The sequence below is a fragment of the Balaenoptera acutorostrata genome, chromosome 1, assembly GCF_949987535.1.
Source record: "Balaenoptera acutorostrata chromosome 1, mBalAcu1.1, whole genome shotgun sequence".
In the NCBI taxonomy this organism is placed as follows: Eukaryota; Metazoa; Chordata; class Mammalia; order Artiodactyla; family Balaenopteridae; genus Balaenoptera; species Balaenoptera acutorostrata.
Genome location: NC_080064.1, coordinates 118,906,308 through 118,978,396, shown reverse-complemented (window position 1 = coordinate 118,978,396; position 72,089 = coordinate 118,906,308). Strand labels below are relative to the sequence as shown.

At 39.5% G+C, this 72,089-nt stretch overlaps 2 protein-coding genes and 1 pseudogene across 2 annotated transcripts; 2 read left to right on the top strand and 1 right to left on the bottom strand.

Annotated features, from left to right (window-relative positions):
* Positions 1-5,123: 5,123 nt before the first annotated feature.
* LOC103010043 (60S ribosomal protein L17-like) lies at positions 5,124-5,676 on the top strand (annotated as a pseudogene).
* A 31,505-nt stretch (positions 5,677-37,181) lies between these two features.
* CFAP126 (cilia and flagella associated protein 126) lies at positions 37,182-40,482 on the top strand. Its single transcript, XM_057556619.1, has 5 exons — positions 37,182-37,208; positions 38,765-38,827; positions 39,033-39,113; positions 39,626-39,802; positions 40,189-40,482. The coding sequence occupies exons 1-5, from the start codon at positions 37,182-37,184 to the stop codon at positions 40,480-40,482; spliced, it is 642 nt and encodes a 213-aa protein (XP_057412602.1).
* Positions 40,483-42,155: 1,673 nt separating this feature from the next.
* SDHC (succinate dehydrogenase complex subunit C) lies at positions 42,156-70,933 on the bottom strand. The gene is made up of 6 exons (XM_007171699.3): positions 70,863-70,933; positions 65,437-65,493; positions 63,096-63,197; positions 52,310-52,371; positions 45,953-46,116; positions 42,156-43,024 (listed from the first exon to the last, which is right to left on the bottom strand). Exons 1-6 carry the CDS (start codon positions 70,880-70,882, stop codon positions 42,920-42,922), a joined length of 510 nt encoding a protein of 169 aa, XP_007171761.1. The 5' UTR covers positions 70,883-70,933; the 3' UTR covers positions 42,156-42,919.
* Positions 70,934-72,089: the final 1,156 nt, after the last annotated feature.

Sequence of the window (72,089 nt, the reverse complement as noted above, 5' to 3'; positions counted from 1 at the left end):
TTTCTGGGGAGGTTGTGAGGTAAACTTCAGTAAGCATTGGCCCTGAGCTTAGCATTTCCCTAAGGTGGTCTTCTCACTGAACTCCCTTCTCTGCTGTCACCCCCGGTCTGAGGAAAGTATGATGAGCCTTCTGAAGAATTTCAGGATAGAATCAGTGAAGCTTATCTAAGAAATTTTAAAAAAATGGTTGGGTCACATGCACTTTGGGTCTGAAATGAGTAGTCTGCACAACTACTTCCTGTTTGGGGAGGCCCCGGGGATCTCCCATTGATATAAAAGCAGCCTTGGCTTTCAAAGAGGCCTCTGCACAGGCCAGTAATTCTACCCAGGCTTAGGGACTTCAGGTGAATGTTACACACACTGCTGGGGAAAGAGGGTCCATCTGGCTGAGTCAGGAATCTCAGGTATCACAACCTGCCGAACTTCAGTAAGAATACTGAGCAAACTTTTCCCTTTGTTTGGAAAGAAACAGCCAATGCATGTCAAGGGCTGGAAAAGCGTCCATAATTCCCATGGTTGGGCCATCTGCCTACACTGGCAAAGAGATGGAAATGCTTTAGAGCCCAGCCATAGTAGGACAGTTTTTAATTACTCTTCATCTTGCATACCATCCTGCTTTTAGACTTGTTCAAAGTCTCCAAGATATATTAATTGAAAAGGACTCAGGTGCAGAGCAGTGTGTATAATATGTAGTACTGGGGTAAGGAAAAATTGAGGAAATATATCTATGCACATATAGATACATGTATATGTGTTTAGTTATCTAGGAAAGGCAGACAAGAAACTGATAGCCATTCTTGCCTCTGGGAAAAGGAATGGGGAATTGAGGGTAGAGCTGGAAAGGAAACTTACTTTTCTTTGTATATGTTGGGCTGGCCAAAAACTCCGTTCGGTTTTTTGCGTCGGATGGCTCTAGTAGCACTTAGTTATCTTTAACTTCATTTGAAACAATTTTGTTAGATCGTATTGTGACAGCTGTCATATCAGCATGCATTTTTTAAAAAAGCTTATCAAAATTGGTGAATTTTTGTGTAGCCATTTTAATATTGAAGATGGAAGAAAAAAGCAACATTTTCAGCATATTATGCTTTATTATTTCAAGAAAGGTAAAAACGCAACTGAAATGCAAAAAAAGATTTGTGCAGTGTATGGAGAAGGTGCTGTGACTGACCGAATGTGTCAAAAGTGGTTTGCGAAGTTTCATGCTGGAGATTTCTCGCTGGACGGTTCTCCACAGTCGGGTAGACCAGTTGAAGTTGATGGCAATCAGATCAAGACATTAATTGAGGACAATCAACGTTATAACACTCAGGAGATAGCCAACATACTCAAAATATCCAAAACAAGCACTGAAAATCATTTGCACCAGCTTGGTTATGTTCATCGCTTTGATGTTTGGGTTCCACATAAGTTAAGCGAAAAAAAACCTTCTTGACCGTATTTCTGCATGTGATTCTCTATTTAAATGTAACGAAAACATTCCGTTTTTAAAACAAATTGTAACGGGCGATGAAAAGTGGATACTGTACAATAATGTGGAACAGGGGACTTCCCTTGTGGTCCACTGGTTAAGATTTCGTGCTCCCAAGGTAGGGGGCCCAGGTTCGATCCCTGGTCAGGGAACTAGATCCCACATGCCGCAACGAAGACCCCGCATGCCGCAACTAAGACCTGGCGCAGCCATAATTAATTAAAAAAAAATTTTTTTTAATAATGTGGAACAGAAGAGATTATAGGGCAAGTGAAATGAGCCACCACCATCCACACCAAAGGCCGGTCTTCATCCAAAGAAAGTGATGTTGGGCTTCCCTGGTGGCGCAGTGGTTGAGAATCTGCCTGCTAATGCAGGGGACACGGGTTCGAGCCCTGGTCTGGGAAGATCCCACATGCCACGGAGCAGCTGGGCCCGTGAGCCACAATTGCTGAGCCTGCGCGTCTGGAGCCTGTGCCCCGCGACGGGAGGGGCCGCGATAGAGAAAGGCCCACGCACCGCGATGAAGAGCGGTCCCCGCACCGCGATGAAGAGTGGCCCCCGCTTGCCGCAACTGGAGAAAGCCCTCGCACGAACCGAAGACCCAACACAGCCAAAAATAAATAAATAAATAAATAAAATCAAGTAAAAACTTTAAAAAAAAAAAAAAAAGAAAAAGAAAGTGATGTTGTGTATATGGTAGGATTGGAAGGGAGTCCTCTATTATGAGCTCCTTCTGGAAAACCAAACGAATTAATTCCAACAAGTACTGCTCCCAATTAGACCAACTGAAAACAGCACTCGAAAAAAAGTGTCCGGAATTAGTCAACAGAAAATGCATAACCTTCCATCAGGATACCGCAACACCATGTTTCTTTTTCTTTTTTTTTTATACATCTTTATTAGAGTATAATTGCTTCACAATACTGTGTTAGTTTCTGTTGTACAACAAAGTGAATCAGCCATATGCATACATATATCCCCATATCCCCTCCCTCTTGAGCCTCCCTCCCACCCTCCCTATCCCACCCCTCTAGGTCATCGCAAAGCACCGAGCTGATCTCCCTGTGCTATGCTGCTGCCTCCCACTAGCTATTTTTACATTTAGTAGTGTATATATGTCGATGCTACTCTCACTTCGCCCCAGCTTCCCCCTCCCCCGCCCCCCCGTGTCCTCAAGTCCATTCTCTATGTCTACGTCTTTATTCCTGCCCTGCCACTAGGTTCATCAGTACTTTTTTTTTTTTTTTTAGATTCCATATATATGCGTTAATATACGATATTTGTTTTTGTCTTTCTGACTTACTTCAGTCTGTATGACAGACTCTAGGTCCATCACCTCACTACAAATTACTCAATTTCGTTTCTTTTTATGGCTGAGTAATATTCCATTGTATATATGTGTCACATCTTCTTTATCCATTCATCTGTCGATGGACATTTAGGTTGCTTCCATGTCCTGGCTATTGTAAATAGTGCTGCAATGTACCACATTGTGGTACATGTCTCTTTCTGAATTATGGTTATCTCAGGGTATATGCCCAGTAGTGAGATTGCAGGGTCATATGGTAGTTCTATTTTTAGATTTTTAAGGAACCACCATACTGTTCTCCATAGTGGTTGTATCAATTTACATTCCCACTAACAGTGCAGGAGGGTTCCCTTTTCATCACACCCTTTCCAGCATTTATTGTTTCTAGATTTTTTTGATAATGGCCATTTTGACTGGTGTGAGGTGATACCTCATTGGAGTTTCGAGTTGCATTTCTCTAATAACTAGTGATGTTGACCATCTTTTCATGTGCCTCTTGGCATCTGTATGTCTTCTTTGGTGAAATGTCTATTTAGGTCTTCCATCCATTTTTTAATTGGGCTGTTTGTTTTTTTGATATTGAGCTCCATGAGCTGTTTGTATATTTTGGAGATTAATCCTTTGTCTGTTGTTTCGTTTGCAAATATTTTCTCCCATTCTGAGGGTTGTCTTCTTGCCTTGTTAATAGTTTCCTTTGCTGTGCAAAAGCTTTTAAGTTTCATTAGGTCCCATTTTTGTTTTTATTTTCACTACTCTAGGAGGCTGGTCAAAAAGATCTTGCTGTGATTTATGTCATAGAGTGTTCTTCCTATGTTTTCCTCTAAGAGCTTTATAGTGTCTGGTTTTACATTTAGGCCTTTAATCCATTTGGAGTTTATTTTTGTGTATGGTGTTAGGTAGTGTTCTAATTTCATTCTTTTACATGTAGCTGTCCAGTTTTCCCAGCACCACTTATTAAAGAGGCTGTTTTCTCTCCATTGTTCTTGCCTCCTTTGTCATAAATTAAGACCACATGTTTCTTTGATGACCAGGCAAAAACTGTTACAGCTTGGCTGGGAAGTTCTGATTCATGCGCCATATTCACCAGACATTGCACCTTCGGATTTCCATTTATTTCAGTCCTTACAAAATTCTTTTAATGGAAAAATTTTCAATTCCCTGGAAGACTGTAAAAGGCACTTGGAACAGTTCTTTGCTCAAAAAGATAAAAAATTTTGGGAAGATGGAATTATGAGGTTGCCTGAAAAATGGCAGAAGGTAGTGGAACAAAATGGTGTATACATTGATCAATAAAGTTCTTGGTGAAAATAAAAACTTTTTGGCCAACCCAATACTTTGTCCAAAGTTCAGAAACAGCAGAAGTAAAACCAATGAATCACTGAAGTAGTAAAAGTTTACTGTGCACACAACAAAAAGAAAGTTCACAAACCAGGAGCACTCACTCCAAAACATGGAGGAAAACTCAGGGGTATAGACAGTCATCCCTCCATATCTGTGGGGGATTGGTTCCACGACCTCTACTCATACACCAAAATCCTTGAACACTGAAGTCCCTCGTATAAAATGGTGTAGTGTTTGCCTCTAACCTACTCACATCCTCCCATTTACTTTAAATCATCTCTAGATTACTTATGATACCTAATACAATGTAAATGTAAATAACTATAAATACAATATAAATTCCATGTAAATAGTTGCTGCCTTGTGAGAAATTCAAGTTTTGCTTTTTAGAACTTTCTGGAATTTTTTTTTCCAAATATTTTTGATTCTTGGTTGGTTGAGCCCAAGAATGTGAAAGCCACGAATAGGAAGGGCCAACTGTATTGTTACAAAGCAGCTTGTATTAGTGAGGAGGCAGTGACTGCTTATAATTCACAGTGATTGGTTACAATTCTAGAATTTTCTTAAGTGACAGGGAATTGGTTAGTGGTTACCTCATATCAATTTTGGTGAAGAGTTTAAGTTGTGCCTATGATTTCCAGAGGCATGAGCAAGAAGTGACCAAGGTCAAATTAGTCTCCCTTGCTTTGCAAAATAAGCTAAATTAAGCTTTGCTGTATAACTAAACTGGTTTTGTCTGCTCAGGGAATTTTCAAAGCCAGTCTCCATTTGTTTTTTGTTTTAACGATTTTTCTCCCCTTCCAGTTTTATTGAGATATAATTGACATACAGCACAGTGTAAATTTAAGATGTACAACATAATGATTTGACTTATATACATCATGAAATGATTACTGTAATTAGTTTAGTGAACATCCATTACCTCATATAGATACAAAATAAGATAACATTAAAAAAATTTTTGCTTTTCCAGTAAGCGGCCTGAGGTGACCTCTAAAAATGGTTTGCTATTCACTTGACCCAGAAAACCCCACAAAATCATGGAAGTCAAGAGGTTCAAATCGTCGTGTTCACTTTAAGAACACTCGTGAAACAGCCCAGGCCATTAAGGGTATGCATATCCGAAAAGCCACCAAGTATCTGAAGGATGTCACTTTAAAGAAGCAGTGTGTGCCGTTCCGTCGTTACAATGGTGGAGTTGGTAGGTGTGCCCAGGCCAAACAGTGGGGCTGGACGCAGGGTCAGTGGCCCAAAGAGTGCTGAATTTTTACTGCACATGCTCAAAAATGCAGAGAGTAATGCTGAACTTAAGGGCTTAGATGTAGATTCTCTGGTCATTGAGCATATCCAGGTGAACAAAGCCCCCAAGATGCGGCGCAGGACATACAGAGCTCATGGTCGTATCAACCCATACATGAGCTCTCCCTGCCACATTGAGATGATCCTTACTGAAAAAGAACAGATTGTTCCTAAACCAGGAGAGGAGGTTGCCCAGAAGAAAAAGATATCCCAGAAGAAAATGAAGAAACAAAAACTTATGGCCCAGGAATAAATGCTGCAAAAAATAAATGTAAATAAAAGTAAAAAAAAAAAAAAAATTTTTTTTCCCTTGTGATGAGAACTCTTAGAATTTACTCTCTTAAATAACTTTGATATATAACATACAGCAGTGTTAATTACATTTATCATATTGTACATTATGTCCCTAGTACTTATTTAACTTATAACTGGAAGTTTGTACCTTTTGACCACCTTCATCCAATTCTGCTTCTCCCCAGATCTTGCTTCTGGTGACCATTAATCTGATCTCTTTTTCTATTAGTATGTTTGTTTGTTTTTGAGGTATATTTGATCTATACAACACTATGTTACTTCCTGATGAACAGCATAGTGATTCGATATTTCTATACATTTCAAAATGATTACCATCTATCACCATACAAAGATATTACATTATTATTGACTATATTCCCCACACTGTATATTTCATACTCCTAACTCATTTACTTTGTAACTGGAAGTTTGCACCACTTAACTTCCCTCACCTATTTCTCTCCTCTCCCACCCCTCCCCTCTGGCGACCACCTGTTTTTTCTCTGTATTAACTTTCTTAGTGTGTGGATTTATTTTTATTACTTTTATGTATCACCTATTCAAAAACTATCAAATGTTTTTAAGATGAAAAAAAAATACCATTAAGACTAAATAGAAACGAGAAGTGTATGTGACCTAACTTTAAGTGAAAATGTCAGTGGACATTTTTCTGGAGTGGGCAGACGAATTCAAACATGGTAAAAAAAAAAAAAAAAAAAAAAGACGTAATATGAGAAAAGAGCAATCTAGTTAGGCAAAGGCGAGATTATAAATTTTCATTACAAAGACAAAGAAGATATGGACACATTAACTAAACAATAAAAACGCGAATATCTCCAAAAATTAATTCGTCGCGTGATTTCGCCTTCTTACTCCTGGGGGCGTCCAGGCTGCACCTAACCCCTCCTTCCTCGTTTTCCGCAGACTCCGAGGGCCAACAGCTGGGCAGCGCGCGAGTCAACCGAGACGCCCAGGGGTCCCCAGACACACCTGAAATCCGGGCTCCTGAGACCGTCTCCGGGGCACGAACCCTGCACAAAGGCCACCTTCGGCTTAACGGTACAACCCGAGAAACCTATTTCAAGGCCGGAAATCTGAGGCCTGGAGAAAAGGCGCGCCAGCGTTTCCCGGAAGTCTGAGAAGGCCGATTGGCCGCGGCCCTCGGACGTCCCCGCCCCCTGCCCGGCGTCACGCCCGCGGGCGGCCCCGCCCCCGCTCCTGCCAGGGCAGCCGCGGTGAGGAGCCTTCCCGCAAGTCAGGCCTGAGTCAGGACCGGAAAGCTGGGAAGTGTTGATCTGTTCCCGACAGTGGGAGCAACGTGACACGATACCGGCCACACATCGGTGGGAGGGAAGTGGAGCACAGCGCAGGCAGCCTCCTGTTGGCGTCCCCACTTCGGGCCCAGGAGCTGGAAATGACCGGGCCTTGTCATTGCTCCGAGGAGAGTGGCGATCCCATGGATCTGAACACTTCATAGTCATGTGCGTGTTCCAGCCGGGTCCCATTCACTCCAGCTCCTCCATCTCCACCTAATCCCAATTATAGGTGTGCTATTTAAAAGTGTTCCTGTGGACGTATTAACCAGGAAAATTCTGGTTCAACAGAGTTGAGCAGTTCTGTAATTAAATAGCTTTCGGAGTTTTTAAACGTGCTAATATACACTTCCTAATCATAATGACTAACGTTTGTTTTACATTTACTTTGTATCACAGTAGTTTACAATGTAATTTAATCATTTTAACAATCTTATGAGATAATCATCAAAATGTTACAGATGAGGAAGTAAAGTTGTAAAGAGATATGCCTGAGTTCCCATTCTAGTGATGGAGCTAGACCCAAACCCAGGTCATTTGTACTGATTGTCCACAAATCCCTTTTTAAACCAGAGCATCACTTGAGACCAGGCCTATAAAGAGTGTACTCTGTCTTGGAGTCCTTGGAGGGAGCATCTGTGAGGTCCAAGTCAAACAAGAGAATGTGAGCCCCAGCCCTACCATGGAAGAGGTGAATTTCCTGGTTTCTGACAACAAGGTGAGGCAGTGGGGAAACTTCAGGAAACTGAGGTTGGGGTGCCAGCAGTACTTCTTGCTACCTTAAACACAGCTGCTCCTGCCTACACCCCTTGCAGAACACTCCCCAATATTCTAATGAAACCCTGAAGGTGAGGCTAGTGCTGGAAGGGACTCTGAGCCTCCCACTCCTGAGGAATGGATTTAAAAAAACAAAATAAAACAAACAAAACCCCCCTAAGAGTAGGAAGTGAGAACTTGACCCACCATCTGGTCTAATACAGTCACACTGGGAGTTGCTGGTGGGGGTGGGGGGGGATGAGAGAGGAATAGATTCTGAATAGATTTAACTCCCATCTCCTTCCAAGGGAAGACACCTAGACTAGAACAAATGTCTTTTGTAGAAGTCTGGGAATGAGACAAAACAGCTTACTGGGCAGAGACTTTGCAGCTAGAGGCAAATGAATGGGATGGGTCAATGGACTTGAGCAATTAATGTCAGGATGGCAAAAGGCCCAACAGAAATAGCTGCAACTTAGCACATGGTACCCAGGGACAAGGCCAGCCCAACACATCTGAGAGCAGTAAGGTGCCAGCTGCCAGCCACAGGGTTGCCTCCCTTTTCTGCTACCTCTAGGTCATGGTAGGTCCACCTTCACCTAGATGCCACCTTGAGGAGAATAAGAGAGTGTTCTGGTTATCTATTGTTGTGTAACAAATGACTCCAGAGTCAAGAATTTGGAAAGGGTATGTTGGGGACAGTTTGTTTCTGCTTAAAATCTCTGGGACTTCAGCTGGGAAGACTTGGAGGCCAGAGGTGACTTGACGGCTGGGGGCTGGAATCATCTGGAGTTGCTCATTCAAATGTCTGGATGTTATGCTGGCTGACGGCTGGGATCTCAGCTGAGGCTGTCAGCAGCAGCACCTACAAGTGGACTCTCCATGAAGTCTCTCTACTTCCTCAGATCCAAGGTGGCTGGACTCCAAGAGGTGGCATCCCAAGAGGACCAAGCAGGAGCTGTCACCTTTGACTTTGCATCCCTTCCACCTTAGTCATAGGCCCACCCAGTGGGCTTCAGTGGGAGGAATGTCAGCATCACATTTAAGAAGAGCACGTGCTATGGAATATCTAGCTGCAACCCTGTTGAAAAATTAAGAGGAATGATGAAAGACCAAGCATATTCCTATAGGGACTGAGTTAACCCCCAAACACCATGTTTTGTTATCTATTTCTGTATAACCACCTCAAAATTTAGTGCCTTAAAATAACAATTTATTATTTCTTATGGTTCTGTTGGTTGGCAGGGGCTCAGATGGGAATTTGGCTGGAACTAGAATGATCAAGATAGCCTTAGGCCTTTCTCCACATGGCCTTTATCTCTGGCAAAGTAACTGGTCTTCTTACATGGCACGGACTAGCAAGAGGGAATGTTCCAACCAAGGCAGGCTGAAGCTACAGATCTGTTAAGGCTCCACCCTGGAACTTACATATCAGCAGTTCTCAGATTCCTAGAGAAGGGAAATAGACTCTACCTCTTGAAGGGTAATTGTCCAGGTCACATTTCAAAAGAGCTTATGGGGTGGGAGATATTGTTGTCATCTTTGGAAACACAATCACCACCACAACTTAAACAAGAAAAAACTTAGAGATCTTTAACTGGGCAGTTAAAATTTCCCCCATTTCTCCACATCTTGTAGGATAGAGGCTTAAGAACAGGTTAGATCAATTATAAAATAGGCTACATTTTTTTCCCATGCATATCTGAATGTAATGAGTAAATTGTGAGCCTCTACTTATGTCAAAATATTGGTCTGCACTAGAAAGAGTCTTAGTCTTAAGACATAAAACTGGAGAACAAATGTGAATCGGAATGGGAAATAGGAAGATTAATTTTGGTTTTGGACCTATATCTGTCCATCATCTGAGTGCGTGCTGTGACTTAACAAACACCCAAGATGGGCCAAATGATCAACTGAGACTTTTAAGGCTGACTCACTTGTTCTACATTCTCCTTTGCTCTCATCCTGGTTCAATCTACCATCACCCCTCACCTAAACAACTGCAGAAGGCTCCTAATCAGTTTCAGTTCATCCATAGTTGTCATCTTCCAATCCATTCTCCATTTATGTATCTTCAAGATACATATTTAAACACTTAATCCTAAGAATATCCTTTAATACCAAAAAAATTACATAACTTTCTTGTTAGGGATTTCGCTATAATATCTTTAGATCCTTAAAGCTGGAAAGAAACTTAGAGACCAACACTTTCATTTTAAGGATGAGGAAACTGAATCTCATAGAAGCTAAACAAGTTGTTCAAAGGCATACTGGTTAGTAATTGGCATAAGATGGAACATGACTTCCTAATCTAGTGATCTCTTTACTCATCACATTACCTTTCAAGTAAAGAGGGAAAACATATAATAATAATAATATCTTATATTTTTATAACCCATATTTATACTTTAAAAAATCTGATTTATCTTTACAACAACCCTGTGAAGTGGCAGGGTAGATGTTACTACCTTTCATTTGTAAAATTAAGACAATGAAATAGCAACTTGGTGACTTGTCCAAGGCCATATCTAGTTGGTAATAGAATTGGACCTAAGAATAAAAGTCTTCAGGGTACTCTTTGAAGGTTTTAAGCTTCTTTTCCTTTTTTTTTTTTTTAATTTTTTTATTTTTATTTATATTTATTTATTTATTTATGGCTGTGCTGGGTCCTCGCTTCTGTGCGAGGGCTTTCTCTAGTTGTGGCAAGCGGGGGCCACTCTTCATCGCGGTGCGCGGGCCTCTCATTATCGCGGCCTCTCTCGCTGCAGAGCACAGGCTCCAGACGCGCAGGCTCAGCAATTGTGGCTTACGGGCCTAGCTGCTCCGCGGCATGTGGGATCTTCCCAGACCAGGGCTCGAACCCGTGTCCCCTGCATTGGCAGGCAGACTCTCAACCACTGCGCCACCAGGGAAGCCCCTTCTTTTCCTTTTTAAAAAAATATTTTTATTACAAGAGAAATATGTGCTTATTATAACCAATCAGCACATAAATGTACAATGAAAACTTCTTAAGCAAGAATAACCAACCAAATGGAGAAGCCATACAGGAAAAGACATATTTAACTATCTTTTAAAGGAAATTAAAACAAAAGACACCCTAAATAAAGTAAAAAACAAAAAAACAAAAAACTAGAAACATGCTGAGAAATAATTCCAACACATATGACTGAAAAAGTGTATCTCTAACACACAAAGAGTGCCTACAAATTGATAAGAAAAAGAAACTAATAGAAAAGTGAGTAAAGGATATGAATAGGCAATTCATAAAAAAGAAATTCAGCATAGCCAATTAACATATGAAAAGGTGCTGGTAGTCAAAAAACCAAAAATTAAAAGAATAATATATCATTTTCACTCATCAGATTGATAAAAAGAAAAAGAGTAATAATATTCAGGGACTAAAAGGATGGGAGAAAACAGCACTTTTGTATCATTCTGGTGGGAATATAAATTACTATATTTTTTAAAAAGTAACCTGGCAATATATACTAAAAATAAGAATACATGTTCACTTTTGTCCAGCAACTCTACTTTTAAGAATCTAGCCTACTGGGGCTTCCCTGGTGGCGCAGTGGTTGAGAATCTGCCTGCTAATGCAGGGGACACGGGTTCGAGCCCTGGTCTGGGAAGATCCCACATGCCACGGAGCAGCTGGGCCCGTGAGCCACAATTGCTGAGCCTGCGCGTCTGGAGCCTGTGCCCCGCGACGGGAGGGGCCGCGATAGAGAAAGGCCCGCGCACCGCGATGAAGAGCGGTCCCCGCACCGCGATGAAGAGTGGCCCCCGCTTGCCGCAACTGGAGAAAGCCCTCGCACGAACCGAAGACCCAACACAGCCAAAAATAAATAAATAAATAAATAAAATCAAGTAAAAAAACAAAAAAAAAAAACAAAAAACACATTCTGATAAAGAACTTATCTACAGAGTTTATAAGGAAATTAAAAAAAAAAAAAAAAAAAAGAATCTAGCCTACTGAAATAAAACCATCGGTATAGAAGGCCAAATATATAAAGATGTTTATTACAATATTGTGGTAGCAAAAAGTGGAAATATCTTGAATGCCCATTAACAGGGGAATGACTGAATAAATGTCTCCACTATGGAATATTAGGCAACTGTTTAAGAAAATGAGATAAATTTATATATACTTTGTGGTTCTATTTTATTGATTCCTTTTGACTATTGAGCCTCTGAACCTACTTCCTATGTTCGGGGGATCCCCACCCAACCACCGCTGCCCCAGCCTTGTAAGATACAGCTTTTCTCCCACCATAAAATGCCAGCTATTCACTTTTCTAGCCTCTGTTGCAGCTAGAAAATCTGCAGATTAGACCACCAGTCCCACATCTTGAATTGGAAACAGGTGAGGGGAAGAAGCAGGGAAGGCAGTGAACGCAGCCTGGTGAGGGGTATGGCAACAGCGGCAGCTTCAGCCAGTTTCTAGAGGTGGTAGTCACAGTGACTCGAATAGTAGCACCCAATGTCCAGAACGCAGGACTGGCTACATGATTTTTGGGAGCCAGTGCAAAATAAAAATGTGGGGCCCCTTGTTCAAAAATTATTAAGAATTTCAAGACGGGAACAACAGACAATTAAACCGAGGGCACAGCCTTTCTCAGTGCAGGGCCCTATGGGACTGCATAGGTCGTGTGCCCATGCAGCCAGGGCAGAGGGCAGAGTAAGTCAGATATGCAAGCCGCAGTGGTCATGCCCAGTGGCAGTGGCAGCTCAGGGTCCTAATTCGTCAGGACTAACAGGAATAACTTAAAATCCAAGTCTAATTCTCTATCTCCCTAGAAATCGTATGAACTACCCAATATCCTTTAATAAGTTATTTTTCCACTGAATGAGCCAGAGTTGATTTGTGTTTCTTTCAGCTGAGGACTCTGATACCTCAGTGATATATTAAGTGAAAAAGGCAGGTTGCAGAGTAATGTGTATAGTACAAGAAAACAATCTGAAAGGATGCATAACAAGTGCTGAAGATTATTTAGTTTCAGAAACAGTTCCCTGACATAATTTCTCCCACTTCTTCTAGTAACATAATTTTTAGTTGGGCATATAACCTCTCAGAATAAAAACTGTGTATTTCCTAGCCTGCTATATTTGCAGCTAGCTATGGTCAGTGACTAAGTTCAGGCCAATGAGATGAAAATGGGAACATCTTTGTGTGACAGCTTCAAGCATCATTCCTTAAAAGACAGCTGCTGCGTGCCCTTTGGAACTACTGCCATCTTGGATTATGAGAATCAGGGTTCCACCCTTGGGATGGAGAAAGAATGAGCTGGAAGGAATCTAAGACCCTGAGGTCCTCAAGCAGCAGAGCTCCCCTAACAACCCAGGACTGCATACCTCTGGACATTTTCATGGGAGCAAACTAAACCTCTCTATATTTTTAAGCTACTCATTTTAAATTTTCTGTCACTTGCAGCCAAATCTACTTTAACTAGAATAGTTTTTTCCCCAAGGAAGATGAGGTTGGAATGCTGGGGGTGGCGGAGGGGGAGTCTTTGCATATCTCTGTTTGATTTGTTTGATTTTCTACAATGTGAATATATTCCTTCTATAATTTAATAAAAAAAATTAAAAAAAATCCCTGAAATTGTGGCCAGAAGACCTAGAGTCTAATTACAGCTCCAATATTAACTGGTTATGGCCTTAGGCAAATCATTGTTTCTCAATATCTCAATTTAAAAATTTTTCCAAATGAGAGAAAGTAATTCAAATATTCTCTTAAAGTAGTTGAAAAAGACAAAGCAATATTCTGTATTACATGTAAAGTTTTGCAAAATTTCAGCTAAGAAAATTCCTTGAGATGCTCCATGAAAAATAAGTCCAATGGTCAAATAAGTTGAGGAAATGCTCTATATTATATCCCCTTTCCACTACTGAAGAGTTTCAATATACGCTTTGAAGTTAAACATCTGAGACTTCCCATAGGAGAAACTTGTTTTGTTTCACTAATCCAATCAGATTAAATGAGGGCTCGAGATTTCAGATTTTAGGGTCTGGACTTTCAGGAACGGGTCAGTTTGGGAGTTTGAAAACTGGTTCTGCAACTTACTGGCTGTGCACCTTGGACAAATTATTTAACCTTCCTATGTTTCAGTTTTCTCATATATAAAATGTACTAATATTATTCCCATTTTACAAGGGGTTATGCAAAAATAAGTTTAAAAACTTTGGTTTTACTTTAATTGCTCAAAAATTTTTGATAATTGTGAGAATAAAAACTCTGATCTAGACTTTTTAGGAAATTACTGACTCTGTGCCTGATTTCTGACAAACGAAGAAGGAGAGGGTAAAATTTGGGAGTGGTCTGAGGCAATATATTCTCAGAGAAGAGGTATGAATGATGATTGAGTGATTTTTGTATGTAACAAGGAGGGACACAGAACTCTGGAGAGCTCTGGTGTTCCTCTTGGTACTTGTTAAAATGAGACATGAGATCTTATCCTAGCATCATTCATCGGTACCTGTTTTCATTACTTCTTGGCAGTCTTCAGTAAAGTTCACACTACACAACACTTAAAAATTTTTTTTCTTATTGTGGTAAAATACATATAAAATTTACCATCTTAACCCTTTTTAAGTGTACAGTTCAGTCGTATTAAGTACATTCATATTGTTGTATGACCAACACCCTTATCCATTTCCAGAATTTTTTTCATCTTGCAAAACCAAAACTCTGTACCTACTAAACAATAGCTCCCCATCTCCCCACACAGACCCAGTAGAATTCTACTTTCTGCCTCTATGATGTTTGATCACTCTAAGTACAGGTACCTCATATAAATGAATCATTCAGTATGTCTTTTTGTGACAGGCTTATTTCATTTAGCATAATGTCTTCAAGGTTCATCCAAATGTTGTAGCATGTCAGAATTTCATGCTTTTTTAAGGCTGATAATATTTCATTGTATAACGTTCACATTACTTCTTGTTATATTAAGAACTTTAGCCTTTAGCGACATGTTTCTTATATTTTGCCCACAGGAAGTGTCACCACACCTAGTTAAGACAATTTTTTCCATCTAGGATTTCACTTCACCTTTTAAAGGGAGGAAGTGAAGGCAGAACAAAGAAAGGTGTGGGAATTGGCTGAAATAATCATTCAAATGAGTAATTTCCTGGACAGTATTCTTAGGCTAGATATGTAGAAGAGCAGGCCCCCAGAACTGAATTAAGGAGTTAGATTTGGCGGGGGTAGGGGGGGGACATTTACTCATTTATTTATTTCTTTGGTAACAGATTTATTGAGATATAATTCATAGACCATACAATTCACTCAGTTCAAGGGCACACTTCATTGACTTTTAGTATATTCACAGAGTTGTGCAAATATCACCACAACCTTAGAAAATTTTCCTCATCCCTGAAAGAAATCCCGTAGCAATTTGCCATCACCCTCAGGTCCCTTCTCAGCCTTATGCAACCACTAACCTACTTTCTGTCCATACAGAGTTGCCTATTCTGGAAATTTCATATAAATGGAATCATATAATATGTGGTCCTTTGTGACTGGCCTCTTTCACTTAGTGTAATGTTTTCAAGATTCATCCATGTTGTAGCGTGTACTGGTAATTCATTTCTTTGTTTAGTAGATGAGAGAAATAATAGCATGAATTCATTCTTTGTATTACTGAATAATATTCCATTGTGTGATTATGCCACATTTTATCTACTCATCAGTTTTTGGACATTACAGTTGCGTCTATTTTTTGGCTATTATGAGTATTGCTGCTTTGAATACTCATGTATACGTTTTTGTATGGACGTATGTTTTCATTTCTCTTGGGTATATATTAAGAAGTGGATTTTTAAAAAATTTTTATTTTATATTGGAGTATAGTTGATTTACAATGTTGTGTTCGTTTCAGGTATACAGCTATGTGATTCAGTTATACATATATCCATTATTTTTCAGATTCTTTCCCATATAGGTTATTACAGAATATTGAGTAGAGTTCCCTGTGCTATACAGTAGATCCTTGTTGATTATCTATTTTATCTATAGTAGTGTGTGTGTATTAACCCCAAACTCCTAATTTATCCCTCCCTACCAAGGAGTTAGATACTATGGGACCAGAAATGAACTTGGGAAACTAGACTGTTTTTAGTGTTCATTTCTTTTTGTATTCTTATTTAAAACTGTACAGGAGATTGGAGATACATGCTGAGGTGGCAAGCCTCAAACGTTCTCTACAGATGGTAAGACCACACTGTGACAGAGAGAGGGGAAGAATGGCATACACTTTTAGAAACTGGAGTAGATGTTAGGAGAGGTTCTACTCTAAAGGAGTTTTCCTCTGAGTATTTTCCACTGTGTGAGGTCAGATGAGACCTAGGACAGCCCAGAACACAAGGACCCTCCTCCCATCATATCCCCAGAGGCCACTGTCAATGTGGGCCAGTCTCTGACTCTCCTCTCCCTACCAGGAACTGAAGAGACTGTGCCAGTACCTTTCCCCATGATCAGCTTCCAAGGAGGCAAAGCTTTCATACATCTGACTTCAAGGGTCAGTGGGACTCTGGGAGCGTCCTGAGGGATGGGAGAGATGCCTGGAGTTCACCCCCATCACACTTTATCTGGCTCAAGAGAATCACTCTTCATCTACTCATCACTATTTCTCACCCAGATTTCTCCCTAAAGCAATGCCTTAGGGGGAGCTCTTTCCCTGAGTACACAGCGACACTGACATATTAATCGCATCTTTCTGCGCAGAGTTGGTGGCAATCCTCCAACAACAGGAAGTTGAAGTTCCTTCCCCATTCTGGGTTGAATAACCAAATTTTCTTGGCTCTTAGAGTCTCTCCTCCCCCAACTTCTTTTTAAACTTGACTCTGTCCCTGACTCTTTGCTATCCCATTTCTCAATATCTTCCATCACATCCTCCTCCTCATGACTCTAACACTTATGTAATTTAAGGATTTGGTGGCAGGAGACAATGGGCAAAAGGTTTCTTCCTTTGTAGTGTAGGGGGTAGGGGACTGGTTGTAAAACTAATCTCCACTAGAGGGAGACTTAGTCTTAAGAAAGAAAACTGGTTATGAAATTCGTGACGTTTAGAGGAAGTAGAGGTATTAACTCATTTATATAGCTGTTGTATGTAGCCAATTATCTCTGTAAAAAAAAAAACTGTTGTGAAAATAATGAGAATTCATTTGTTTTTTATTTTAGGAATTACCTTTTTTTAATCTTAATTTTATAATTATGTGAAATATTTACATGGTTCTAAAATCAACTCTGCAAAACAAGGTATATTCAAAGAAGTTTATCTTCTACCCGTCTTTTCCGCATTATTTCTCCTGTCTACCTAAAGGTAATCACTAATCATACCACTTATTTTTCCATCATTTTTCTCTTAGAAACACATATATTTCTATCTCCTTTTTAATATAAACAATAGCACACTATTCACATGTCCTACACCTTGCTTTATTCACTTTAAAGTATTTCCTGGACATCATTCCACAGCAGCATCTTCCTCACTGCTTTTCACAGCTGTGTAGTACTCCACTGTGTGGAGATACCATATTACTGACAGTTGAGTTGATTCCAGTCTGTAGTTATTACAAATAATGCTGCATATAATAGTTGACACTTTTCATATTTTTGCTAGAGTATCTTTGGGATAGATTTCTAAAAATGGAATTGCTTAATCAAAAGGCATTGATAATTGTGCTAGCTAGATACTGCCAAAGTCTCCATCGTGGAGGTTGTACCATTTTACATTTCCATACTCAACATATTAGAATGCCTGTTTCCTCATAGACTGACCAACAGAGTACGTTATCAAACTTTTGGATTTATGCAGTCTCGCGGGTAAAATGTGGTATCTCCATGCAGTTTTAATTTCAATATTTTTAAAATTATGAGCAATACTGAACAATTTTCATATGGTTAACAGCAATTTGTATGTCTTTCACTGTGACATGCCTCATTTTAACCAGTTTTCTATAGGGTTATTAGTTTTTTTCTTCTGTACTTTTAGAAGTTTTGTTGTTGTCGTTGTTTGTTTGTTTTAATATTTATTTATTTATTTTGGCTGTGCCGGGTCTTAGTTGTGGCATGCAGGATCTTCGTTGCGGTGTTTGGGCTTCTTAGTTGTGGCATGCGGACTCTTAGTTGTGGCATGTGGGATCTAGTTCCCTGACCAGGGATCGAACCTGGGCCCCCTGCATTGGGAGTGTGGAGTCTTACCCACTGGACCACCAGGGAAGTCCCTGTTGTTCTTTTTTATCAAAGATGCTAACTCTTTGCCTGTGGTATAACCTTTTCCCCCAGTTGTCTTTTTACTTTTTGGTGGTGTTGTTATGTATTAAAATTTATGAATGCATCTGTGGAGATGAGCATTTTTTTTTTACCTTGGATCAATTAATATGATAAACCATATTAATGAATTTCCTTTGACTCTCCATCTTTGCATCCATAGAGTATTATCCATTTGGTCATGATACAATTTTTTTAACATACTACTGGATTCTGCTTACTAATATTTTATATAAGATTTTTGTATCAATATTAATAAGTGAAGTTGATCTATAGTGTTTTTTGTTTAGTCTTTGTCATGGTTCCAAAATTCAAGTTTGGGAATCAATGTTACACCCACTTCATAAAATGAATTTGCGAATTTTCCTTCCTATGCCATGCTCTAAAATAGCTTAAAAAGTTAAGGATTTATTTTTTAAAATTTGATAATATCTTCTGTGAAACTATCTGGATCTGTTTTGTTTTGTGGGGTAACGCTAACCAGTTTCTCTAATTCTTTTATGTTAAATGGTCTGTTTTTACTCTGTCTCCACAGGGGTCAATTCTGTTAAATTGGGGTTTTATACAACATTATACATTTAATGTAGATTTTCGAACATATTTACATAGAATATTTAAAAATTTTTCTTTTCTGTGTCTCTTTCTTTCTAACTTTATGTATTTGTGCTGTCTTCCCACCCCCTTTATTTTGAGTAATTTAGTTAAGAAGTTATCAATTTAATTTTTTCAAAGAAACAGTTTTGGATTTATTTATTTTAAAAGAGAATTTTAATTTCCAGTTTTAAGAGTTCTACTTTTTGTTGTCGTAGTTTTCAAACCCATTAACACTGCCTTTCTTTTTACTAATTTCTTTCTTTTGCTGACATTTGGTTTGCCTTGTTTTTTTTTTCCCCCCCTAGTTTTTTGAGACATAATGTTCATTTATCTTTGCTTTTTAACTTTTATTCATTTAATTTTAAATCTTTCTCTGATAGTTGTTTTAACTATTTCCCATAGATTCTTGTTTTCATTATTAATATTTTCGATTTGTTTTGCATTTCTCCTTTGACCCAGAAGTGGTTAACAGCAAGTTTTTAAATTTCCCATTTGGAAATTTAAATTGGAATTTATTGAGATTTTTTCTGTGGCCTAAGATGTGAATGTGCCACATTTTTGTGATTTTTGTGAATCCTTTATATGCATTTGGGGGGGAAGAAAGCCATATTCTCTATTATCAAGGTTCAGAGTTTAATATATATTAAATCTATCTTATTTATTATGTTGGTTAGGTTGTCTGTACCTGTACTAATTTCTTGTTCACTTTGTCTCTCTAGATCTGATTTGTTAAAGTCTCCTATTATTAATGTGCTTCTACTTCTCCCATATTAAGTGTAACACTTTCTCTTTTTTAAATTGTGGTAAAAATTTCTTTATCTCGAATCCTGCAGCCTGTGGAACAAAAACCACATTCACACAAAGATAGACAAGATGAAAAGGCAGAGGGCTGTGTACCAGATGAAGGAACAAGATAAAACCCCAGAAAAACAACTAAATGAAGTGGAGATAGGCAACCTTCCAGAAAAAGAATTCAGAATAATGATAGTGAGGATGATCCAGGACCTCGGAAAAAGAATGGAGGCAAAGATCGAGAAGATGCAAGAAATGTTTAACAAAGACCTAGAAGAATTAAAGAACAAACAGACAGAAATGAACAATACAAGAACTGAAATGAAAAATACACTAGAAGTAATCAATAGCAGAATAACTGAGGCAGAAGAACGGATAAGTGACCTGGAAGACAGAATGGTGGAATTCACTGCTGCGGAACAGAATAAAGAAAAAAGAATGAAAAGAAATGAAGACAGCCTAAGAGACCTCTGGGACAACATTAAACACAACAACATTCACATTATGGGGTCCCAGAAGAAGAAGAGAGAGAAAAAGGACCTGAGAAAATATTTGAAGAGATTATAGTCGAAAACTTCCCTAACAAGGGAAAGGAAATAGCCACCCAAGTCCAGGAAGCACAGAGAGTCCCATACAGGATAAACCCAAGGAGAAACATGCTGAGACACATAGTAATCAAACTGGCAAAAATTAAAGACAAAGAAAAATTACTGAAAGCTACTAGGGAAAAACAATAAATAACATACAAGGGAACTCCCATAAGGTTAAGAGCTGATTTCTCAGCAGAAACTCTACAAGCCAGAAGGGAGTGGCATGACATATTTAAAGTGATGAAAGGGAAAAACCTACAACCAAGATTACTCTACCCAGCAAGGATCTCATTCAGATTCAATGGAGAAATCAAAAGCTTTACAGACAAGCAAAAGCTAAGAGAATTCAGCACCACCAAACCAGCTCTACAGCAAATGCTAAAGGAACTTTTCTAAGTGGGAAACACAAGAGAAGAAAAGGACCTACAAAAACAAACCCAAAACAATTAAGAAAATGGTAATAGTAACATACATATCAATAATTACCTTAAATGTGAATGGATTAAATGCTCCAACCAAAAGACACAGGCTTGCTGAATGGATACAAAAACAAGACCCGTAGGGCTTCCCTGGTGGTGCAGTGGTTGAGAATCTGTCTGCTAATGCAGGGGACATGGGTTCGAGCCCTGGTCTGGGAAGATCCCACATGCTGCGGAGCAACTGGGCCCGTGAGCCACAATTACTGAGCCTGCGCATCTGGAGCCTGTTCTCCGCAACAAGAGAGGCCACAATAGTGAGAGGCCCATGCACTGCGATGAAGAGTGGCCCCCGCTTACTGCAACTAGAGAAAGCCCTCACACAGAAATGAAGACTCTACACAGCCAAAAATAAATAAATAAATAAATAAATAATTTTTTTAAAAAAACAACAAACCAAGATATTACTTAAAAAAAAAAACAAAAAAAAAACAAGACTCATATGTATGCTGTCTACAAGAGACCCACTTCAGACCTAGGGACACATACAGACTGAAAGTGAGGGGAAGGAAAAAGATATTCCATGCAAATAGAAATCAAAAGAAAGCTGGAGTAGCAATACTCATAGCAGGTAAAATAGGCTTTAAAATAAAGAATGTTACAAGAGACAAGGAAGGACACTACATAATGATCAAGGGATCAATCCAAGAAGAAGATATAACAATTATAAATATATATGCACCCAACATAGGAGCACCTCAATACACAACGCAACTGCTAACAGCTATAAAAGAGGAAATCGACAGTAACACAATAATAGTGGGAGACTTTAACACCTCACTTACACCAATGGACAAATCATCCAAATAGAAAATTAATAAGGAAACACAAGCTTTAAATGACACAACAGACCAGATAGATTTGATTGATATTTATAGGACATTCCATCCAAAAACAGCAGATTACACTTTCTTCTCAAGTGCGCATGGAACATTCTCCAGGATAGATCACATCTTGGGTCACAAATCAAGCCTCAGTAAATTTAAGAAAACTGAAATCATATCAAGCATCTTTTCTGACCACAGTGCTATAAGATTAGAAATCAATTACAGGGAAAAAAACTGTAAAAAACACAAACAGATGGAGGCTAAACAATACATTACTAAATAACCAAGAGATCACTGAAGAAATCAAAGAGGAAATCAAAAAATACCTAGAGACAAATGACAATGAAAATACGATGATCCGAAACCTATGGGATGCAGCAAAAGCAGTTCTAAGCGGGAAGTTTATAGCAATACAAGCCTACCTCAAGAAACAAGAAAAATCTCAAATAAACAATCTAACCTTACACCTAAAGGGACTAGAGAAAGAAGAACAAACAAAACCCAAAGTTAGCAAAAGGAAAGAAATCATAAAGATCAGAGCAGAGGGCTTCCCTGGTGGCGCAGTTATTGGGAGTCCGCCTGCCAGTGCAGGGGACGTGGGTTCAAGCCTTGGTCCAGGAGGATCCCACATGCTGCGGAGGAACTAGGCCTGTGCACCATGGTTTCTGGGCCTGCACTCTGGAGCCCGTGGGCCACAACTGCTGAAGCCTGTGCGCCTGGAGCCTGTGCTCTGCAGTGGGAGGGGCCACTGCAGTGAGAAGCCCACGCACCACCACAAAGAGTGGCCCCTGCTCGGCGCAGCTAGAGAGGGCCCGCCTGCAGCAATGAAGACCTAACGCAGTCAGAAATAAATAAATAAATAAATAAATCTATTTAAAAAAAAAAAAGATCAGAGCAGAAATAAACAAAATAGAAACAAAGAAAACAATAGCAAAGATCAATAAAACTAAAAGCTGGTTCTTTGAGAAGATAAACAAAATTGATAAACCATTAGCTAGACTCATCAAGAAAAAGAGGCAGAGGACTCAAATCAATAAAATTAGAAATGAAAAAGGAGAAGTTACAACAGACACCGCAGAAATTCAAAGCATCCTAAGAGACTACTATAAGAAACTCTATGCCAATAAAATGGACAACCTGGAAGAAATGGACAAATTCTTAGAAAAGTATAACCTTCCAAGACTGAACCAGGAAGAAATAGAAAATAGGAACAGACCAATGACCAGTAATGAAATTGAAACTGTGATTAAAAATTTTCCAACAAACAAAATTCCAGGACCAGATGGCTTCACAGGTGAATTCTATCAAATATTTAGAGAAGAGCTAACACCCATCCTTCTCAAACTCTTCCAAAAAAATTGCAGAGGAAGGAACACTCCCAAACTCATTCTATGAGGCCACCATCACCCTGATACCAAAACCAGACAAAGATACCACAAAAAAAGAAAATTACAGACCAATATCACTGATGAACATAGATGCAAAAATCCTCAACAAAATACTAGCAAACAGAATCCAACAACACATTAAAAGGATCATACACCACGATCAAGTGGGATTTATCCCAGGGATGCAGTGATTCTTCAATATACGCAAATCAATCAATGTGATACACCATATTAACAAATTGAAGAAAAAAACCCATATGCTCATCTCAATAGATGCAGAAAAAGCTTTTGACAAAATTCAACACCCATTTATGATAAAAACTCTCCAGAAAGTGGGCACAGAGGGAACCTACCTCAACATAATAAAGGCCATATACGACAAACCCACAGCAAACATCATTCTCAATGGTGAAAAACTGAAAGCATTTCCTCTGAGATCAGGAACAAGACAAGGATGTCCACTCTCACCACTATTATTGAACATAGTTTTGGAAGTCCTAGCCATGGCAATCAGAGAAGAAAAAGAAATAAAAGGAATACAAGTTGGAAAAGAAGAAGTAAAACTGTCACTGTTTGCAGATGACATGATACTATACATAGAGAATCCTACAGATGCCACCAGAAAACTACTAGAGCTAATCAATGAATCTGGTAAAGTTGCAGGATACAAAATTAATGCACAGAAATCTCTTGCATTCCTATACACTAATGATAAAAAATCTGAAAGAGAAATTAAGGAAACACTCCCATTTACCACTGCAACAAAAAGAATAAAATACCTAGGAATAAACCTACCTAGGGAGACAAAAGACCTGTATGCAGAATACTATAAGACACTGATGAAAGAAATTAAAGATGATACAAACAGATGGAGAGATATACCATGTTCTTGGATTGGAAGAATCAACATTGTGAAAATGACTATATGACCCAAAGCAATCTACAGATTCAATGCAATCCCTATCAAATTACCAATGGCATTTTTTACAGAACTAGAACAAAAAGTCTTAAAATTTGTATGGAGACACAAAAGACCCCAAATAGCCAAAGCAGTCTTGAGAGAATAAAAAAGGAGCTGGAGGAATCAGACTCCTTGACTTCAGAGTACATTACAAAGCTACAGTAATCAAGACAATACGGTACTGGCACAAAAACAGAAATATAGATCAATGGAACAGGACAGAAAGCCCAGAGATAAACCCACGCACTTATGGTCAACTAATCTATGACAAAGGAGGCAAGGATATACAGTGGAGAAAAGACAGTCTCTTCAATAAGTGGTGCTGGGAAAACTGGACAGCTACATGTAAAAGAATGAAATTAGAACACTCCCTAACACCATACACAAAAATAAACTCAAAATGGATTAGAGACCTAAATGTAAGACCGTACACTATAAAACACTTGGAGGAAAACATAGGAAGAACACTCTTCGACATAAATTACAGCAAGATCTTTTTTGATCCACCTCCTAGAGTAATGGAAATAAAAACAAAAATAAATGGGACCTAATGAAACTTAAAACCTTTTGCAAAGCAAAGGAAACTACAAAGACGAAAAGACAACCCTCAGAATGGGAGAAAATATTTGCAAATGAATCAACGGACAAAGGATTAATCTCCAAAATATACGTGTAGCTCAACAGTAAAAAAACAAACAACCCAATCCAAAAATGGGCAGAAGACCTAAATAGACATTTCTCCAAGGAAGACATACAGATGGCCAAGAAGCACATGAAAAGATGCTCAACATCACTAATTATTAGAGAAATGCAAATCAAAACTACAATGAAGTATCACCTCACTCCTGTTAGAATGGGCTTCATCCGAAAATCTACAAACAACAAATGCTGGAGAGGGTGTGGAGAAAAGGGAACCCTCTTGCACTGTTGGTGGGAATGTAAATTGATACAGCCACTATGGAGAACAGTATGGAGGTTCCTTAAAAAACTAAAAAGAGAATTACCATATGACTCAGCAATCCCACTACTGGGCATATACCCAGAGAAAACCATAATTCAAAAAGACACATGCACCCCAATGTTCATTGCAGCACTATTTACAATAGCCAGGTCATGGAAGCAACCTAAATGCCCATCGACAGACGAATGGATAAAGAAGATGTGGTACATATATACAATGGAGTATTACTCCGCCATAAAGAGGAACGAAATTGGGTCATTTGTAGAGACGTGGATGAATCTAGAGACTGTCACACAGAGTGAAGTAAGTCAGAAAGAGAAAAACAAATATCGTATATTAACGCATATATGTGCAACCTAGAAAAATGGTACAGACGAATGGGTTTGCAGGGCAGAAATTGAGACACAGATGTAGAGAACAAACATATGGAAACCAAGGGGGGCAAGCGGGCGGGGGGGAGGGGTTGGTGGAATGAATTGGGAGATTGGTATTGACATATATACACTAATATGTTTAAAATGGATAACTAATAAGAACTTGCTGTATAAAAAATTAAATTAAAAAAAATTCTTTATCTCTTTTAAACCATTTTAGTCAGAATTCTACTTCTTGGGTAATTACAATTGCAACCCCTGCTTTAATTTAAGAAAAACATTCTGGTACTTTTTTAGTCATTTATTTTTAGGCTTCCTGAATCTCTTCAATTTAGATATATTTCTTTTATACAGCATAGTGTTGGAATTTGCTTTTGTAGTCAATGCGAAAATCATTTTAACAGGTGTGGTAAGCCCATTTATATATTTTTTGATGCAATCAATATTTCTGGCCTTAGATCTGCCTTACTGTTTTATGTTACATATTTTTTATATATGTAGGTCTCTCACCATGTGATCTATTTCATATGCTTCCTCCTCTCCCCACCCCCACTTTTTTTTAACATACCTTCTGGTATTTAAAAGAGTTTGTATTTTTGTTCTAATGGTTAACTTTATCCTAATACTTTTATACAATACATAAGTTCTGTCTCTTTTTTGCTATTGTCTATATGAGCACGTGAGATGATAGAAAATACATATATTGGTCTCTGCCCCTTGTTCCTGGCACAGAGCTCCTGAAACCCTTGTAGATACCTTAGTGATAAAAGCACTAGGAACATCTTTTGTGCTAACATTTGGTCTTTGACCCTGGTTCCTGACACAGTGCTTGGAATTTCCTGGGTAATAGGGGTGGGGGTGTCTTTTGTTCTAATGAGGTGATTATTGGTGGGCTCCTGGATGGAAGCTGGTTACCAGAAAGACCAAGTCATGATTAGAAGCTTAGACTTCAACCCCATCCCCCATTCTCTGGAGAGGGGAGAGGGGCTAGAAATGGAATTAACGATCGATCAGGCCTATGTGAAGACTCCAGAAAAATCCCAGTAAGATAGGGTTTGGAGAGTGTCCAGGGAGAGTGGCAGACCCAGAGAGGACATGGGAGCTCCACGCCCCTTCCCACATACTTTCCCTAAACATCTCTTCCATCTGGATGTTCACCAGTATTCTTTATCATATCCTCACAGATATCCTCAAGTATTTTGTTGAGTTCTGTGAAACATTCTAGCAAATTAATTAAACTCAAGGAGGGGGTCATGGGAACCTCTGACTTACAGCTGATTGATCAGAAGCACAAGTAACAACCTGGACATGCAATTGGCATCTGAAGGGTGGGGGGGCAGGCGGTCTTGTGGGGCTGAGCCCTTAACCTGTGGGATCTGATGCTATCTCCAGGTAGATAGCGTTAGAATTGAGCTAAATTATAGAACACCCAGCTGGTGTCATGGAATTACTTGATGTGGGGAAAACCCCCTTGTCTGATGTCAGAAGTGTTGTTAATGAGATAGTAGTGTGAGAGTAAAGGAGAAACACAGGAGGACTGGAGTTTTTCCTAATATAGAGCAACACTGAAACTATCTAGGAATCTCTTAATCAGTCACTCCCCCCACCAGCCCCCATTGCTTTCCCCTAGCACCTAACTTGAGGCAAATCCTTTTATTTCTAGTTAATATCTGTATATGATAATCAGGGCTTATTCTATTGATACTTCTCACATACTACCTAATCTACCTCACATATCTAATCTCTCATTGTTAGCTGTACTATATTTACAGGGTTGCCAAGAAATCTGGAAACATAAATGAATACATATTAATGGTTTGTTGGTATTATATTTCAATACAGAACAAAATAGTATCTTTTCCCAGACTTTATGGCCACTGTGTATATCATCAAAGCACATAGCTATCACATAACTACACTTTCCATTAGAACCATCGTTTATTCTTGGTTATTCAAGTAAACATAAATTTAATTCTCTCCACTAGTGAGAGACACTGATGTCTCTTCAGTCATTGTGATTGTCTACAGCTTGTTCTCTAGATTCCTCAGGAAGTGTTCTTATCAAGAATATTCTTCTTTTATGGGGTATGGGAGGGGAGACGTAATAGCAGTCTCCAATAGAGGGAGCCTTAGGTTCCTCAAAGGAAAGAAAATAGGATAAAAAATTTGTAATCTATAGAGAAATTTTGAAATAGTGTCTATATTTGCAGCCATCCATTTCTTCAGTGCTTACTGTGTACAGAACTGTCTTCAGTTCCTATAAAGGAATATATAGAAAACAGGGAGGTGTAAATAGTTCAAAGTTGGTCCAGGAGCTTGGTTGGATAAGATCCTGTTAGCTCAGGATAACAGGCAAAAGCCAGGTCTCCAATCCAAGACCCACTACCACTTGCCCCAGTGAACTAGCATGCAGGGGGTACTTTGGAACTATCTGGAAGAAAACTTGGAGAGTTGTTCGTCAAACTATGTAATAGATGAGATGCTCAAGTTTTTACTAATGAGGTTACTAATGATTTTTCTGGTTTTAAAATTGCCATGGGGGGGGGGTGGGAATTCCCTGGCGGTCAGGTGGTTAGGACCCTACGCTTTCACTGCCGAGGGCCTGGGTTCATTCCCTGGTCGGGGAACTAAGATCCTGCAAGCTGCGTGGTGAAAAAGAAAAAAAAAAACTGCCATGGGAAGAAATATACATTGAAAGTTCAGGTTGCTAACTTTTGGCTATTATAAATTCGAAATCACTAAATGAGGTAGTTTACCTAACAACGCAAATTTTTGAGGGAGAAGTTGCTGTGAATCTCTTTAATGTCTGGGAAGAGATGTGGGATAAAAGCAAACTTGAAGATCTAATCAATCTATCAAGGTTTCAAGATCTGCCAGAGAACTCTTGATACATGGCTGGAGGGGATATAACCTCTAGAAGGCAATTTGGCAGTATCTATCAAACTGCACATATCCTTTGACTTCACAATTTCATTTCTATAAATTTATCTTACAAATATACTCACACAATGCAAAACAACACACGTAGAAAGTTATTCATTGCTGCACTATGATAGCAAAAGTTTAAAAACAAACTAAATGTTCAACAATAGGGAACTGATTATAATACATCATTAATGTATACTATGCAGCTATAAAAAAAGCAAGGAAGCTCTTTATGTACTAATATTTAATGATATTCAAAATATATTTTTAAATCTTAAAATGAAAGTAGTATGTTATGCTATAATTTGTGTAAAAGGTAATGGTGATGAATAAAATATATATTTCTATTTTTTATATCTATTCTTGAATATGCACAAAACCTTGGAAAACTACAGAAAAAACTGATAACTGATTGTGGGGAAGTTATTACCTATTTTTTAAAAGAAGATCCACTGGTTCAAAGCAAAAGATTTACCTTCTATGGTCTCTCTCTCCACTTAAACTGACCAGCATTCTTTTTGTTCTTCCCATTCCCTCCTGTTGTATTAGTAAGACTCTTACTAGGTTGCAAGAAAGGTACAAGCCCAAGTCATCTCAGGATGGTGGCTGTCAATGAGGAAGCAAATCATATTGGCTGACTTGCAGAGAAATAAGAACAAGGCATTGCAGAGAACAATGAGATGGAGAAAAAAAAAAATCCCTCTTCTTTTTTTTTTTTTTTCCACACACACACTGTATTTTATTTTTACAAGAGATAAATAGACTGACACCAAGCATTGTACATGGATGACCACAACAAAAGCAACAATGATTGCAATTACCAAACATGAAACACACTCATACTATGTCATAATATTGACATTCAGTCCAGTAATCCTCCACTGTAACAGCTCCTTTACTTTGCAGTGAAAATTGATTTGTATATTCTTTGCCTCTGAGTCCTTGTGGGATTTTTTTTTTTTTTAATTCAGACAGAAAGTCACAAAAATTATACTCATCCTCATCAGTTCACTCAGTCCCATGTGATTAATTTTTTTTTTTCATCTTGATCTTTTGTTAGCACTTTTATGAGTTCATCAGTTTTTCATTAGAGTTCTGAAAATGCTTATTCATTCAGTTCAGCAGTACAGTCAGTTACCAGAAACCTGTACTTGTCAGAGTCTTTTCCATGAATTTCTTGAAGATGAAACCCTTTTATAGGAACATATTTGCAAAATCATCAGAGTACACCCAGAACTGTCTGTAAATGACAAAAGACTTAAAAATGACCATGGTTAAAGATTTGATGAAAGTTCATAATAATGCAGTTGACAAGAAAATTAGTTATTTCTGAGATATACATTTTAAAGTAATAACTAGGATTATTACTTATAACATTATACCAGAACATATAAGATTTTTAGAAGTTTCCTGTAATGTCTGAAACATTTATATTAACATATTTCCATACATATTTCCATACAAATACAAATATAAGATTTTTAGAAATTTCATGTAATGTCTGAAACATTTATATTAACATATTTCCATACATATTTCCATACAAATACAAATATAAGATTTTTAGAAATTTCATGTAATGTCTGAAACATTTATATTAACATATTTCCATACAAATAACCCAATGAAAGTTTAGTATTAGTTGTTTTGTTTGTTTTTTTATACTGCAGGATCTTATTAGGCATCAGTTTTATACACATCAGTGTATACATGTCAATCCCAATCGCCTAATTCAGCACACCACCATCCGCACCTCACCGCAGTTTTCCCCCCTTGGTGTCCATATGTCCATTCTCTACATCTGTGTCTCAACTTCTGCCCTGCAAACTGGCTCATCTGTACCATTTTTCTAGGTTCCACATACATGCATTAATATACGATATTTGTTTTTCTCTTTCTGACTTACTTCACTCTGTATGACAGTCTCTAGATCCGTCCACATCTCAACAAATGACTCAATTTCGTTCCTTTTTATGGCTGAGTAATATTCCATTGTATATATGTACCACAACTTCTTTATCCATTCGTCTGTTGATGGGCATTTAGGTTGCTTCCATGACCTGGCTATTGTAAATAGTGCTGCAATGAACATTCGGGTGCATGTGTCTTTTTGAATTACGGTTTTCTCTGGGTATATGCCCAGTAGTGGGATTGCTGGGTCATATGGTAATTCTATTTTTAGTTTTTTAAGGAACCTCCATATTGTTCTCCATAGTGGCTGTATCAATTTACATTCCCACCAACAGTGCAAGAGGGTTCCCTTTTCTCCACACCCTCTCCAGCATTTGTTGTTTGTAGATTTTCGGATGATGCCCATTCTAACAGGAGTGAGGTGATACCTCATTGTAGTTTTGATTTGCATTTCTCTAATAATTAGTGATGTTGAGCATCTTTTCATGTGCTTCGTGGCCGTCTGTATGTCTTCTTTGGAGAAATGTCTATTTAGGTCTTCTGCCCATTTTTGGATTGGGGTGTTTGTTTCTTTGATATTGAGCTGAATGAGCTGATTATATATTTTGGAGATTAATCCTTTGTCCGTTGATTCATTTGCAAATATTTTCTCCCATTCTGAGGGTTGTCTTTTCGTCTTGTTTATGGTTTCCTTTGCTGTGCAAAAGCTTTGAAGTTTCATTAGGTTCCACTTGTTTATTTTTGTTTTTATTTCCATTACTCTAGGAGGTGGATCAAAAAAGATCTTGCTGTGATTTATGTCAAAGAGTGTTCTTCCTATGTTTTCCTCTAAGAGTTTTATAGTGTCCAGTCTTATATTTAGGTCTCTAATCCATTTTGAGTTTATTTTTGTGTATGGTGTTAGGGAGTATTCTAATTTCATTCTTTTACATGTAGCTGTCCAGTTTTCCCAGCACCACTTATTGAAGAGACTGTCTTTTCTCCATTGTATATCTTTGCCTCCTTTGTCATAGATTAGTTGACCATAGGTGCGTGGGTTAATCTCTGGGCTTTCTATCTTGTTCCATTGATCTGTTTCTGTTTTTGTGCCAGTACCATATTGTCTTGATTACTGTAGCTTTGTAGTATAGTCTGAAGTCAGGGAGTCTGATTCCTCCAGCTCCATTTTTTTGCCTCAAGACTGCTTTGGCTATTCGGGGTCTTTTGTGTCTCCATACAAATTTTAAGATGATTTGTTCTAGCTCCGTAAAAAATGCCATTGGTAATTTGATAGGGATTGCATTGAATCTGTAGATTGCTTTGGGTAGTATACTCATTTTCACAATGTTGATTCTTCCAATCCAAGAACATGGTATATCTCTCCATCTGTTGGTATCATCTTTAATTTCTTTCATCAGTGTCTTATAGTTTTCTGCATACAGGTCTTTTGTCTCCCTAGGTAGGTTTATTCCTAGGTATTTTATTCTTTTTGTTGCAATGGTAAATGGGAGTGTTTCCATAATTTCTCTTTCAGATTTTTCATCATTAGTGTATAGGAATGCAAGAGATTTCTGTGCATTAATTTTGTAACCTGCAACTTTACCATATTCATTAATTAGCTCTAGCAGTTTTCTGGTGGCAGTTTTAGGATTCTCTATGTATAGTATCATGTCATCCGCAAACAGTGACAGTTTTACTTCTTCTTTTCCAATTTGTATTCCTTTTATTTCTTTTTCTTCTCTGATTGCCGTGGCTAGGACTTCCAGAACTATGTTGAATAATAGTGGTGAGAGTGGACATCCTTGTCTCGTTCCTGATCTTAGAGGAAATGCTTTCAGTTTTTCACCATTGAGAATGATGTTTGCTGTGGGTTTGTCATATATGGCCTTTATTATGTTGAGGTAGGTTCCCTCTATGCCCACTTTCTGGAGAGTTTTTATCATAAATGGGTGTTGAATTTTGTCGAAAGCTTTTTCTGCATCTATTGAGATGATCATATGGTTTTTCTCCTTCAATTTGTTAATATGGTGTATCACATTGATTGATTTGCGTATATTGAAGAATCCTTGCATCCCTGGGATAAATCCCACTTGATTGTGGTGTATGATCCTTTTAATGTGTTGTTGGATTCTGTTTGCTAGTATTTTGTTGAGGATTTTTGCATCTATATTCATCAGTGATATTGGTCTGTAATTTTCTTTTTTTGTAGTGTCTTTGTCTGGTTTTGGTATCAGGGTGATGGTGGCCTCATAGAATGAGTTTGGGAGTGTTCCTTCCTCTGCAATTTTTTTGGAAGAGTTTGAGAAGGATGGGTGTTAGCTCTTCTCTAAATGTTTGATAGAATTCACCTGTGAAGCCATCTGGTCCTGGACTTTTGTTTGTTGGAAGATTTTTAATCACAGTTTCAATTTCATTACTTGTGATTGGTCTGTTCATATTTTCTGTTTCTTCCTGGTTCAGTCTTGGAAGGTTATACCTTTCTAAGAATTTGTCCATTTCTTCCAGGTTGTCCATTTTATTGGCATAAAGTTGCTTGTAGTAGTCTCTTAGGATGTTTTGTATTTCTGCGGTGTCTGTTGTAACTTCTCCTTTTTCATTTCTGATTTTATTGAGTTGAGTCCTCTCCCTCTTTTTCTTCATGAGTCTGGCTAAAGGCTTATCAATTTTGTTTATCTTCTCAAAGAACCAACTTTTAGTTTTATTGATCTTTGCTATTGTTTTCTTTGTTTCTATTTCATTTATTTCTGCTCTGATCTTTATGATTTCTTTCCTTCTGCTAACTTTGGGTTTTGTTTGTTCTTCTTTCTCTAGTTTCTTTAGGTGTAAGGTTAGATTGTTTACTTGAGATTTTTCTTGTTTCTTTAGGTAGGCTTGTATAGCTATAAACTTCCCCCTTAGAACCGCTTTTGCTGCATCCCATAGGTTTTGGGTCGTCGTGTTTTCATTGTCATTTGTCTCTAGGTATTTTTTTATTTCCTGTTTGATTTCTTCAGTGATCTCTTGGTTATTTAGTAACGTAAAAAATCCCTCTTCTTGATCATGTTCTATCTTCCAGATTCTAGTACCCTTTAAGGCCCAAACTATATTTCCTACTTTTGGAATCTGTTATAAATATCCCGTAACTTTACAATAAATTCCCCCCTTTTCTGTTTCAGGTAACCTGAATAGGTACTTCTTTTTACTGGGCAGTCTTGAGCTAATACTAATGCTAAAATTATTGAACACTCACTATGCATCAGGCACCCTACTAGGCATGTTACATATGTTTAATTCTCAAAACTCAGATTATCCTCATTTCACACCATAAGGGTTCTCAGACCCAGAAAGACCAAGTAACTTGTCCAAGGTCACACATTTAGGCAGAACCAGAATTTAATCCAGGCAATCTGACTCCAGTGCTCAAGTTGGTAGTTGCCCTCAATTAGGTAGTTTATACACTTCCTATAGACATAAAGTAAACTTGTAGCCCAATGGCAGATGATCTCAACCCAAATAAAAGATTTCCTAATGGTCTAATTTCAGGTATCAGAGAACCGAATCAAATGATGAAAATATCGTGAGGCATATTTTTTGAGTGGGGCCTTTATGAGCCCTTCCAACTTTGAAAGAGTTAAATCTGGTTCGATGAAAGAACAACAGCTGTACCTAAAGTCAACCAGTCAATCTGAAGAAAGGCTAAAATTCAATACAATTTTATTAGAAGCTTGAAATTGCCTGTTACTGTTTATATTACAATTTCCTAGTGTCTGTGAAATTCTAATTGGAGAATTCACACAGGACCCAGCCAGGATTGAACCATGGATTTGAAAAAGACACAAATAACCTAAAATGGTCACCTCTCCCTGCAGAACAATGGGTTAGAGGATCCAGAAACCGACCCAAATATATTAGGGAATACAATAAAGGTGGCATTTCAAATCAGTAGGGAAAAGATGGCTTATTCAATAAATGATGCCAAGACAACTAGTTAGGTATCTGGAGATTGACCTCAGTTTAGTCACCAAAATAAATTCTAACAGAATAAAAATTTAAATATAAAAACTGAAACCAGGGGTGAATTATTTTTTAAATATTAGAATTTACAAAAAGCCTTCAAAGCATAAGATCCAGAAGTACAGAAAGAAAGAGTGATAAGTTTGACTACATAAATTTAAATGACAAACTGGGGGAAAATGTTCGCAACATAACTGACAAAAGGGTTGATTTCCTTAATACATAAAGTTCAAATAGATTAATAAAAGTGATCAACAGCTCAATAACAAATGGCAAAAAACATGAAAGGCTATTTTCAGCGGAAAAAAAAGAAAACATATAAACAGAAGGAAAAAACCTTGTAATTAAAGAAATGAAAGTTTAAAACAATGATACACCATGTTTCACCTACAGCTTAAGAAGCAATACAGTGTAATGATTAAAACTGATCACTCTTGGGGCTTCCCTGGTGGCGCAGTGGGTGAGAATCTGCCTGCCAATGCAGAGGACACGGGTTCGAGCCCTGGTCTGGGAGGATCCCACATGCCGCGAAGCAACTAAGCCCGTGAGCCACAACTACTGAGCCTGCGTGTCTGGAGCCTGTGCTCCGCAACAAGAGAGGTCGCGATAGTGAGAGGCCCGCGCACCGCGATGAAGAGTGGTCCCCACTTGCCGCAACTAGAGAAAGCCCTCGCACAGAAACGAAGACCCAACACAGCCAAAAATAAATAAATAAAAATTTTAAATAATACAGATATACACTTTATAAAAAAAACAAAAAACAAAAAAAAAATACCTGATCACTCTAGAGTCAGAATACTTGGGATTAAATCCTGGTTCTACTCCTTACTGTGCATGCCCCAGTTTCCTAGGCTGGGGTTCTTGTGAGAACCAAATGAGAAAATATAATAAAAAGCAATTAGGACTGTGCCTGGCATATAGTAACTACATTAGTTCTTATTATTAGATTGACAAAAACAGGAAAAACATTGGTAAGGGAGTGGAGAACTAAGCACTCTCATACACCGTTGGCAGATGTATAAACTGGTACAATGTCTTTGAGTGGCAATTTGACATTGTCTACTAATGTTCTAAATTCATAAACCCTTTGACTTTACAATTCACTTTTAGAAATTTATCCTACTAATCACATATGTTCCTAAAGATATATACATATATTTCTCTCTATATATATTTATATTCGTAAAGATATATATGTAGATATAGATTTTCATTGCAGCAATGTATGTAACAGCAAAAGACTGGAAATAACCTAAATGGTCATCCAAATGAGACTAAATAAATACATGATGGTACACCCTAAAATGAAATAATAAACTGTCATGAAAAAAAAATCCCCAAGATAGTCAAAAAAGCAAATCACAAAACAGTGTGAACGACTTGCTCCCATTAATCTTAGAATGTATAGAATATTTCTGGAAGGAGACACAAGAAAATAATAACAGTAGTTGCCTCTGAGGAGCAAGACTGGGAGTTGAAGTCAAATGGAGATTTGCTTCTCATTAAATACCTTTCCGTAAAAGTGGAATTTTTTTCCCATGTACACTTTTTTCAATTAAACAAAAACTAGTTAATTTAAAAAAATAAGATTGCAGCCATCATATAACACTGCATCTCTATCAGAAAAGCATACCAGCTAAAGACAGAAGTTCCAAGAGAAATGATGCTTGCTTAAATATCATTGTGGCTTTAGGAACCAAAATGTTATCACTCTAGAGAGTAATGAGAACCACAGGGACTAAGCACATGAGTCTCCTTTCCAGACCTCACATAAGCACATCTGTTAACTGCCAGAGTCTGTAAAACAAGAGCTGTTTTTACCTCCATCTCTAGAAGTGTAGGAGTGTTCTTGTACTTGGTGTGTTGGTTGGGATGAGGACTTTGGGAGAAGAAGGAAGGGAGAAGGGATTTACAATCATCCATTAAAATGCTCCCCTGGTTCTCAATGATCTATTTCTTTGGACAACTTACTTCTTAGTTTTTTCCTTTCATTTTAATACCTTATGGATAAACTTTATAATTCAGAAAACACAATTCCACTTTCTCCCTAACAACCCAGTAGATGGTTCTGATAATGCCATTTTAGATTAGTCTCAGACAGGTTTCCTAGTCCAACAAATATTAGGTTTGTGTCATAGCACCACCACTTAATGTTCTAAATCTGATGCTTTCCACACTACAGCTTTCTTTCATCATCCCTGCTCAATCTCCTGGCACCAGCTCCTGATTCCACCTCATCCCAGCCAACATCAAGCACCTTTGTTTTTAGGCTCTGTGATTCTAGAGAGTGATGGAAGAGACAGGAGTCATTTAAGGACTAAGGATATGTTTTTCTTTCTGGGGACAAATCTGAATCAGCTGCTTTTAAAAACATCATTCCTGGACTTCCCTGGTGGCGCAGTGATTAAGAATCCGCCTGCCAATGCAGGGGACACGGGTTCGAGCCCTGGTCTGGGAAGATCCCACATGCCGTGGAGCAACTAAGCTCGTGTGGCACAACTACTGAGCCTGTGCTCTAAGACAGCCCATGAGCCACAACCACCGAATCCCACGAGCCTAGAGCCCATGCTCTGCAACAAGAGAAGCCATCACAGTGAGTAGCCCGCGCACCACAACGAAGAGTAGCCCCCGCTCGCCGCACCACTAGAGAAAGCCCGCGTGCAGCAACGAAGACCCAACACAGCCAAAAATAAATAAATATATTTATTTAAAATAAATAAATAAATAAATAAAAACATCATTCCTTTGTTATTCTGAGAAAACGAAGTAGTGGACCCTGTAAACAGGGTCTTGGCAGTACTGAGTACCTACCATGGTATGACATTATCTACTTTATTCACCTCACCTCATTTACCCTGTAATTGTTCTATTATCTCCACAATACAAATGACTATAGAAATTCAGTGAAGGGATGTCAGTTGTTTAATGCCATACAGCTCCTATGTTCCTGTGTTGAGTAAGGACTCAAACCCCAGTGTCTGGCTCTAAAGTCTATGGTACATTACACCACACTGCTCAATGAACACAGCTCTTGGGGCTCCATGGTTTGTTGTGGTAGTTAAAGACTCCAGTCAAAGACAACCTGGAAGTTCTTAAGCAGGGGAAGTTATGCTAGAAAAAAGTCAGGGCCACTATTCAACCAATTTTCTCACATTTATTTACTCTGTCCCTCCCATCTCTAAAATGAAAATGAACCTAAGTTTCAGGGGAAAAGATTGGGGGGCAGTGTCAGCCAAGAAAGTGATTAACAAGAAGGAAAAAGCAGCCCCTGCTAATTGGGAGGTAGTCGGAGAAGGTCGGCCTTCTTGCGGTTGCCAGGCAACACAGGTAAACAGAGGAAGTGGCAGGATCATGGCCACTAACTACAGTGCCAACCAAGTAAGTACTCTTTTCCATTTCTTTAACGTTTAATTTTGCCTTCCAGATTCCACCTTTGGCCTGACCCCTCCCATAGGATTCTGATGACTGAATATATAGCTAAGAGTCAGGTGAGATAGTATTTTTTTTACCTCCTCAGCTCCTCAGGGGAGGGAGGGCCTAAGGACAAGTAATAGGTATCTCTGGGTTAAGTTTGTAGGCCCTAACCCAGAGGTCAGCAAATTTTTTCTGAAAAGGGCCAGAGAATAAATATTTTAGGCTTTGTGGGTCGAGTGACAAAATCAGAGATATTATATAGGTATGAGAGAAAACACTTTTCCATAAAATTTTGACAAAATTCAAAATACAATAACTGAGTGCAATTTTTTGTAATATTAATGAAAAGCATGAAATTCTTATAGAATGAGAAAATATTTCACTTAATTGGGGTACAAAGTTAGTGTTCCCCTTTATCAAATCAACTGCAAATGTTCATCTATAAAAACAATTCTTAGCTTTCTCAGGCCATCCGAAAACAGACAGGAGGATGGATTTGGCCCAGGCCAGAGTTTGCTGACCGCTGGTCTAGACCAGCACTGCAATAAAAAGATAATGTGAGTCACAAATGTAACTTTAAATTTTCTAGTAGCTACGTGAAAAAAATTAAAAAGAAATAATTTTAATAATATAACTTAGGGACTTCCCTGGCGGCGCAGTGGTTAAGAATCCACCTGCCAATGCAGGGGACACAGGTTTGATCCCTGGTCCGGGAAGATCCCACATGCCGTGGAGCAACTAAGCCCGTGTGCCACAACTACTGAAGCCTACGTGCCTAGAGCCCGTGCTCCAAAACAAGAGAAGCCACCGCAATGAGAAGCCCACGCACTGCAACAAAGAGTGGCCCCGCTCGCCACAACTAGAGAAAGCCTGCGTGCAGCAACGAAGACCCAACGCAGCCAAAAAAAAAAATAATAATAATAATAATAATAATAACATAATTTAGCCCAGTTAAGTCCAAAATATTATTTCCAACACTTAATATTTTAAGTTATAATCAGATGTTTCACATTCTTTTTTGTACTAAGTCTTCAAAATCCATTTCATTTTATATAGCTGACCCTTGAACAAGGCAGGGATTAAGGTACAGATCCCCACACAGTTGAAAATCTACATGTAACTTTACAGTCGGCTCTCCATAACCCGGGTTCCACATCCACAGATTCAACCAACTATTGATCATGTAGTACTGTAATACATATTTATTGAAAAGTACATATTTATTTATTGTAAGTTAACCTGCACAGTTCAAACCCATGTTGTTCAAGGGTCAACTGTACTTACAAAGTACAATTTGGACTAGTCACATTTCCAATGCTCAATAGCCACATGTGGCTAGTGGCTCCCTGTTGGACAGCACACAGATGAAACAAATCACATTCTCTCTAAAGTGAGTTAAAGCTTACTTAGCATGGTTGTTCATGTCTTTGGTCTTCAAATCTAAAGAACTGTGCCTAGCTATCATTTCCTGGGCTTGGGGCCTTTGAGTCTCATAGGGATTCTCATCTTTTTCTCCACAGTATGAAAAAGCTTTCTCACCCAAGTATCTGCAGAACTGGTCTCTCGCCAAGCCAACAAAAGAGGTATTCCACGTTCAGCACAGCACAATGCCAGTTTCTGGTTCTTTACGTCATACTCTATGTAATTCATTGGTACCTAACTTCTTTCAGCCTTCTTTGAATTCCCATATCCTCCCCTCCCTCAGCCCTTAATTCAAGCCCTTCAGATACTTTCTTCCACTTTTCCACTCCATCTTCACAAGCACTTCTCTCCCCACCTCTACCCCAGAGGATTTCTTCCCATGAAGGCTACACTCAGATTATCGCCAATGATCGTGGTCATCTGTTGCCTTCAGTGCCCCGTTCCAAGGTGAGATACTCACCTCCATTCTCATCTTGAAAGGTATAGAACTGAGGCACAGAACTGTAGTATCAGAGCGGGGAGACTTGCAATCTCCTGCAGCTACTATTTGGGAAATTAAAGTGCAATCTAATTCACACTGTAACACGAGTGCCCCCAAACTTCCAGCCAGCTTATCCAACAGAACAGGGTTGTGTTTAACACCCAGAATTCCTTAAGCTGATGAATGATCTGTATAAAATGAACACCTTCAGGTGATAACATTTATGCAGTGGGTACGCTGCCAAACTTAACCTAAGGATATGGAATTTAAGCCAGCAGAGATAAGGGGATGAAAAAATTAGGGTAGCCTAAATGAGAGAGGGGGAAAAGGAAGAGTGGGGAAATTATGCTTTCATTCTTGTTTCATGACGATGCATTCCCAAAGGTAAAGGATGGAAATAAGACAAACAGAAGGCCCACCAATAGGTCAGTTACTGGGAGTGAGAAGCCCTGTTGAGAAATCCCATTTTTCCTTTTAGGCAAGTCCTTGGGGTTCCTTCATTGGCACCTGGCAAATGCCTCTGAAGGTACCCCCTGCTCGGGTGACCCTGACCTCCCGTACAGCTGCTGGTGCTGCCTCCCTTACCAAATGGATACAGAAAAATCCTGATTTACTCAAGGCCTCCAATGGGCTACATCCTGAAATCTTAGGCAAGGTATCTCTTCCTCCCATCTAACCTCAATCCTGTTGTCTTCACTTCTTTTCAACCTCAAAAATGCCTAATGTTATACTACCACAATCCCAGCAGGGGGAACCTCTAACCAATTCTGTCTTACCCTGTCTAGTCCTTAAACAACCTCTGAGGCCTGAAGGGATAAGCTAAGGGCATCTTATCCACACCCTCCCACTCACACCCCCTCCACACAGTACAAAATGACCTGATCTCAAGGGGAAGTTAACAGTATCAAATTTAACTCTTATTTGAAACCTGACCTTTTGTTCATGGAATGGGGAGAAAGGGATCTAGAATTCTGAGATGGATTGGGAATGATCTAGGCCTAACCTGAAACATAACTGTCTCTTCTATTCCACCCCTGACAGCCCCGTGATCCAGATAGTCAGAAGAAACTTGAGAAGTCTATCACAAAGACTGTACAGCAAGCACCAAGTCCAACCATAATCCTAAGCTCCCCAGAATCAAATCTCAATTCCCCAGATCAACTCCAAAGCTCACACCCCTCTGAAGGTCACACTCCGGGTCCCCAAAGCCCACCCAACTCTCCAAAGAGTCCACCTGGAAGCCCATGTATGCTAGAACACTGTGCAGGTCCTAATTTAGCCGAGGTCCAGAAATGCAAACCTGGAACTCCATTAGGGACTAAGGGACCACACTGAGAAAACCTGTCTAGAGATTGAGTGGTGTAAGCAAGACCCCCCAGTCAGGGAAATTATGGATGGGAATAAAGGCAAATTTGGAAAATAAACATTCTTTGTTGAATCTTCTACTGATTTGGATTTTTCCCTCCTGCTATGTCTGCCTCTTTTAACCCATAACTAGGAGGAGGGTTGGAGGAAATAGAGCAGGGAAAAGAACATGACAGTGGCTTGGGGGTAGAACACATTTTTACAAGGATTGAGTCATTTCCAGAAATGACCAGGAGGAAGCTGGTCTGAATCACAGCAAAAGAAACCTCAAATAACAAGTCTGTCACCCCTACTCGCTCACTGTTCATCCTGAGCATGAACTACAACTTCAAAGTCAGAAGTACAATCATTTAGGGTAGAGTGTGTGTATGTGCATTTGGAGAAGGTGGGGAAGAAAAGGTACAGAAAGCCAGAGTAGAAGACACAATCCTTGTCTAACACTTCATTATCTGATGACAGAACACACAAGGAAAACAAATTAGAAAGAGTTATAAAAGCAAAGCTCAAGCAAAAATACAAATATAATTTGAAAACTGAAGATACAGAAGTGATTAGAAGACAGAGAAGAAAAATAAAGGGAGACAACAAGTAGAAATTTAGGACAGAATAACATACATGATGACCACACTGCCACTCCCCCCACCCCAATCACCTGAATGATAAGAAGCCACCAAAAAAGTCCCTTATCTATTTCCCAGCCTCCAATTTGTTTATCATTATCCCCATTCTGCATCTTCCCGGCACTGGCTGTTAAATTTAATGCCCTTGCCAAACCTTTCCCAGTTCCAGTGCCCAATTGTTCCCTGATAAACACATATGCCTAACTCCAAGGACAAGTACAGAGGACATATGTATACGCTGGAGGAAGGCTACAAAGACTTCCCAGGGCCAGTGTAGCAAAAAGGGAGAAGTGATCATCACTTAAAGCCAAAGACTACTTGGGAGCTGGGATGAAGACTGTTGAGGCAACTAAGTAAGGTCTTCCTCTCCAACTGACACCAATTACAGCCACTGTTACTTCTCTCCAACCCACAGCTTTAACTGGTTGGCTAAAAACTCAGAGTGACAGCAAGATAGATCTGTCACCCCAGAGTTTCCAAAGACTATCAAAGCAGCACTCCTGTCAAGGCAGTTAGGGACCCAAAAGCCTGGCCTACATGGATTATAAAAGTAGCAAGTTTTTTCATTAAACTACAAATGTTTGCCAGGTTTCCAACAATCTCTCCTTTCTTACCTCTACTCCCCTTTCTCCCCAAATGGACATACTTAGTTCATATTCATAGTCCCGTGGCTGTCCCCTCCATTGTTCCACTGGATCATAATTTGCTGAACTGTACCTTAAGGCTTATAATAATCAGTTCTCAGTGGGATTTTGGAGCCTGTAATAACCAAAAATCTCTCCACATGCTTAACTTCCTCTCTCTTGCTCCTTCCTTCCCTGAGGTTTCGGCAAGATGTTAAAACCCTGGCTACTTGCATTTGATTCCCTGAAAATTTTTCCAGTGGTCACTTGTAGGACAAACTGTTTCCCTCCTGAGAAAGGTCAGATTGGGGGATGTAATCGCCTGAGACCAGAGGGAGGGGGGGGAAATTGGCTCCTCCCCAACCACCATTGTCTTGGTTTCTCAAGATATCAAGGAGAGTCAAAGACAAAATAATAATTTTAATTCCATTTCAGAAAAAGCTGTCACATGAATTTGGATTAGAAAACATGACAATAAGAGGCTTGGTTTTTCTGGAAATGCAAGGAAGAGAAATAATCCTTAATAGGTTCAATGATAGTTTTCTGGATCTTCCCCTTGCATCAAAAGCTATATATCTTCTTCTCCCCAAAGCATGTTCTCCAAGAGCCAACTTACTCTCTTCATCTCCCTCTAGCCGGGACAGGCTAATTCCCCTCCACCCCCACCCCTCTTCTTTCAGTCACACTGTGTGGGTGTTAAAGACACTGGGCTCTGACCAATTAACAGAATTGTCCTTTAAGCCAGCAACCCACAGGCAGTGGCAACCCAAGCCCCACTCCCAGTCCCCAAGGCAGAGGCCACAGAGTGGCATTGTTTCCACTGTCTTAGGAAGAAGGAGCCAAAAGCTGACCCTCAGCACAAATCAAGGCCTAATATGGAGAGAGAATGAGGGCTCCCAGGCCCAGAGTAGGCTGCAAGCTGGGGGCAGGAAAAGGGAGTTTTTACAGTCATTCCATCTTTAGAAATAAGGGGAAAACTGGATCCTTTTCCACTACTCTGGTTCTATAAGGTACTCTTACTGCTGAGCTCCAAGGGGATCTGCAAGCACAAAAGGGTCTAAACAAATCAAGATAACTTTGCCATGGCCTAAGATAAGAGTAACAAACAGGAAGATAGGTCAATGCAATAACTGGTAGGAAGATGATGCTGGGAACGTCGGCTCTTCACATGGCTGCCAGCCCTACAGAGGACAACACGGTAAGAACCAAGACAACCACTCCAGACTGGTATAGCTGGGAAATCGTCAGGCCTTTTCCTAGGTCCCACATCTGTAGAAATAAGAAAAAAAAATTTTTTTTCAGCAATCAGGGTCCTGGTCACTCTCACAGCTCCTTTCTCAGAAAGAAACTCCACCTAGGAACAGGCAATTCCTCTCAGCATGATTCTAGAGAAAAGCTCTTCTCCCCTTATTCCTGACCTTCACTTTCCTCAAAACCCACAATATAGTAACGACCACCCACTTATCCCAATGACAGTAAAGGGATCCATCCTCAGCCCATAAGATCTTCCAGAATGAATAGATAAAAACTTTCCCTCGTGACAAAAAAACTGATCAGTGTTTCCCAAAGTGTGTTTCTCCAAAAACTAGTTCCTCAGAATGTTAAAAGGCATTACATGGGGGAAAAAAGTTCTGTGGTCAAATTAATTTGGTAAAAGTTTAACTACAAGACTTCTCAAACAATTTATTAATGCACACTGTTAATCTCCAAAATGGATATAATATACATGATTTCCTAGGTATAGCCAACCACAGAATCCCCTTTGAGAAGGAACATTTGTCCATCAGAGGACTAGTATTTTTTTTTAATAAATTTATTTATTTATTTTTGGCTGCATTGGGTCTTCATTGCTGCGCACGGGCTTTTCTCTAGTTGCAGCAAGCGGGGGTTTCTCTTGTTGTGGAGCACGGGCTCTAGGCACACGGGCTTCAGTAACTGTGGCACAAGGGCTCAGTAGTTGTGGCTCATGGGCTCTAGAGCGCAGGCTCAGTAGTTGTGGCGCTCAGGCTTAGTTGCTCTGCAGCATGTGGGATCTTCCTGGACCAGGGTTCGAACCTGTGTCTCCTGCATTGGCAGGCGGATTCTTAACCACTGGGCCACCAGGGAAGTCCAGGACCAATATTTTTAAAAAATACTCTTTGGGGTCTAGAACATTATTTCTCAATTTTGTTTTGACTGTCACCCACACCCCCAACTAAGAAATATCTTTTTAATTAGTACCCAGTGTGTGTGTGTGTGTATGTATATGTGTGTCTGTGTGTGTGTATATATAAAATATATACTACATAAAAGTTCACGAAACAATAAGCAATATTTATCATTACCATGTGTGTTATATTCTATATGTTGTATTCTATTTAAATTTTTTGTTGTTGTTGGTAGCAATCCACTAAATTGATTTTCTACCCATTGAGTCAAAAAAACACAATTTAAAAAATACTGATCTAGACTCTCTTGTGCCCTAGGGACATTAACATATTGTACTCTAAAAGATCCCCTCGGGCAAAAGTAGAGTCTTCAGGTTTCATACTTTCCACATACGACTGTCTCAACACACACATATACCTATACCCTGAATGTAAAACTGAATAAATTAGGATTGTTTCAGAGAAAAATTAGAGAGCTCCCAAAATAATCAAGATGAGAAGATGCCCCTGCCTCAGCTGCCAAAGAGCTTCTACCTAGATAAGATTAGGAGTCAAACAGATTCCACAAAAAGCTGTTTTGCTTATAAAGGCACAGTGTTTTACCAAAAAATCGAGACCTACTGGGTGGTGGTGATGGGGGAATATTCTCTAGCATACCAGAGACCTTGTCACTTCCTACTCTCTTAATATCAATTCCACCCTCCACTCCCCAACTAGATCTTCTGGCAAGGCAATTATCAAGCTCAGAGTGCAAGAACTATGGACTGTCACAGAGAACAGATAAAATCCTGTCCCACACTCAGAGCCAGGACTTGCTAAAACAACAAACAAAAGCCGATTTAAGGGATTAAGAAAAGCCTTGACTGAGTTCTGACATTTTATAAAATCTCTTCCCCTTCCCTCCCCCCATACTGAGACAAAAGCAAATATATGGCAAGTCCCTGCCTGAGCCAGGATGCCAACAAAGGAAGCTGATCAGCTGATTCCATTGGAGAGCTTTGTTCTGTGGAATAAGAAGTCATTAATGGAAATTGCCCTCCCTCTCCATCCCCTCCTCCTGAGGGAAGTAAAGTCATTTTGAATCAAACTGAACACTGCCCCAGGGAACAGTTGATAGATACACTTAATTTAGTAGATCATTTAGTCTCTCACTTTTCTGATTCCATTAAACTGTCTATTGGACCAGACTACAATTCAGAAAGTGCTTATCTCTAGGCTCTGATGTGGAAGTTATGAAAGGTCAAATTAAGGCAAGAGCATCCAACTGACAGATGGCTTAGGTTGAGAAATAATGGAAAACCAGAAAGAATGAAGCTGTAATTATCTTCCTGGGAAAGGAAGCAAGACTAGGGGTAGGGAGACCACAAAATATAAATCTTAAAGTGCTGTAGGAGAGATTCATCTCTGACCTGGGGCAGGTTTCATTAAGCTTTAATTCCTTAATAAAGAGAAGGAGACACCAGTTTGAACTGACCCCAAGGTCATGCAGGAAGCAACATGGTCAGATTTCAGGCTATCAAAAGATTCCTAAACTCAGTATTGGGATCCTAGCACCCAGTTGCTTGTTAAAGTTGGCCCCATTCTCTCTAATAGTTCAAAACAAACAAAAAACAAAAGCAGTTAACACAATCCAATATCAAGATAATAAACATCAGTATATTTGACTCCAGCCAGATTTGTCACTCTGTGTCGATAGGAAGTTCAGACTGAAAGCAGTAACTATTATTTGTCTGATAAATATGCCTTCTATGCCAGATGTATGGCCTGGCTTCATGGGTCTCTTTTAGTAACATCCCTCTCGAAACTAAAAGAGTTCACTGAGACCCTGCAAGTATCTTCCAGGCCTACGTCCAGTCTCAGCTACATCACCAGCTGGGCTACCTGGCAACGCACAGGGCATCTAGTTTAGCTTTCCCCAAGAGGCCCTTGAACAAAGGTCCAGCACAACTAACTTTAAGAACAGCACTAAACCCACACCAGGAAAGAGAAAATCCTTCCAGGCTCTCCATTCCTTTCACCCAGAAAATGCACAAGTCTACAATTAACTTACCAAGTGTCGGATCCCATTCCAGGTGTGATACGTGAGAGGGAAGACGAGTGCAAATTTGGCTGTGTGGATCAGCGCTGGCCCCAAACACAGGGACTTTACAAGTTCCAAATGAGACTCAAAGCTCCCAGGGACCAAGAGGGCTGACAAGCCAAAAAGAGAGACCCCTGAGGAGAAACAAAGTAAGCCCGTCACAGCTACACACCAGCTACAACCAATGTAACACATAAAACTGGGTTCTATGACAGCCCCTAGGACTTCACACAATTCTAAACCATTTTAAAATGGGGACGATTTAAACTAATGTTCACGTTTGCAGTGAAAGATTCGCTACTTGGAATCTGACCCTAATCTCTTAAATTTGCCATATATTTTAGCATATTGCTCCTTCTTTCAACATCTCTCTCTATAAAAACTTCACCCACCATTTTAGAAGCCACCTCTGGCTGCATCTATATCATCATCTCAGTAAGAAAAAATAATAACAGTACATTCAGTCCAAGGAAAAGAATGAGAAAAAATTTTAAATCACTCAAATCTCTACCATACAAAAACTTAACTCAAAATGGATCAGAGACCTAAATGTAAGAGCTAAAACCATAACACCAAGAAAACAAAGGAGTAAATCTTTATGACCTTGGATGAGCAGTGGTTTCTTAGATATGACACCAAACCAGAAGCAACAAAATAATAAACTGGACTTCATCAAAATTAAAAACTTTTGGGCACTGTCCATTTCTCCATCAGTCTGGAAGAATGCTGGTGCCGAGAATAACTACCATGGCTTCCAGCTCTTTGACGAAACCTCAGATGCGTCCGAATTTTATAGCATTCGTAGGAGAAGCAAAGGCTGAAGGAAGACATGCTGTTCACACCCTAGGAGGAGGCAGCCACATCAGCGTCTGCTCTCCTAGAGGTAAGTGCGGCTGAGTGGCCATTCCTGGGACTCAGTTATTAGACTGCTGTCACATTTGGTGCACAGATCAGAGCTGAGCCTGGTATCTGAGGCATATGTGTGGCTGTCGAGGTTTCGGAACTTGAGGTTTGCACGGAAATTCAGAGGATAATGGGGAGCTCCTGTGATCATCTACCTTCCTATCTATCCAGACTGTCAAAGATCCTTGAATGCTCTTGGGTCATATTTTCCTCCCAAACCTTCTCAAACTATCTCAGTTCCATGGTACCTCAGTGTTTTCAGGAATTTTTTTCATGATGCCCCTAAGCCAAAAGAAAAACCTAACAGTTCTGTTTATTAAGTAGTTAGATTCAAACAACTTAAATATTTGTGTCCTAATAATTTAGCAGCTATTTGAAAAAAATATCCTTGTAAATGGAAAGAAAAAAATTTTATCCTTAAATAACCACAGTTACTTACTAATATGTTGTTGGATATCGTACATCTCAAACCTCAGAAATTAAATTGGACATTACCATCCTCACTTCCTGTTCCACACTGACCTTCACACAAGTCGGATTAGAGGATCAGACCTTCAGTGAGAGACCAGGCAAACCTACTGCTCAGGCTGTCAGCTTCGTTTCTAGAAAAGCCAAAGGACTTACAGATTTACAAAGTAATTAACAGAACTCTGAAATTACTGTTGTATTCTCTTGGGCTTTTTGTGAGATGGGACATGAATTATTGATTCTCAAATGTGATATGTCATATGTTAGGAATCCCAGTCATTCCAGACAGAGGCAGTGTAGAGAGAGTGAAAAGTGCACAAACTTTGGTTAAGACAGATCTGAGTTCAGTTCTGTCACTAACTAGCTACTATATCATCACTTCCTTCTCTGCTTATAATAATGCCTAGTTAGGACTGTGAGAATTAAATTAAATACATATATATAAAGTTCCTAATACAGGCCTGGTAGTGATTATTATTTACATTAATAGTTGCAATATTTAATCTTTTACCTCTCAGAAAATGTCTGATCATTTGTAGCTAAAAATCTCATTCTCAGCCCTTCCTATTCCATGTCTTGGTCCTTGAATTGTCAAGAGGGGATGACCTGGCAAAACTGATTGTCACCAGAAGAGAAAATGCTTCTCAGAAATGCTTTGTTTTCCCTCAATGCATGAATACTCCGGCCCGCCACGCACCCCACCCCCCCACAAGGCTGCAGGGAAGCAGACAGGCAGAATATATGATGAGATTAGTTTGACAACACTTTAGTTAAGACAGCAATCAGGTACTGCCAACCTGAGTTTTAATCATCATTTGGACAGGTCCACCAAGTCCCTTTTAGATGTTTTCATTCACTGTCTCTGCAGTGACATCTGCAGAGGCTTGCTGGGAAGAAGTGTCTGAAGGAACTTATGATGGCTTCTGGAAGTGGCAATAGGACTTACTGACAATCCGCACAGTTCTGTATGTAGCACTTAACTACAGAGGAGCAGGCTGAAATTGGTCCTGGCAGCCAAGTGAAAGCACCATTTAATTTTTCTTAGTGATTAGATGGGACAGCTTCAGTGGCTTTGTTTTCATAATTTAAATTGTTTGGCTGTTAGAGGAGTCCCTCCTCAGGCACTCAGGTTCTAGGAGGAGAGGCTATTTCCTGCCTCCCAGTACACTAGACATCAGAGGATGATTTAGGAAATTTCATATTTAATTTCTTCTCATATACTTTTCATTTGTAAAAGGAAAGCTTTGGCCAAAATCGCTTCTGATTAACTTATTGATATTCCTTGTTTGAAGATGTGATACAATAAGAAATACGTATTTGGTCTTTTTCCCAGTTCCTGGCACACAGCTCCTAAAACCCTTGTAATCTCTGGAGTGAAAGGAAAGTTTTTTTGTATGCTAATGAGATAATTAGTAGCTGGGCGGGGGCGCCGGGTGCGGGCGGCTAGACAGCTTCAGGATGGGGTCTAGCTGCCAAAAAGACCAAGGCATGATTTGAGGATTGGGACTTTTAGTCCCATACCTCCCCCTCCCGTTCCCTGTCCACCTCCCTCCCCCAACCCCACCACACCTGGGAGTGGCTGATGATTGAGCTAATCACCAATGGCCAATGATTTAATCAACCTTGCCTAGGCAATGAAGCCACCATAAAACCCCCTAAACTACAGGACTCGGACAGCTTCCAGGTCACTGAACACAAAGATGTGCTGGGAGAGTGGTGTGCCCAGAGAGGGCGTGGAAGCTCCATACACACTCCCCTCTCTGCTCCCCCATACCTTGCCCTGTGTATCTCCTCTGTTTGGTTTTTTAAATAAAGGAATTGAGGACTTCCCTGGTGGCGCAGTGGTTAAGAATCCACCTGCAATGCAGGGGACACGGGTTCGAGCCCTGGTCCAGGAAGATCCCACATGCCGCGGAGCAACTAAGCCTGTGCGCCACAACTACTGAGCTTGCGCTCCTAGAGCCCGAGCTCCGCAACAAGAAAAGCCACCGTGATGAGAAGCACATGCACTGCAACGAAGAGTAGCTCCCACTCGCCGCAACTAGAGAAAGCCTGAGCGCAGCAACGAAAACCCAATGCAGCCAAAAAAAAAAAAAGTTCTGAAGCAAGTTTAAAAAATAAAATAAAATAAAGAAGTTGATCCTTTATTTTAAAAACCAGTATGACTTGGGACTTCCCTGGCGGTCCAGTGGTTAGGACTCCACACTTCCAATGCAGGGGGCACAGGTTCAATCCCTGGTCAGGGAACTAAGGTCCCACAAGCCACATGGCCCAAAAAAAAAAAAAAAAAGAAACAAAACAGTATGTCTAAATAAAGTGTCTTCCTGAGTTATGGTGAGCTCTTCTAGCAAATTATCAAACCTGAGGAAGGGGTCATGGGAACCCTGATTTACAGCTCGAATTTTATATATTTAATTTAATTCTCACAGTCCTAACTAGGCATTATTATAACCAGAAAAGGAAGCGATGATACAGTAGCTAGTTAGTGACAGAGTTGGAATTGAACTCAGATCTAACTCCAAAGTTTGTGCTCTTTTCTCTTTCTCTAAACTGCCTCAGTGGGGAATGACCAGGGTATAACACATCACATTTGAGAATCAATAACTCCGGTCCCATCTCATTAAAAGCCCAGATGAAAAAAACAGTCATTTCAGAGTTCCATTAGTTACTTTATATATCTATAAGTCCTTTGGCTTTTCTAGAAAAGAAACGATTGCCTGAGCAGTAGGTTTGCCTATACAGTCAAGTGACCTTTCACTGAAGTTCTGATTCTCCAATCTAACCTGTTTTTAAAGACTATCCAAAACATTCAGGACCATTCTTCTACCCATTCAAGTTAATTGTACAATTTATTTATAGTTGTATTCCTCTAAAATATCTGTTGTTTGGCACTCATATTTTCTTTTTCGAATCTCATTCTTTTTATTGTTGTATGTTGCATCTTGATAACCCTTTCCCAGTCTCATTCACATTGCAGCTTCAGCTACCTGCCATTCTCAAGCAATTTACCTAATTTCACCTAGATTTTTATACTGTCTGTCACTATGAAAAATCACGAGTATTTTAATCCCTACAGAATCTAAGCAATGAAAGAGTGTTACTAGCCTTCTCTCTCCACCTTTTAAAGGACTGCTTGTAAAGGTCTTCCTCAATAAATTCTATATAAAGTCAAACTAGTGTCATCATGCTTTTTTAGTTCAACATGCTTTATAGAATTTATATATCGGCCACAAAATCTCTATAGTCTGAATAAATACCTAATCATGGATTTGTCTAGGCCAAACAAGTGAGAACATGAACCTTTTATGACTTCCCATGGTTTACGGGATCAAGTTCCAACTTCTCAGCACAGCAGTCAAAGTCCTTTACTGTCTGGTGCACTTTCCAGCCTTATCTTTTGCTGCTTCTCCCATAACACAACTCTTAAACAAGCAGATCTAGTTATCATTATCCAGGACTCTGGATGCTTTCCAAACCCTGTGCCTTTGCATAAGGTAGTCTGTCCATTGGAAAGTCCTCCTCTACCTCCTTTTCATGAATTCGCCTACTCATCCTTCTTTCAAGTTCTCCAATTCCTGCAGAGTTGTTCTCTCCTCTGGGATCTCATACCTCTATTAAAAAGTTATCACAGTGCATTCTAAATATTTATTTGTCTTACTCCTTAGACTCTTTCACCCTTGAGGGTAGAGGCTATTATTATCACTATCCAATTTCTAATGCATAACAGGAGATTAATTAGAAGTTAGAAGGAACGAACATATCTGAAATGACCACTATGAGCAAAGTGATTTACATGGTTGTACTCATTTAGTAAATAAAGATTTACTAAGCACCTACTGAGTGCTAGAGGATATGAAAGGTAAATAAGATAGATGCAGTTCCTACTCTGTGAAGAGTTTACAGCCTAATAAAAGAGACAGATTTATAAAAACTAAGCAAATAAAATAATTACAAGTTATATAATAACCTAAGGAATGGTAACAAAGGAATGATAACATCGGATCTTAGATAGGGGTTCCTATCTTTACTTGCTTACCAACAAAACTAATCTAATTGTGAATAGCAGAGACTTAGTTTTGGGTAATTTCTCCAATGTCTCAGCAGCAGCTCCCTAAATACAGGATCCCTATATTTGAGCCACTAGTCCTGTTGATGACCACTTCAGTGAAAACATACTCTACGGAAGCCTAGGAGGGGGCCCAAAGGATATTATGAAAAACAAAAATATGTCCATGTCTCCAGCACTAGCCAGAGAAAACTTTAAAAATACAGCTGATCCTCTTATAAGGTACTTCCCTACTGTGGAAAGATCCATCAGACTCCAGAAACCTGACTATAATCTGTACATCCTACCTGTAACAAACCTTACTACCTGAAAAGGATGCACTAAGACCAGCATACGACTCACTCTGCAGCTGTATTTCATATTATATAAATAAATAAATAGACATTCTGATTTGTAACCAAGATTTTTTGAGATTGGAGAATGAGTTAATGTTTTTGCACCTGATCAATTCTAGGTGACCAAAACTGGGTGCTAAAACTGAGTTTCTGAAAGAATAAGGTTGATGATTAATCTTGGACTGTGTTTGGTCAGTCAGCCAGTCTACCTCCATTATATTTGTATATCTGTTCTCTGTAATGTCACTAAACATACCATCAGGACATGCTAGGGATGATTTAAAAATTAGCTAAGAAAAAGTAAGAAAAAGAATTAAAAAAAGAATAAAAATTGGCTAAGAAAAGAACCTGAGCACTGTGTGAACTCATAATTAATTGTTAAAGAAATGAACAAACAATAAGCTTAAATGACTTATCATTTTCGCTAAATCAAGTTTCTGAGGAGGCATTGCCAAGGAGGCATTGCCAAGAGCCAAAGAAACAGAAAAGTTTTTCAAAGCAGTATGTGTGTGTGTGTTTGTGTGTTCACGTGCGCATAAAAACACATATACATACCTGCACTCAAGGCAATACCAGTGCCACGGTGGCAAATGGACATAGCCATGGGAAGAGACCATCTAAAAAGAAACACAAAAAAGCAATTAAAAAAAGGAATAGATGACACCATAGTAGAGAGTCCGTCTTGGCAAAGAGAATATAAACCACTTCGGAAATAGGCAACCATTTATCACAAAACAAAAGCAAACAGCTTTCACATTCCTGTGTTTCCACTCTCTAATTTGAAAATAAGAACAATGATTTATTTAAGGAGAAGCATTACTCCCTTTTCGAGATTGCATCACTAACAGAGCTGAGAGGAGGAATCAATTAAAACTCAAACTCCTCCTTTCATAAGAAGAAGGAACATGGGTCAAAAACATTAAAGTTGCATATAGTTAGAAAATAAACACTAGATTACAACCACCTGGGTCCTTCCATTTCTCCAGTCATAAGACAGAAGTAGAAGAAAACCTGAGTTTTATTTATCCACTGTTTCATATAACATACAGTCATCCATGATCTTTCTTATTATATACCCCAAAATATCCAAATTGAGCATATCAGTCTTTCCCTAATAAATTACCTATCCCAAATTTAAAATCCCATTTTGCTGGATTTAGTATATGTTCTTAATCCACAGTAGTTTTAAAATACATTGTCATCAAACCACTTTTTTTTTTTTTTTTTTTAAAGGGTAGAGTGTTTGTTGGGGAAACATTTTTTTTTTTAATTTATTTATTTATTTCTTTATTTTTGGCTGTGTTGGGTCTTCAGTTCGTGCGAGGGCTTTCTCTAGTTACGGCAAGTGGGGGCCACTCTTCATCGCGGTGCAGGGACCGCTCTTCATCGCGGTGCGCGGGCCTCTCACTATCGCGGCCCCTCCCGTTGCGGGGCACAGGCTCCAGACGCGCAGGCTCAGTAGTTGTGGCTCACGGGCCCAGCTGCTCCGTGGCATGTGGGATCTTCCCAGACCAGGGCTCGAACCCGTGTCCCCTGCATTAGCAGGCAGATTCTCAACCACTGCGCCACCAGGGAAGCCCCAAACCACTTTTTAAAGCACGTTCTGGGACTTCCCTGGTGGCGCAGTGGTTAAGAATCCGCCTGCCAATGCAGGGGACACGGGTTCAATCCCTGGTCCAGGAAGATTCCCACATACCGCAGAGCAACTAAGCTCATGTGCCACAGATACTGAGCCTGCGCTCTAGAGACTGCAAGCCACAGCTACTGAAGCCCATGCACCCAGAGCCCGTGCTCCACAACAAAAGAAGCCACCACAATGAGAAGCCCGCGTACCACAACGAAGAGTAGTCCCCACTTGCCGCAGCTAGAGAAAGCCCGCGCGCAGCAACGAGGACCCAACACAGTCAAAAATAAATAAACTAATTAATTAATATCAATCAATCAATCATGTTCTGATTTGTCTATCTGCCAAAGCATTTCCATGGAAGGACAACCAACACTGCTACATTCTGGACCTAGTGCTCATGCTCAAGAGGGAACTGGTTAGTGAAATGGAAAGAACAGGCATCTTTGGATAAAGTTAACATTCATCCTGGAAAGTCAGCTTAGATAGGGAATGCAGAGCATAATCAGACCACGTACTCCATACTCTAAAGGGAAGCAACTCAAGTAGGTTGAAAGGACCACAAAAGGAAATTCTATGTATTAAAAATGGTCACTGTAAGAAAGGAGTAATGTCTAAAGAAACCAAAAAAACTGGCTAGACACCACTCTGATTAACTCAGACTAACAAGATAAATATAAAAGGCAGAAGAAGAGCCTCATAACAAAGGACAAGTGGAGAACAATGGCATAATCTGATTAGAAGAATCAGGAGACTAAAACCCAGAATGAGCTGAGGCTTGCAAAAATGTCAAGGACAACAACAAGGGGCTTTTAAAATTGTATTCAGGGAAAGACAGCCTCCTAACTGGGGTTGACAATTTTATGTTAATGGATGACAGAGTGCAAAGCAGATTGCTCAACTATTTTATTTGTCAAAGAGAATGATTATCAGACTGAAAAAGACAGAACAAATATTGATTTGAAAGAAAAAAAAAAAGTGGGGAAATTATAAGACACTGTTTAGCATTCCAAGTGCACTTAGGGCTCCTGGCAAGATGAATTAAATCCCAAGAGCTAACACATGGAACATATGCACTGTTCCAGTAATCTTTTAGACATATTGAAATGGAAAATGGGAGTCAAATGTTACCCTAATTTTAAAAAAATGGTTAGGCTCCCCTGGTGGCGCAGTGATTAGGAATCTGCCTGCCAGTGCAGGGGACACGGTTTCGAGCCCTGGTCCGGGAAGATCCCACATGCCGCGGAGCAACTAAGCCCATGTGCTACAACTACTGAAGCCCGTGCACCTAGAGCCCGTGCTCTGCAACAAGAGAAGCCACCACGATGAGAAGCCCATGCACAACGAAGAGCAGCCCCTGCTCGCCGCAACTAGAGAAAGCCAGCACGCAGCAATGAAGACCCAATGCAGCCAAAAATTAATTAATTAATTAATTAATTAATTTTTTTAAAAAAATTTTAAAAATGGTTAAAACCATAGCCTGGTTAGCCTAGTACTGAGTAGGTAAGGGAGATTTTATTTTCCAAACAACCATGATATTATTTCCAGTCTCACATGATCTTCCAGAATCTTGTCACTCCTCATCAGGCAAGTATTTACATTTAGCCCCTTGACTCTGGGCAGGACTTCATGACTGACTGCCTCAAGATATAGAATGCAGCAGAACTGACACTGCATGTGTTCCAAATCACTTGCCCTCCTTCTATCCCTCCATCCCTTCGTCCATCCCTCTCTTATGCAATATGGAAGCCCAAAATAGCCTCAGCAGAGAGATCATGTAACAAGACCCATGTAGAGAGAAAAACAAAGTCCCCTCTAAGAGCCAGAATCAACCTAAGACATGTGAGTAAACGGATCTTCAAATTATTTCAGTCCCAGCCTTGTGTTCTCTAGTTGAGGCCTCAGACATCATGGAGCAGAGACAGATCATCCCCACTATTTCCTTTCAAACATTAGATAAGAGTCAAGCACAGAAAATCAAGATTGTTTAAATTCACTTACAGAAGAGATGATCACTAGGAGCCAGTATGATTTCCCTTTGGAAAATTTTTTTTCAGGAAATACTGAGATCCTTTTGAACACAGATTATATCTTATTCATCTTTGTATTTCCAACTCCTAAAAAAGTACCAAGCACACTGTGAGCAATTAACAAATATCTACTGATTTGAAGTGTGTTCAATTTTTTTCCTTTTTTGACTGTTAGTAGAATGTTAATCAAGGAAAAGCTAGAGACATAAGATATATGATTTTCAGCAAGTGACCTAACATTATGCTGCAAACAATACCACCAAAAAAGTAAAAAGCAAAGAAGATATATAAATGGCCAGTAAGTATATGAAAAGATGCTCAGCATCACTAATCATTAGAGAAATGCAAATCAAAACCGTAATGAAATACCTCTTCACATCCATTAGGATGGCTATTATTAAAACAACAACAACAAAAACAGCAAACCACAAATGCTGGCAAGGATGTGGAGAAATTGGAACCCTTGTGCACTGCTGGTGGAAATGTATACAGTGCAGCCCTTGTGGAAAACAGTATGTTGCTTCCTCAAAAAATTAAATATAGGGACTTCCCTGGTGGCGCAGTGGTTAAGAATCTGCCTGCCAGTGCAGGCAACACAGGTTTGAGCCCTAGTCTGGGAAGATCCCACATGCTGCGGAGCAACTAAGCCTATGTGCCACAACTACTGAGCCTGTGCTCTAGAGCCCGCAAGCCACAACTACTGAAGCCCATGCACCTAGAGTCCATGCTCCGCAACAAGAGAAGCCACCACAATGAGAAACTACGCACCGCAACGAAGAGTAGCCCCCGCTCACCTCAACTAGAGAAAGCCTGCGCACAGCAAAGAAGACCCAACGCAGCCAAAAATAAAGAAAAAAATTAATTTATATTAAAAAAAATTAAATATAGAATTACCATATGATCTGGCAATTCCACTTCAAGGATATACCCAAAAGAATTGAAATCAGAGATTCAAAGGGATATTTGTACACCCATGTTCATAGCAGCATTATTCACAAGAGCCAAAAGATAGAAACAACACAAAAATCCATGGGCGAATTAATGGATAAGCAAAATGTGGTATATACGTAAAATGGGATATTATTCAGCTTTAAAAAGGAATGGAATTTTGACACATTCTTCAACATGGATGAACCTTGAAGACATTATGCCAGATGAAAGAAGCCAGATACAAAAGGACAAACATTATATGATTCTACCTTATGAGGTACCTAGAGTAGTCAAATTTATAGAGACAGAAACTTGAATGGTGGTTGCCAGGGGTTGGGGGGCAGAGGGGAATGGAATTATTGTATAGTTTCAGCTTCGGAAGATGAGAGGATTCTGGACATGAATAGTGGTGATGGTTGTACAGCAATGTGAATGTACTTAATGCCACTGAACTATACACTTAAAAATGGCTAAACTGGCAAATTTTATGTTATATACATTTTAGCACAATTTAAAAAAAGTAAAAAGACAACCCAACTTAAAAATGAGCATAGGACTTGAAGATACATTTCTCCAAAGAAGATATACAAATGGCCAATAAACACATAAAAAGATACTCAACGTCAATAAAGGTTGTCAGAAAAAAAATGGACTTAGATCTATTTTATATGGTTCAAGGTAGAACTAGAACCACTGTACAGAAGATATAAGTTGTAGTAAGTTCAATAAAATGAGGGTCTTTCTGATAATAAGAGAAATTCCCAAATTGGAAAAGGGTGGTAGTGAGTTCCTTGTCTCTGGAGGTGTGCAAGCATAGGTAGACATCCATTTATGAAAATACTGCAGAGGAAATTCACTCATTAGGTACAATAGTGGCTTTTAAACTTCTTTATTTTAATTTTTTTATTATTATTATTTTTTGAGCAGCACCCTTTTTTCAAATGCAAAATCCTTGAAGTCAAGTTGCTTTGGTTATCCAGAACTAAGGGCCTACAGTGCAATCTGCATGTTGGCCAGCCCCACACAACTATCTGCAGAAGCTTAATGGAATATCCAAAGCCCCAAGTAGCAGTCTTAAAACCAATGAGGTTGAAGATTAAATTAAAATTTAAGAACATTTCTAACTCTTAAGTTTTTAAAACTATTTTTCTAACGTCCTTTAGAATGACTTGTTTTCCTAATAACATAATCCCAATACACACATTTACTTTGATAAACTGACTTAATTTATTAAGAGATAAAGAGGGGGCTTCCGTGGTGGCGCAGTGGTTGAGAATCTGCCTGCTAATGCAGGGGACACGGGTTCGATCCCTGGTCTGGGAAGATCCCATATGCCACGGAGCAACTAGGCCCGTGAGCCACAACTACTGAGCCTGCACGTCTGGAGCCTGTGCTCCGCAACAAGAGAGGCCACGATAGTGAGAGGCCCGCGCACCGCGATGAAGAGTGGCCCCCGCTTGCCGCAACTAGAGAAAGCCCTCGCACAGAAACGAAGACCCAACACAGCCAAAAATAAATAAATAATAAATAAATAAATTTATTTTAAAAAAAAAGAAATGCACAAAAGAATTAAAAAAAGGAAAACAAATAAAAGCTCTGACATCACTAATTTAAAAAAAAAAAGAAAAAGAAAAAAAAAAGAGATAAAGAATACTTCAGGGACTTCCCTGGTGGCACAGTGGTTAGGAATCCGCCTGCCAATGCAGGGGACACGGGTTCGAGCCCTGGTCCCGGAAGATCCCACATGCTGCAGCGTAATTAAGCCCATGCACCACAACTACTGAGCCTGCGCTCTAGAGCCCATGAGCCACAACTACTGAAGCCCGCAAGCCTAGAGCCCGTGCTCTGCACGGGCCTTGCTCACCACAACTAGAGAAAGCCTGCGTGCAGCAACAAAGCCCCAACGCAGCCAAAAATAGATAAATAAATAATTTATTTTAAAAAAAATTTAAAAAAAAGAGTACTTCAGAAAGGGCTAATTTGACCATATACTTCCATGCCACCTCCAAAAATCTATAAAAGTTAGGAACAGAAAATATATGATTCCAGATATCTCAGACATCTTTCCCAGACATTTCACCTTGGAAACAGCTCTATGTTTCCTGCTATTTTTTTTTCCCATAAATATGTCTAGAGTTTCATAACCAGAAGAGCAAACAAGGTAGTTTGAGTCTCGTCTCATCAGCTTATTACTGTTTGTTATATGACCTGTGAAAAAAGGCCAGGGCTTTAAATATAGACTCAAAATAATTTGAGAAGTTCTTCATCATTATAATCCTCCCCCACATCTTTCATCTCTTAAAAAAAAGTTTTACCATAAAGTAGCAAGGATTGAGAACACTTATTAATCTTCTGTTTTAGCAGAATGGCCAATTTCTACTGTTCAATCAGAATTATTTCTGGAATCTGGCTTGGAAAAAATCTGAAGGGTTGTGGTATTTGTGGAGGTGGTTAAAAAATGACCAGCCTCCCTGGCAGGAACCCAAGTAAAGACGGTAGCTGAGCTCAAGATGATTTGCTGAGTTAGCTAGAAAGGAGCAGATCTATAGGGGTTTTTTGGGAAGACACCAGCATAACAGCCATCAATGCTACTTCTGAAGACAACAAATTAACAGAAATAGATGTACGTATGCATATGTATATACTCACATATACACATGTACATGTGTGTATTCATACATATATCTCATAGCTCTATCTACTGAAACAGCCTAGAAGCAATGATATCCTGGTAGCAATGAGCACATATAGCACGCAGACCTTGATTTCACAGGAGCCATCTTGAAAGAACTCCCACTAGCTAAGTCTGGGACAATCTGAACAACAAAATAAATCAGAGTAACAGTGTAACTCTTTGGGCAAAATAGGAATTGTGCAATAATAGGAAAAAATATATATATACATATTTTTTAATTAATTAATTAATTAATTTTTGGCTGCGTTGGGTCCTCGGTGCTGCTCACGGGCTTTCTCCAGTTGTGGTGAGCGGGGGCTACTCTTCGTTGTGGTGCACGGGCTTCTCATTGCGGTGGCTTCTCTTGTTGCAGAGCAAGGACTCTAGGAGCGTGGGCTTCAGTAGTTGTGGCTCATGGGCTCTAGAGCGCAGGCTCAGTAGTCGTAGCTAATGGGCTTAGTTGCTCCGCGGCACGTGGGATCTTGCCAGACCAGGGCTCGAACCCGTGTCCCCTGCATTGGCAGGCGCCACCAAGGAAGTCTATATATATATGTGTATATATATATCTGTTCCTAGTTTCTGACACAGCGCTCCTAAAACCCTTATTAATCTCCTGAGTGATAGGGGTGCTAGGAGTATCTTTTTATTTGGTCTTTGGCTCTGGTTCCTGACACACAGTTCCTAAATCCCTTGGAATTTCCTGGGTGGTAAGAGCCATCTTTGTTCTAATGAGGTGACTCTGGATGGGGGTTGGTCCCCAGAAAGACCAAACCATGACCAGAAGCTTGGAACTTTCAGCCCCACCCCCACCTCCTCCCGGGGAGGGAAGGGCTAGAGATTAAGTTAATAATTGATCATGCCTACGTGTTGAAGCCTCCATAAAAATCCCCAAAGTACAGGGTTTGGGAAGTTTTCAGGCTGGTAAATACATCCACGAGAGGAAGGTAGTGCACCGCAACTCCATGGGGACAGAAGCTAGTGTGCTCAGGATCCTTCCAGACACGGAACTACCAAAAAGGGCACCTGGCTATTCATCTGTATCATCTGTAATATCCTTTATAATAAACAAGTAAATTTAAATAAATGTTTCTGAGTTCTTTGGGCCATTCTAACAAATTATTGAATCCACAGAGGGTGTTGTGAAAACTCTTGATTTATAGTTGATTAGTTAGAAGTACAGGTGACAACCTGGGACTTGCGATTGGCATCCGAAGTGGCAGGCAGTCTTGTGGGACTGAGCCTCTAACCTGGGGGGTCTGTGCTAACTCCAAGTAGTTAGTGTCATAACTGAATTGTCGGACACCCAGTTGGTTTCTGGAGAGTTGAAAAATTGGTTGATGTGGGAAAACCCGTACACGTTTGGTATCAGAAGTATTGAGAGTAGAGAGGAAACATTAGTGTCTTTCCTTTAGTTGGTGTCATAAGAGTAGAGAAGAGTTTTTCCTGTTAGAAATCCTGGAGAAAGAAAGAGAGAGAGAGAGAGAGAAAGCAAGCAAGCAAGCTTTACCCTATAGTAATAAACAAGGTATGATGGAATTAGAAAAATCACAATTTGGCAACCATCACAGTAATAACTGATTCAGGCAACTACCATCGAAAGATGCTAATGGGTAAACATCTGACGAGAAATAGAACATTATAGTCTCAGAGTACCACCCCACAAAATAAGAATTAATAAATACATCTTTATTCATTAACTTTATAGTGGAGAAACCTGGCAGACACACCTTAACCAGTGATAAAAAGTTACATCACCAACCAGGGACTTCCTTGGTGATCCAGTGGTAAAAAATCCACCTTACAATGCAGGGGATGTAGGTTCGATCCCTGGTCAGGGAACTAAGATCCCACATACCACGGGGCAACTAAGCCCGTGCACCACAACTACTGAGCTCGAGTGCCTCAACTAGAGCCTGTGTGCCACAAACTACAGAGCCCATGTGCTTTGGAACCCATGCATCACAACTACAGAGCCCGTGCACCCTGGAGCCTGTGCGCCACAACTAGAGAAGAGAAAACTCGCATGCCACAACTAGAGAAGAGGAAACTCGCACGCCACAACTAGAGAGAAGCCCATGCACCACAACGAAGATCCCACATGCTGCAACTAAAACCTGATGCAGCCAAAGATAAATAAATTAAATAAATAAATAAATAATAAATAAATCTTTAAAAAAAAAGTTACATCACTACCAATGGGATAAATCATCATCATGTGTCACCCTCTGATAGGATGCACTAAGAAGAACATTGCATCACTTCAGAGGTATTCCTGCCAAAAATGCATAAACACAAGAAAACATCAGATAAACCCCAAACTGGGAAACATCCTAAAACTGTCAAGATCATAAAAGATACAGAAAGGCTAAAAATTGTTCCATACTGAAGGAGATTAAAGAGACAACTAAATGTAATACATGATCGTGAGTTGGCTCTTGGACCTATAAAGGACATTATTGGGACAACTCGCAAAATCTGAATGGGATCTGAGGATTAGATGGTAACACTGGATCAATGTTTTTTTTTTTTTTTTTTTTTTTGAGATAGAGGAAAACTTTTACTTTTCACTTTATAATTTACTCTGCAGTTTGACATTTTTACCATGAGCAGATATTATTTATATATACTTTTTTTTTTTTTTGACCACAACAAAAGCAACAATGATTGCAATTACCAAACATGAAACACACTTATACTATGTCATAACATTGACATTCAGTCCAGTAATCCTCCACTGTAACAGCTCCTTTACTTTGCAGTGAAAATTGATTTGTATATTCTTTTCCTCTGAGTCCTTGTGGGATTTTTTTTTTTTTTTAATTCAGACAGAAAGTCACAAAAATTATACTCATCCTCATCAGTTCACTCAGTCCCATGTAATTAATTTCTTTTTTTTCATCTTGATCTTTTCTTAGCACTTTTATGAGTTCATCAGTTTTTCATTAGAGTTCTGAAAATGCTTATTCATTCAGTTCAGCAGTACAGTCAGTTACCAGAAACCTGTACTTGTCAGAGTCTTTTCCATGAATTTCTTGAAGATGAAACTCTTTTATAGGAACATATTTGCAAAATCATCAGAGTACACCCAGAACTGTCTGTAAATGACAAAAGACTTAAAAATGACCATGTTAATTTTGACTGTGACGGTTGTAGTATGGAGAGTTTCCTTGAATTTAGGAAACATACACTCAAGTATTAAGGGATTGTGGTAGGCAGAAAGATGTCCACATTCTAATCCCTGAAACCTGTGAGTATTTACCTTAAATGGCAAAGGGGAATTAAGGTTACAGGTGAAATTAAGGTTGCTATAAACTCACCTTAAGATAAGGAGACTATCTTGGATTAGCTGGATGGGCCCAATATAATCCTTTTAAAGTCCTTAAAAGTGGAAGGGTCTGGCAGAAGTAGGGAGTTAGAGAAGAAATGTGACAATGAAGCAGGTTCAAAGTGATAGGATGAGAGAACTTGACCCACCACTGCTGGTTTTGAAGATGGAGGAAGACCACAAACCAAAGAATTCAGAACAGCCTTCAGAAACTGGAAAAGGCAAGGAAACAGATTCTCCCCTAGAGCCTCCAGAAACGAATGCAGCCCTGCTAACACCTTAATTTTAGCCCTGTAAGACATGAGCCAGAGTTTGACCTACAGGACTGTAAGATAATAAATGTGCTGTTGTAAGCCACCAAGTTTGTAGTAACGTGTGACAGCAGCAATAGAAATCTAATACAGGAATAATGGGGTATCATCAACACTGCACTTGTTCTTAAATCATTCAGACATGTTACAACACATTGGGAATCTGCATAAAGGTATAGAGGAACACAGTGCACTACTTCTGCAACATTTATGTAAATTTGAAATTGTTTCAAAATAAATTTTTTTAATTAATAGGAATTACATTTTGACTTACCAGAATTTTCCAAATAGTAGTTTTGCAGGCTAGATTACCCTTCTAAGGCCAGAAGAGAGAATTTAGTCATCTTGTTATAAAAAAGGCCTAAGGGAAATAATCAGGGAGGCTATGGGGCAACCTCCAGAACTTTTATCCATTACTACTAAATCCCCTGGTTCCAGAGCCCTTACCTGTAGATAGTGACATGGGGAGACAAAGGACGGTTTGAACCAGTGTTCTTAGTCCAGAACCTCTCCATCTCTTCTTTGGCTGTGGTTCCCAAAGGGACAGCACTAAAATAAAACCAAAAGGTTTTAAAATGATTAAAAGTAAACTTGGTTTAAATTTTCACATAACAAAAAGTTAAAATATAAAAAGGTAAGCTGGGCTAGATGAACCTATGTATTAGGAAAACATGGTTTGTCCACTCACCTTATCTTTCTGCCAAGTTTGACTCAGTTATTAATAACCTCAATCACCCAATGAGGTCATATCAGAGGATAACACTTCTTTCCAATCCCCCAACACACAGGTCCAGTAATGGAGGCTAAACTTCTTTCTTGTTGGGCAGCAGGGAAAATATAATATTTCAAAACCATTTACATAAATGGATTATCCTTTTCCCAGGCCATGGGTGATATCTCATACATTACCACCTGCTCTCATCTGGCTCTTCAAGACTCCTTTTTAGGTTCTCAAAAATCAAGAACTGGATTCAGCTCAGTACCTCTGAATAGCTTCTTGGTTTTCCTTGTCACTGGGCTAGGTTGAGGCCAACTGTTTTTTTCTTTTTCTTTTCTTTTTCCTTTTTTTTTGGCCACACTGTGGGGCATATGGGATCTTAGTTCCCCTACCAGGATCGAACCTGCGCCCCCTGCAGTGGAAGTGCAGAGTCTTAACCACTGGACTGCCAGGGAAGTCCCTGAAGCCAATTGTTAAACAGCTGTGTTCAACACTTTAACTTACTATGTGCCTATATTAAACATGATCTATCCCCCTCAAGAAAATACTTCCCCATAGATTACTTATTAATTGCAAAAGTTAAAAACAGTATCTCCATACTGGGAAAAAATTTAGCAGACATTTCTGTATTCAAATGATCAAAGTTAAAATCACTAATGGGACAAATGACATCATATGCCCCTGATGTGATGTACTGAGAATACAACATCATTTATGTATTACTCTTGCCAAAAATGGATAACCTGAATCTAGTCATTTGAAAACAATCAGACAAACCTAACTTAAGAGACTACAAAATAACTGACCTGTATTCTTCAAAAATGTCAATGTCATAAAAGACACAGGAAGGCTAAGAAATAGTTCCAGGTTAAAGGATACTACAGAAATATGACAACTAAATATAATATGTGAGCCTAATTAGATCTTGGATGGGGGACAGGTGGACTGTATTTCTATAAAGTACATTATTTGGGACAACTGGAAAATATGAAAAACAACTGTATATCAGATAAGATTACATCAATGTTAAATTTGCCGAATTTGATAATTGCATTTGTATAATTATACTGTGTTTTTTTGTTTTTTTTTTATACTGTGTTTTATAAGATAATGCTCTTGATCTTAAGAGAAGTTGTTTTTTTTTTTTTTTGCCGCATCACACAGCATGTGGGATCTTAGTTCCCCGACCAGGAATAGAACTGGTGCCCCCTGCAGTGGAAGCTCGGAGTCCCAACCACTGGACCGCCAGGAAATTCCCTTAGAAGTATTTAGAAGTAAAAGGTCATGATGTCTGCAACTTAATCTCAAAGAATTCAGAGAAAATAATCACAATAATTAAATTGTGCTGAACCACACTAAATTGTCACTACTAGGCCAGTTTTGACCCACAAAAATGGCAATTTCATATAGCACAACCTAAAATATATAGAGTGATAGGTAAACACAGCAAAATGTTAACAACTGATGAATATAGGTGAAAGGTATACAGAACCTCCTTGTACTATTCTTCCAACTTTTCTGAAAGTACCAATTATCAAAATATTTCTATCTCTCTTTTTTTTTTTTTTTCCGGCAGTACCACACAGCTTGCGGGACCTCAGTTCCCCGACCAGGGATTGAGCCCGGGCTGTGGCAGTGAAAGCACTGAATCCTAACCACTAGACCACTAGGGAACTCCCTGGAAGTACAAAATATTTCTAAAATTAAACGTTAAAAAAGAAAAGAACCACAAAGAGACAATTGTTGAAGTCAATAGACTAGAAATGAATATAGCAGAAAGAAACAGATATAAAGACTACGGCCTGGGACCTGCCCAAAATGCAAATCAATAAAGTCAGATATAGCAGAAAAGCTTAAAGTGAGGAAAATTAAGAAAAAAACAAAGATATAGTCTTATCCTTCCTTCTTCTACTACCAGATGAGAAAAATAGGGACCACAATCACTAAATTTTCAGCGAACCATCTACAATTACCTGCTTTCGTACATATCCCCAAAATATCAGTCAACAACCTACTGCTTTTCCCTAATGAAAAAAAGGTTAATAATAATCTCCATATTTAGAAACTTACCTTCTGATACAGAGCAGAGGACTAAGGTGGGCACGGAGGCAATGATGGCCAACACGTCTGAAAGATAAGAGAACCAACAGTCAATACACATTTAGAGACCTACTTCAGTATATCAACTTCTCTATTTTTTACTGTTAGACTTGGGGTGGAGGGGAAAATTAGGAATAAGATGAAAACAATGACAGTATCAGGATCTTTGAGATTTTTTCTAGTTGGAAAGCTACAACTTTAAATAACTTGAGAATAATCACAAATATTACTCACAAATGCAAAATAAGGTTTTAGCTGAACACAAATAATACAAGGTAAAAGAATAATCAGAGTTGGTAATGTTCAACAAAGGAATACAGAAAGCAAATTTTTTCAAGCTAGATGTTAAAGGAGGTGATGGTTAAAAGACAGGGGTTTAAAAAAAAGAGAGGGGGACTTCCCTGGCAGTTCAGTGGTTAGGACTCCTCGCTTGCACTGCAGGGGGCAAGGGTTCGATCCCTGGTCGGGGAACTAAGATCGTGCATGCCACGAGACATGGCCAAAAATAAAATAAAGTAAAAAATAAAATAAAATTTAAAAAGGGGGTTGGGTACAGAATAAGCCAGTGGCAACACTAAGTACTATACAACTTAGCCAAAGCAGACACCTGATGCAAATGGATGAATTTAAAAGGTTTAAAGAACAAGGGGTTTGAGGAGGCAGGGTCCCAAGTATTAAGCTGTCATTTTAGTAACTACCAACAAGTTCCAGACAACCTGGATGAACTTTACATGAAAAAGGTTGTCGGGCTTCCCTGGTGGCGCAGTGGTTGAGAATCTGCCTGCTAATGCAGGCGACACAGGTTCGAGCCCTGCTCTGGGAAGATCCCACATGCCGCGAAGCAACTAGGCCCGTGAGCCACAACTACTGAGCCTGCGCGTCTGGAGCCTGTGCTCCGCAACAAGAGAGGTCACGATAGTGAGAGGCCCGCGCACCGCGATGAAGAGTGGCCGCCGCTCGCCGCAACTAGAGAAAGCCCTCGCACAGAAACGAAGACCCAACACAGCCAAAAATTAATTAATTAATTTAAAAAAAAACTTAAAAAAAAAAGGCTGTCATATAATAGTGCAAAAAATATGAGAATGTAGACTTCTTTACTATCCACATGAAAAGGTACTTGAAGAAGGTAACACAAGTTTTCTACTAAAAAGTTGCTATTTTTGAAATGTATATATCAATACCGGAACTGCTTTTCAAGTCTGAGACTAAAATGTACCCAGGCATTCTATCTAAAGAGAATTTAACTGATCCAGCGTTTACATGGTATTATGAAAAACACATGATCACTACACCCCTTTAACTCACGTTATATCGAATCTTTCCAAAGGTATTTGAGAAAGTTTTCAGAGTGAAGCTCTGGGACCAAATACATTGAGATTCTACAAAAGTTTATTGTGTATACACTATGTGCAAGGCACTGTGGGGATACAAGATCACATTAAGATCCAATGATCTTCTAAAAAAGCTCATGATGTCCCTCATACCATTGATATTAGATGCATAAACATTTCAAGAACCTTACACTCTACACTAGAACACTAGAAGGGCCCACTATTTGAAGGAAAAATAATCCAACCAACACTTCCTTCAGCTTTTCCCTCTTTCCAGCTTTGGAGGCAAGAGGTGAATACAGACATTGTGTACCCAAGACTCCCAGAAAGAAAGAAGTGGGAACAAATCTCTTTAAATCAATTGAAGTAATTGTGACTCTGAAGTTGCAGGGCATGCATTCCTCACACCAGGCTACATCCAGTCACTCAGCTACCCAGCAAGAGTTTGCAGATGTGGGTTGGAATCTACAGCACTCTCTGTCTAGTGCTATTGTCTCCCAGACAAATACCAATGTAATCTTTCCACAAGGCCCTAACAGAAACTAGTTGCACAACTGCATAACCTTATTTGAAATATGACAAGAGTAGATATCTAATCTATCCTTGCCTTTCATGTGAAACCAGGAACCCTGAAAAGATTTCTTTTTCCACCCAGGAAGAGTGCTTTATATGTTATAGCTAGAAAGTAATAGTACTTTCTTTGTTTTATTTTTAATTAACAAGCCAGAACTTATTTCTAGTTAGTGCCGGTCCCTTTCTAAATGCATTATACATGTCTCCCCCAAAATGTAATCATGGCTCAAATTGTTTTTGAAACTCTTCTCTGTACTGAGGCAACAACAGTAATGTAAAAAGAACACTGGACAAAGTAAAAAAGCCAGACTGGAGGTCTAGATCTGCATAAGTTGTGTAACTTAGTGAGTCACTGAGCTTCAGCTTTTTCATTTATAAAATAGGATTGATAATACCTACATTATTGGTTGTTGGGAGGACTGCATGAGAAAATGTATAGGAAAGCACTCTCTAAACTGCAATATACCACATATATGCAATTTAGTATTATTTCACTGGTCTCCCAAAGGTCTTTAGAATTCACATCACGTTCTTTTTGAAACTCTTCGCAGTGTAAAAATATTCATCTGCTGAAAATGGATTTGACTTTTGGAAAAAACCAAAAGTTATTCAAAGCCAAGTCTATGTGATCAAATTGAATAAGATCCATTTTTGGTCCAAAACAAGATGTGACTATAATATAATGAGTTTCTCTTGTATGCCCTCTAAACTTGATCTGATGGCATGTCAAAATTTAGTTTCATAAATGTCTGAGGTAACAGCAACATTGAAATATTTATATAACATTGAAGGACACAATGAAGAGCAATCACTTATTTACAAAATTTCTGATTAATTGTATGAGCACCCAACTAACTCCAAAGATACAATGTAAGTCATTCTTGATTTCTTTTCTCTTACATCCCCCCATATATATGCAAGGCATCACCCAATCCTACCAATACTATCTAGGAAACTTCAGTCCATTGTTTTAGGGTGTATTCTCTTCATTTCTCACTAGGAGGACTATAACAGGAGCTCCTGAATTGATCTCCTAGCACCAATCTCTTCCCTATCGTTCAATATTACCAGAGTTAAATTACTGAAAAATAAAGCTGACTTCATCAATCATCTGCCTAAAAGTCTTTAACAGTTCCCCACTACTTATAAGGTTCACACTGCAGTCAAACAAGGCCCTTCTCAACATGACCTAATCCAATTCTCCAGAGCTATTCTCCCACAAGTCCCCTTCAGCCCTCTATACTTCTACCACACTGAATGTTACGTTACCCCCAGACAGAGCATGGTTTCTTTTGACCACATGCCTTTGCTCAGACTATTCTCTGAGTGGACCTCCCTCGCAGCCTGATAAACTCATCCTTCAAGATCCAACAACTCCCAAATGGCAACTTCACCACTCCTTTAGCCTTACCTGCTGCACCTGTCATGCTCCCACATCACTTGTTCATATCTCTAAGTCAACATTATGTAGCTTAGTAATTAATCCAGTTATCTCCTTTCCTAAAATTGAGCTCCTCAAGAATAGAACTGGAATACTTTGCATCTATAGCACCTATAATAATATGACAGAAGGGGCTCAAAAAAATGATTTGTGAATTAGTTTGCTTATTTTAAAAAGCAGTCTTAAGAATTTAGACTTTAAATAAATTAAACCTTGTTTTTGGAGGTGCTCCACGTGTAGCATTTAATATGATGAGCAACGTTCAGAGGGTTAATGACTTGGTGGTTTTGTGCTTAAGCTGCGTGAACATCACTAGGTAGAAGCCTAGCTGTTCTTAGCTTAGTTCTCTATCTCGGTCTTGGCTTTGGCAAGTCATTCCCTGACTGACTGCCAATGGAGTTTGTGCTACTTAGCTGGTTATTCCTCCCTAGCTAGTCCATGAACTTTAGGGAGTATACAAAATATAGAGCACTATTCAAAAGCCATGACATACAATACTGTGGTAACTAATAATTTTTAGTTAACCAAGCATTAAAAATGTTTAGCCAATATTTCTCTTAAGTGAGTTCAAGTTATCACTGTTTTCATTCACAAATGAAGAAACCACAATCACGCAATCAATGACCTTGACTTGTCCAAAATAAATGGAATTAGTGACACTACTAGAACTAGAAACTAGCTCCTAGAATTTAAGGTGCCCTTTCCATAAGAGTTTTGTACTACCACTAATGAATCCTAGTGATGACAGCCTTACACAGCTCAAAATGATACAGATTGGACATACTCAATGCGTTCAGTGATCCTGGGTTTCTAAACGCTAATCATGAAACTCCTAAAATGAACTGTTTAGACCCAATATGATCATTACAAGCTAAACGTTAATTCCACCAAAAAGCCTGTGACATCTTCTAAAATATGATATATCAAAGAATTCAAAAGCATTCAATTATGGTCAAACTACTTGTAATAAAGGAGGCAATCTGGCAAGACTAGCCCTGACACGCTTTAGAAAAAAGACACAATTGGAAATAAGAGTCAGGGAGAAAAACGAAGGATCAAGATAAACCATTCCTGATCTCAGCTCCAAGAGGAATCATTCTGTCACAGAGAAAAACTAAATAAAGTCCGTCTATTTTTATACGGGGTGATTGAAGTGGAAAGAGAAATGAGAAGACATTTGGGGAAATCAGGAATTAAATCTCAACTGCATTAAAACTAACTTTCCATAACAAATAGTTTCCAAAAATAGTGCTGGCACGAAACTATGCTGGGATTCGTACCAAGAGCGTCTAAAATCGCTATGGCTAGAAAGGCTCTGAGCAGAGAACGAGGCTTTGTAGACAGTGGACAGTTCAAAATGGAAGACAATCTAGGATATTTCTCCGGACAAGCAGTTGACACTACAGAGAAAAACTGGGGCATCTACTCCCCTCACCCACCAAGTAAAAAAATAAACTAAAATTGAAGTTCCTGGCTGCTCTGGGGCAGCAGAGCGACCACTATCGGCGCTATTGCTAATCGTAACCCCGATACGGGTCTAGGCCTCCTGCACTCTCTGCCAGGGGCCCGTTAGGAAGTGGGACAGTGCCCACTCATTGCCAGCGGCTGGTGTTTGCAGGAGTAAAACGCAAAGGTGAAGTACACCAAGATCCTTCTCCTCGAGGCCCAAGCCCCAAATACGAGAAGTTAGACCTACTTATTTTCTTGGAGTTCGGCTCTCGCTGCAGCCCCGAGAGCAATCTGGGGAAGAACTATTTTAGAAATGGGGAAAAACTATTTTAGAAGTGCGAAAGCAGAAGCGGCGAGGGCCCCGCGACCCATCCGCAAGGAGTAAGGAAAAGATACTCGGCCAGGGACCCCGAAGCCCTACAGGGTGCACAGGAGACGCTAGGGGAGGGGAAGGGTCTCTACGTTTCCACAGCGCGTGGCCTCCACCCACAGGTCCTTTCCCTGCCGAGGCACGGGGTAAATAGCTGTTAGCAAGACGTGAGGGGCCAGTGCAGCTCTCCCGAGAGCCGCCGGCACCGACTCCCACCCCCCACTAAAGTCACCTCAACAAGAGCGCAGCCATCCTGGTTTCCGGCCTGGACGGAAGTGACGCCAACGGCCCCACCACCTCTGGGCGAGGGGAGGGGAGGGGGGGGGCGGGGCTTCTGTCACGTGACGACACCAGCTCTTTCAGAGGATTGGGAGCGTCTCCGGCTCTTCCCTAGTTCCGACTCTTCGCAGATTTTCTGTGCGCAGTTAGTCTCTGACCCCGCCTCTCTCAGCTGACTTCTAGAAAGTGACAAGTTTTCCGCAGGACTGCCGCTGACTCAAATTCTGCAGTCTGCGTTTTACCTTTTTGTTTTTAGAGGTGCTTCACAGGTAGCACCTCTAAAAACACACTCATTTTGTTTAGCACCACAAAGCAGAGGACTTGCCCAGATTCTTCACTGAGGACTTCTCAGTCTAGTTTCATGCCTTCCCCCTCCCAGGTGGGACTAAAAAGTATTATAGGGTGACTGAGACATGCAGGGAAGAAGATACTTTCGGCTTGCAGCAACATGGATGAACCAAAAGATTATCATACTAAAATAAGTCAGAAAGAAAAAGACAAATAACATGATATCACATATATGTGGACTCTAAAATATGGTACAACTGAATTTATTTACGGAATAGAAACACATAGAAAACAAACAAACATAGTTACCAAAGGGGAAAGGAGGAGGGATAAATTAGGAGTTTGGGATTAGCAGATACAAACTACTATGTATAAAATAGGTAACCAACAAGGTCCTACTGTATGGCACGGGGAACTATATTCAATATCCTGTAATAAACCATAATGGAAAAGAATATGAAAAAGAATATATATATGACTGAATCACTTTACTGTATACCAGAAATTAACACAACTTCGTAAATCAACTATACTTCAATTAAAAAAAATTTTTTTGTAAAGATACTTTGGGCTCCTTCCCATTCTTATGTGAACCGTCTTCACCAATACAGAGATAGTACACAGGTTGAGATCCATGGGGGAGAGAACCTCTCAGAGCACCATTTCCGAGCATGGGGAGCGTCCTCTAACCACCTCGATTAGCTTTATGTCTCACAATTCCTGGGCTTGAGCTGCTGCATGAGCTAGATGCCCACTAACCAAAGACAACGCTCCCTTGTTCCTTGTTTCAGGGCTATGTGGGTGACACCTACTGCCAGAAGAACCTGGGGTAGGGGTGGGGGAGAACTCGCTTTGATTTATATACATAAAAACAGTTCTGAGGAACCCAAGC

Bases quoted from the DNA above. Each gene is read 5' to 3' on its own strand.
- SDHC (XM_007171699.3), bottom strand. From the start codon at position 70,882: ATGGCTGCGCTCTTGTTGAG. The intron at 65,494-70,862 runs GTGACTTTAGTG...CTTATCTTTCAG, and splicing joins ATGGCTGCGCTCTTGTTGAG to ACGTGTTGGCCATCATTGCC. The intron at 43,025-45,952 runs GTAAGTTAATTG...TTATTTCTACAG, and splicing joins GGAATGGGATCCGACACTTG to ATGTGGGACCTAGGAAAAGG.
- CFAP126 (XM_057556619.1), top strand. From the start codon at position 37,182: ATGGCCACTAACTACAGTGCCAACCAA. The intron at 38,828-39,032 runs GTATTCCACGTT...CCTCTACCCCAG, and splicing joins TCGCCAAGCCAACAAAAGAG to AGGATTTCTTCCCATGAAGG. The intron at 39,114-39,625 runs GTGAGATACTCA...TTTTCCTTTTAG, and splicing joins CTTCAGTGCCCCGTTCCAAG to GCAAGTCCTTGGGGTTCCTT.